The sequence below is a fragment of the Pituophis catenifer genome, unplaced genomic scaffold (assembly GCF_029215685.1).
Source record: "Pituophis catenifer annectens isolate HBS135680 unplaced genomic scaffold, rPitCat1.0.hap2 SCAF_16, whole genome shotgun sequence".
NCBI classification, from domain to species: Eukaryota; Metazoa; Chordata; class Lepidosauria; order Squamata; family Colubridae; genus Pituophis; species Pituophis catenifer.
The window spans coordinates 9,839,235-9,905,525 of record NW_027256896.1 but is presented as its reverse complement, the minus strand read 5'-3'; the positions used below and the strand labels follow the sequence as shown (position 1 = coordinate 9,905,525).

The window sequence follows — 66,291 nt, the reverse complement described above, 5'->3', positions numbered from 1 at the left end:
GTGGAAATATATTGTTAAAATATTTTGAGAAATATATTTAATGATTGAAATTGAATGTAAAACTGAATGAAATTGAAATGATAAAAATGATGTAAATGTTATACTTGCAAGAAGTAGAAAAAAAATATTGGTAAAAGTAAAAAAGACAAGAGATTAGAAAAGTGTTTGAGTAAAGACTTGAAGGAAAAAAGATAATAAGATGAAATACAGTATATTGTTAATAATTAAAAAGATAAGGGATCGTGGCTGCCTGAACTCCACAATGGAAAATATTAAACTGAAAATGAATACAGCAATAGAGAGAGATGAAGGAATTGGAGGGGAGTAGGAAGGAAAGAGAGAGATGGAAGAGTAAGGAGGAAGGAAGGGAAGGGAAAGCAGAGTAGGAGAGAGGGTAAGACAAGGGGGAAGAGAGGAGGAGAAGGAGAAGGGAAGGGGAAGTAGAGAAGAGAAGAAGAAGGTGGGGAAAGAAAGTTGGAAGGAGAAGAGGGAAAGGCTAGGTTCGAGGAGAAAGATTGCTGTACAATAAAAAAAAGAAGAAAAAAGAAAAAAAAAGATGAAGTGGAAGAAAGGCAGCTCTGAACAAACAAATATAAATATACTAGGAAAAAGAATGAATTGTTAAAGAATAAAAGAGGATAAATATATACAACTAGCAAAGTTAGAACTTAGGGATAAATGAAGAAGGTGCTTATATATGCAAGTATAGAAATACTGAGGTATATCTGAACAAAAAAGGAAAGGGGGGAAGACAATATTGACAAAAATAATTGAGTAAAATATATTTGAATTTGACTAATTGTATAAGATAAGAAACGACCAACACTGTTCAAAAAAAAGAGAAAGATATGGGTGAAGGTGGGAGAGGAGAAAAGAAAAAAACCCAATAAAACTTGTTTTTTTTTTAAAAAAAGATCACTAAGCATTTATGATGTTCCAAGACTCATTTAGCCAGCTTATTACACTTATTACAGCATAAACTTTCTGCAAACTGTCAAAAGTCCCTGCTGGAGGTTGTGGAAAATCATTTGCAGTTTACAAAAATCTAAGATAGCCTTCTCTAACCCAGAGTTTCCCAGATCAGCACCTCTTAACCAGGGGTGAAATCTACTTACCTTCCTTACTGTTTTGGAAGTGCATGCGCGCACATCATGGGCCCACGCACACCAGTGCATGCGCAAAACCTGCGCATGCGCAGAAGGTAAAAAAACATGACTTCCTGGTTAAAACCAGGAAGTAATGACACCCAGGTGGCGATCGCTACCAGATCGCCGAACCACAGGGAAAAATCGCTATCGGATCGGGTGATACGGTCCGATCCGGGAGCATTTCACCCCTGCTCTTAACTAAGATGAACCTGGAACAGGGGCAGGTTCTACTTACCTTTACTACCGGTTCACAATGTGATGTGTGTATGTGCAGATCGCCGATGATGACATCTGGGGTGGTGGGCGGGGCCTCCCACCGGTTTTACTACCGGTTCTTGCGAACCGGTCTGAACCGGGGGCAACCCACCACCCACCTGGAACTATGGACCCAACTGGTTGGGGATCAGTGTTAGTATTCACGTGAACCAGTAGTGGCGGCTGCGGGAGGCTCCGACCACCAGGCCAGACGTCATCATGTCCCATTTTTGAGACTCTGTATGCGCGGAAGGCGCATGTGGTCACATTTGCAAGCCGGTAGTGAAGATAAGTGAATACCACCCCTGTTGGGGATGATGGAGACTAATCTACTTGGTGATCAAGAGTCTGAAATAATGAAATCTTGAAAGGGGAGAGTGAAGATAGATAAATGTATTAATAGTAAGCAAGAAATATGGGGCGAATGTTATAATAAATGAATAATGTGGGGAGAATGTTATAGCAAATGAATGGAAAATATCAAGAAATGATGAAGATCAGAGGAGTAAGAAGAAGTCACAAAAGATGTACCTAGATGATACGCTGAATGATTATGTGTTGTATGTTTGTTTGTTTGTAAAATAATAAGGAGCCGGTGGCGCAACGGACTAAAGTGCTGTTAAGTAGCACTTAGCTGCCAGCTGCCTGCAATTACTGCAAGTTCAAATCTCACCAGGCGCAAGGTTGACTCAGCCTTCCATCCTTCCGAGGTAGATAAAATGAGGACCCGGATTGTGGGCGCAATAAGCTGACTTTGTATAAAAAAGAACACCGCTGGGGGGGGGGGGCGAAAGCCCTACTAAGCAGGTATATACAAAAGTATGAAGGCTATTGCTTAACGCATTGTAAGCCGCCTTGAGTCTCCGAAGAAGGGCGGCATATAAATCGAACCAATAAATAAATAAACAAATAAACAAATAATAAATAAATAAATAAATAAATAAATAAATACCAAAAAAAAAAAAAAGAAAGAAAGAAATGGGGGACGGAGCCTCAGATTCTTAACCTGGATTTTTGGAACAGAATCTTCTGCCACTAATTTTTCAATGTAGGAATATGAGTCACAAATTAGAGCCAGCGATATTTTTAACGGACTATATATATATTTTTTGTCTCGGTCATGCAGTTATTCTCTTAAGCAACTAAGCATGTAATTGTGCTAGAGAGAGGGAGTATGGTGGTCCGAATGAAGATGCAGTGGCTTCTCTGATTCAGTTTGGTGAACCAATGGACAGTGAAACAGAAAGGAGCGAGCAGCTTCCGAATCAGAAAAAGTCATCTGCCCAAGACTTTATACATAAAGAACAGTTGCTGGAATTAGATAGAGGTGACATGATAGCAATGTTCTGATATCTCAGGGACTGCCCACAGAAGAGGGATTCAAGCTATTCTCCAAAGCCCCTGAGGGCAGGACAAGAAGGAACGGGTGGAAACTCATCAAGGAGAGAAGCAACCTAGAACTAAGGAGAAATTTCCTGACAGTTAGAACAATGAATCAATGGAACAACTTGCCTCCAGAAGCTGTGAATGCTTCAACACTGGAAGTTTTTAAGATGTTGGATAACCATTTGTCTGAAATGGTTTAGGGTTTCCTGGCTGAGCAGGGGGTTGGACTAGAAGACCTCCAAGGTCCCTTCCAACTCTGCTATTCTATTCTATTCTATTCTATTCTATTCTATTCTATTCTATTCTATTCTATTCTATTCTATTCTATTCTATTCTATTCTATTCTACTCTACTCTACTCTACTCTACTCTATTCCTAGACTGATTGCATCTACCATTGAGATGGACCTCTGGATCTTAGGACAGCCTTTCCAAGCTAGTTGCCGTCTGAATTGTGTGGATTTCAGCTGTAGAATTTCTCCACCAGCTTGCTTGTTGTTACTCAGTTACAATTTTTGCCCAAAATTTCCTTTTTCCATTTTTTTGATCGTGTCTTAACATTTCTATGCTTATTTGTATAAACAACATCTTTATTCGCCCTCAAATTCTAATTCGATTTTTCTCCTTGTCCATCTCATCTCGGGGGGCCCCCAAAAATAGCAACCAGGGTGGAGTGAGGGACTTTTACTTGCACCCTAAATGTGAACTTCTTCTCTCGGCCTCCATGCCAGAAAAAAATCAATAGCTCCAATATGTTAGCACTCCAAACGAGCTCCAATATTACACGGCCATTAACCACACAAGCACTTAGTTATCTTCTGCCCATTAGACGGAACACCAGGTTGTAGCTTTCTACATGCTTGTATTCACCGGCGTTCTAAAAAAACAAACAAAAAAAACACAAGGCCATCACAAGTGCCGGTGACTCTGAGCTGAGTAACGGAGGATGAAATGTGTCGTCCATTTTTTTATTTAGACCTTTGAGTCTGCTGCTGTATCGGAGCACAAGGAAGGCTGAGCGCCGAAGAAATTGATGCTTTCGAATCGATGCTTTCGAACTGGGGTGTTGGAATCCCTTGGACTGCAAGGAGATCCAATCAGCCGATCCTAAAGGAATTCAATCAGTGGTGGGTTCCTCCCGGTTCGGCCTGGTTCTCCCGAGCCTGTAGCGGTGACGATATGTCGTCACCGAACCAGTTCTGCCCCCCCACCCCCCATCCCGCTCACCCCATGTCCCCCGTGTTATTCTTACCTTTTATTTGGCCCACCCCCAATCTATTGCTGCCTCCTGAGTCCCAGCTGATGGCTAGAGGGAAAAAAACTGTTTAAACTCTTGCCGTGGGGCTTCAAAGGGCCACCCTACAGCTGATCAGTGTTAAGAGAAAACAAATGAGTAGAACAATGCCTGCAAAAATACATGAGTAGATCAGTGCCTGCAAAAATACATGAGTAGATCAGTGCCTGCAAAAATAAATGGGTAGACCAGTGCCTGCAAAAATACATGAGTAGATCAGTAGAGCTCTGCAAGCAGTTAAAAGCCTGGTAGACCAGTACCTCTGCTAAATCCTAAAGAATTGTCACATGACCATCAAGCCATGCCCACAAAATAAGCCACGCCCACAGAACCGGTAGTAAAAAAAATTAGAACCCACCCCTGAATTCAATCCTGACTGTCCTTTGGAGGATAGACACTGAGGCTCAAGTACTTTGACCATGTAATGAGCAGCGGTGAGTTTCAGAAATGTTTACCACTGGTTCGTCCCGCGCGCACCTTCCGCGCATGCACCCGTCCTTCTGCGCCTGTGCTTTGCTCACGCGCGCCCCTTCCACATATGCCTCCAGCCTCAAAAATGTGCCTAAATAGGACAGCATAGAGCAGCGGTCACCAACTAGTGGTCCGCGGACCACTGGTGGTCCACAAGAAAATTTTGGTGGTCCGCAGAAAAATTACTTGCATTTTTTATATTGCACTAAATCAGGGGTCGGATACGTGCAATGAAAGTGTGTGTTGCTGCAGAGAGTCTCCCCCTTCGGGGTCTTTTTGTGTGGGTCAGAGGGGGGCAGAAATTCCGACTTGGGGTCTGCTTCAGCCTCCTGGTGTGGGGCTTTGGGCGAAGCACCACTGGTGGCGAAGAGCCAGAGAGCCTCGTTCCAGTGGGACTGCATTATCGCCTAAAACTGGCTGACTATCTCAGCCCACTGAGCCTCCAGGCGCCAGTACCTGGCCTTGCACTCCCACAGGACTTCCCTCTGCTTGGAAAGCCTATGCTCCTAGTCCTCAGTGAGATGCTTCTGCTGAGCCTCTTCTCCGTCAGATCCAATTTAAATTGAGCTCTTTTGCCAACTCTTTCTCGTGGTGGCTACTTAGCTCCAGCAACTGCTTCCTGTTGGGGCCCTAAGGAGCCTGGGTGAGCAGGCACAGAGTGGCTGGGAGGGGAGGGGCAAGTAGAGGCTGGTGAGGCACCCCTTGAGGTGAATGTCATTGAGTTGGCCACGCCCACCCAGCCACATGCCCACCTAGCCACGCCCACCCAGCCGGTCATTAGGCAGATCATATTAGTGGTCCACGGGATTTAAAATTATGAATTTAGTGGTCCCTGAGGGCCGAAAGGTTGGGGACCCTTGGCATAGAGCAGAGCTGGGTGGGCGGGCCCACCCATGATTTCCGCTACCAGTTCGGGCGAACCGATCCTAACCGGCTGAATAGCACCTCTGGATATGAGACGAGAGGACTCCTTGGAGAAGACCCTGATGTTGGGAATGATGGAAGGCCAAAGGAGAAGGGGACGGCAGAGGCTGAGAGAGTTAGATAATGTCATTGTTGCAATGAACATGGGATTGGGCAGGGGCAGTGGAGGATAGGGAGGCCTGGCATGCTATGGTCCATGGTGTCATGAAGCGTCGGACACAACTTGGCGACTGCACAACAGCAACAACTGAATCAGTGTTGACTCCTGGCCCCTGCCTAGAAAAGTCTCAGCAATTTGGGCAAGATTTTCGGAAATGGTTTGCTGTTATTTGCTTTGTAGGATGGAGAGAGAGGGATGCTCCAGGCCCTATCATCATCATCATCATCATCATCATCATCATCATCATCACCACCACCACCACCACCACTTTATTGTCATTTTATGTGTATACACAGTATACCCATACAACGAAATTCACTTAACACCCATAGATCAGGTCCAACACACGTAACAATCTCCAAACACATTCCCACCCACCACAGATTCCTCACCCCTAAACCACCCAAACATCACACAACAGACCAAGTAATGCTGTCCAACAGCTCACTGATGGTGACCCTTTAGTTCATTGTTGAGTGCAATTATAGCTCTGGGATAAAAACTATTCAGAAAATGTGTGGTCCGAGTTTTAATTGTCCTGTATCTTCTGCCAGAAGGCAACAGTCCAAAAAGATTGTAAGCAGGATGGGAAGAGTCTCTGAGAATGTTATGCAACTTTCTCAAACAGCGAGATTCGAAGATGTCGTCCAGGGCTGGTAGCTGGAGCCCAATGATATTCTGGGCAGTTTTAATGATTCTCTGTAGAGTTTTTTTGTCCACTACAGAGCTGCTCCCATACCATGCAAGAATGCTGTATGTCAGGACACTCTCAATGGTGCTGTGATAGTAGGACAGAAGTAGATGCTGAGATAGATTGATCTTCCTGAGCATTCTCAGGAAGTACAGCCTCTTCTGTGCCTTCTTCACAAGCATGTTAGCATTCATAGTCCATGAGAGGTCCTCCGAGATATAAGTGCCCAGAAATTTTAAACAAACAAACAAACAAACAAACAAACAAACAAACAAACAGGCCCATTTCCAGTCTTCCAGAACTTTTAGTAGGCCCGTTTTTCATCCTCCCCGAGCCTCCGTGCATGCCCTGCACTTACCTGCATCTAAAATGGGCCACATGGGGACTCCTGGGAGGGGAGGGGCAGGGAGGGGTGGCCGGAGCCAGCCAGGAGTGGGATTTGGGGGTTCTCCGAACTGCACAGAAACTTAGCTAAAGGTTCTCCCGAACCCCTGCGAACCCCCAGCAGCCCACCCCTGACTACCGGGCCGTGGCTTGTTCGAAACCGGGACACGGGAGAACCGGGCTAGCGCGTGTGAGGACACAAGAGTGCCCTCCACTCGCACAAATGGATTTTCACGCATGTGTGCTTGCCACTCACATGCCCTCCCCGCACGGGAGGAAGAATACAATACACTAAGCTGGAAAGGTTGGGGACCGCTGCTCTATAGAAGGTGGCTCCCCCGCGAGATTGGTAGAAGGAGCCCTGCTTTTCAAACCCACTGCTTGGCACAAAAAGGGACAGACGGTCTGGTCCCCTCACTCTAAAGAGGCGCGTCCGGGTTTCTTTCGCCGGTGCCCTTTGCACAAATGACGTGCAAAACCCAGCCCCGTGTGTGGGAGTACTTTGTCTTCTCCAAACATTGCCCCCGGCAGCCCTCCTGCCTCTCCCGCGGCTCTCGAAGCCATTTGGAGGCTCGACAAACAGATCCGAGCAGCAGCTGATAAGGCAGCCGTTGCTCTTCCAATATGCTCCCGTGACGTCACCGCTTCTGGTTCTGCGATGCGCAAAGCAACCAGACTGATCTTTCAAGCCACGGGATAGATCAGGAATCTTAGGATCCGTTCTACATTTAGAGGAGTAGATCCAGTGGTGGGTTGCTACCGGTTCAGCCCGGTTCGGGCGAATTATTGGCGGTGGCGGGAGGCTCCGCCCACCCGCCCAGACATCATCAAATACGCTCTGCGCATGCACGGAATGTTCAGCGCATGCACAGAAACGCCGTGCGCTCGCAAAGCAAGCACCATGCTCATCCACATGCTCCCAATAGCGAACTGGTAGCGCCGGGATTTGAAACCCACTACTGAATAGATCGTCTAGGGAGCCCAAAATTTCCCTTGCTGAGCGAGACACCTGTGAAGTGAATGTTGCGCCTCGTTCTACGACTTCTCTGGCCAAAGTTGTAAAATGAATCGCTGCAGTTGTGAAGTCGGCAACGAAGTTGTCGAGCAATTCTGGCTTCCCCGTCGACTTTGCTTGTCAGAAAGTCACCAAAGGATATCGCGTGACTCCCCCCCGCCCCCCCGGGACACTGCGGCCGTCATAAATACGAGTCGGTTGCCAAGGGTCTGAATTTTAATCACGTGACCACGGGGATGCTGCAACGGTTGTAAGAATGAAGTGTGTTACAAGTCAAGGGCTGCCTGTAACTGCAAATGGTCATTAAATGAACTGCTGTAAGTTGAGGACTTGACTTATAAGCATTCATTTAGTGACCGAAGTTACAACGGCACTGAAAACAGTGACTTATGATGGTTTTTCACACTTACAACCATTGCAACATCCTCGTGGTCACATGATCAGAATTAGAATAGAATAGAATAACAGAGTTGGAAGGGACCTTGGAGGTCTTCTAGTCCAACCCCCTGCTTAGGCAGGACACCCTATTTCAGACAAATGGTTGTCCAATCTCTTCTTGAAAAACTTCCAGTGTTGGAGCATTCCCAACTTCTGGAGGCAAGTTGTTCCACTGATTCATTGTTCTCACTGTCAGGAAATTTCTTGGCAACTGTCTCATATTTACGACGCTTGAGGTGTGCTGGGGTCACGTGATCCCCTTTTGCGACCTTCTGACCAGCAAAGTCCATGAAGAAGCCAGATTCACTTAACAACCGTGTCACTAGCTTAATGGCGGCAGTGATTCACTTAACAATTGTGGCAAGAAAGATCATGAAATGGACCAAAACTCACTCAATTACTTAGCCAGCAGAAATTGTGGGCTCCATTATGGTCGTAGATCAAGAACTGTAGTGATCTTTCTCTTTCTCCCATCTTTTCGTTCCCTTTGTGTGAGTGAGGGGGAAGATTAGAGCTTCCAAATCTAGCCTGCAAAAAACTGGACAAGCACCAGGGGCATCAGATCAGAGGTGGGTTTCAGCAGGTTCTGACCAGTTCTGGAGAACCGGTAGCAGAAATTTTGAGTAGTTCGGAGAACCGGTAGTAAAAATTCTGACTGGCCCCGCCCCCATCTATTCTCTGCCTCCCGAGTCCAAGCTGATCAGGAGGAAATGGGGATTTTGCAGTATCCTTCCCCTGGAGTGGGGAGGGAATGGGGATTTTGCAGTATCCTTCCCCTGGAGTGGGGTGGGAATGGAGATTTTACAGTATCCTTCCCCCCTGGAGTGGGGTGGGAATGGGGATTTTGCAGTATCCTTCCCCTGGAGTGGGGAGGGAATGGGGATTTTACAGTATCCTCCTGGAGTGGGGAGGGAATGGAGATTTTACAGTATCTTTCCCCTGGAGTGGGGAGGGAATGGGGATTTTACAGTATCCTTCCCCTGGAGTGGGGAGGGAATGGGGATTTTGCAGTATCCTTCCCCTGGAGTGGGGAGGGAATGGGGATTTTACAGTATCCTCCTGGAGTGGGGAGGGAATGGAGATTTTACAGTATCCTTCCCCTGGAGTGGGGAGGGAATGGGGATTTTGCAGTATCCTTCCCCTGGAGTGGGGTGGGAATGGGGATTTTTCAGTATCCTTCCCCTGGAGTGGGGAGGGAATGGAGATTTTACAGTATCCTTCCCCTGCCACGCCCACCAAGCCATGCCCACCAAGCCATGCCACGCCCACCAAGCCACACCGACAGTAAAAAATTTGGAAACCCACCGCTGCACCAGATGCGGTCTGTTTGGTGTCCTGCAGTGGCTGTCTGGGTATTTGTAGTCCCAAATCCGGGAGTCCTGGGCGGGGGAACGTTTACTATCCAGCCTGAGAAGGAAAAGAGATTCCTTCAAAAGCTTGCTCGCTTCCTCGTTATGAGAGATTCTCCTCTCATGACTTCAGTTCTTCTCCAAAAGATAGGATGCAACCTACTGAGATTTGGAACTGAGGGACTGTCTCTTACTGGTCACATCTACCCGACCCACTAGAGCGCGGGAAGGCAAGCAATGTTGTGGTCCCATCCAGAGGTGGGATTTAATTTATTTATTGGTTTGATTTATATATGCCACCCTTCTCCGGACACTCAGGGCGGCTTACAATGCGTTAAGCAATAGCCTTCATACTTTTGTATATACCTGCTTAGTAGGGCTTTCGTCCCCGTCCCCCCCAAAGCGGTGTTCTATTTCATACAAAGTCAGCTTATTGCCCCCACAAACCGGGTCCTCATTTTACCTACCTCGGAAGGATGGAAGGCTGAGTCAACCTTGAGCCTGGTGAGAATTGAACTCGCAGTAATTGCAGGCAGCTGGCAACTAAGTACTACCTTAACAGCAGCAGTTTAGTCCACTGCGCCACCAGGATTCACTTACGTTCCGTACTGGTTCGAAATGTGAGCGTGCTCCTCTGCGCATGTGCACAGCCTTCCGCGCATGCTCTTTGCTCATGCGTTACATCTGGGCTGGTGGGCGGAGCCAGTGGTGAAATCCACATTTTTTTTTACTACCGGTTCTGTGGGCATGGCTTGGGCGTGGCGTGGCTTGGTGGGCATGGCAGGGGAAGGATCCTGCAAAATCTCCATTCGCTCCCCACTCCTGGGGGAAGGATATTGCAAAATCTCCATTCCCACCCCACTCTGGGTCCAGCCAGAGGTGGTATTTGCTGGTTCCCTGAACTACTCAAAATTTCCGCAACCGGTTCTACAGAACCTGTCAGAACCTGCTGGATTTCACCCCTAGGCAGAGCTTGCACACAGTCGTCACTACCCGGTTCACCCGAACCCGACAGAACTGGCTAAATCCCACCACTGGTCCCATCCCCTAGGACAGGGGTGTCAAACTCAAGGCCAACTAACCAGGAGGGACACGGGTCCAGTAAACATGTGGCCACACTAAGTCTCCCCAGAATCCTGTCCACGTCATCAGGGGTCACAGAGTCAAACTCTTCCCAGATAACATTCTCAAGACTATTCCTCGTCACCCTGCCCGAATCTACCCAGTCAGAGTCCAACTCCCCCCGGATCTGAGCGATTTTGTCATACAGATATTGACCGAAATCCTCCGCCCTGCCTTCCAAATATGTGCAAGGGGAACCTTTACCTTTACCCATCTTTATTTCCTAGCCAAGGAAGCCAAGCATTGTTCAAATGCATTTCCTTGGTCAGGTGGCCAGCAGGACTATATGCCAAGATGCATGGAACCCTGTTACATTCCCACCCAAGTGGTACCTATTTATCTACTCACATTTGCATGCTTTCGAACTGAGAGGAGCTGGAGAAAGGAACGGGAGCTCACCCGTCACACGGCACTCGGGTCTCGAACTAAGCTCAGGGTCTTTACCCTCTGAGCCATTGCGTCCCAGATGCTCTGAAATCAGTGTCAACTCTATGAGACCACCCTGATCTTCTCCAGGTCCTTCAGAATTTCCAATGGTGTATCCATCACTGCTGTCCATGGGTCGATTCTCCTTGCTGCTGGTCCTTCTTTCCTCCACTTTCCCCAGAATTACGGACTTCTCAAGGAGCTGCATAATTTTGTATTTTATATGCGTAATTTTGTGTTTTATATGCATATTTTTGGTTTTACTGTATATGTCCAAAGCGATCTGAACCGGCTGAATCCCTGGTTATCCTAAGTTTAAGTTCTAAACTGAGCCTTTTCCTTGAGGGATGGACGGAATACGTGCCACCAAGTTAGTGTCCATTCTTACAAATTAGATAGATTTTTTTTTTTAATTAGAGAATTAGAGATGTCTCAAAACAATGCACAGGTACTCCTCGACTTACGACCACAATTGAGCCCAAAATTTATGTGGCTAAGTGAAGCATTTGTGAGTTTTGCCCCATTTTATGACATTTCTTTCCACCGTTGTGAAATGAATCATTACAATTGTTAATTTAGGAACACGGCGGTTAAATGAATCTGGTTTTGCTTGTCATAAAGTCATAAAAGTGGATCACAAGACCCTGGAACAAAGCAACCACCTTAAATATGAGTCGCTTACTGGTCGTCTGAATTTGTATCACGTGACCCTGGGGAGGCTACAATGGTTGTGAGTCTGAAAAAAAGACTTTGAACCAGTCAGTAAATCTCAAATCATCTTACCTTACAGATTTTTTGGCGTTTATGTGTGAAGCCTCTACTGTACTGCCTTTATTTTCTGAGAAAAACTGGACTAAAATGGTAAATGCAAAAATAAACTAGATGAGATGAGATGAGGAGAGGGGAGGGGAGGGGAGGGGAGGGGAGGGGAGAGGAGAGGAGAAGAGAAGAGAAGGGAAGGGAAGGGAAGGGAAGGGAAGGGAAGGGAAGGGAAGGGAAGGGAAGGGAAGGGAAGGGAAGGGAAGAGAAGAGGAGAGGAGAGGAGAAGAGAAGAGAAGAGAAGAGAAGAGAAGAGAAGAGAAGAGAAGAGAAGAGAAGAGAAGAGAAGAGAAGAGAAGAGAAGAGAAGAGAAGAGAAGAGAAGAGAAGAGAAGAGAAGAGAAGAGAAAGAGAAAGGTTCTCCTCGCATATATGTGCTAGTCGTTCCCAACTCTAGGGAGCGGTGCTCATCTCTGTTTCAAAGCCGGAGAGCCAGCGCTGTCCAAAGACGTCTCCATGGTCATGTGGTCGGCATGACTCAACACCAAAGGCGCATGGAACACTGTTCCCTTCTCACCAAAGGTGGTCCCTATTTTTTCTACTTGCATTTTTTACCTGCTTTCGAACTGCTAGGTTGGCAGAAGCTGGGACAAGGAACGGGAGCTCACCCCGTTACACGGCACTAGGGATTCGAACTGCTGAACTGCCGACCTTTCGATCGACAAGCTCAGCGTCTTAGCACCCAGTCCCAGATAAGATAAGATAAGATAAGATAAGTAAACATTTCTTGTTTTAATAAGTTAACCAAAAAAACAAACGACTGCTTGCTTGAAATTCTTAAACCAATATTATTGTAAGGAATTCTAATTCTTTAAGGAAACTTTAAGGATTATTGGCAGTATGGGTGAAAAAAAGCAATATGGTAGCCATGTCATACAGCTAGTCCTTGACTTACGACCACAAGGGAGCCCCAAAATTATCTTGCTAAGCAAGACCGTTGTTAAGTGAATTTTGCCCTATTTTATGACCTTTTTTGCCACAGTTGTTAAGTGAATCACTGGTGACATTAGCAACACAGTCGTTAATCTGGCTTCCCCATTGACTTTGCTCGTCAGAAGGTCACAAAAGGGGGTCCCATGATCTCGGGACACTGCAACGGTCATAAATATGAGTCAGTTGCCAAGCATCTGAATTTTGATCACGTGACCATGGGGACGCTGCAACGGTCGTAAGTATGAAAAATGGTCATAAGTCACATTTTTCAATGCCATTGTAACTTTGGACGGTCGCTAAACAAACTGTTGTAAGTTGAGGACTATGGGTACATAAAAACCAGGCAGAGTGTTGATTATTCCTGTGGCCACCATCTTGCCTTTTTGGACCACACTTTGGTCAATAGATGCAGTGTTCCAAAAGTTCATATCCCTGCAGTATATGAGAAACGCTCATAGACTGTGTATTCCCTGTGTCTTTCCTTCATTCTTTCCTTTTCTAATGTTTTGTTATTATTGTTCCTTTGTGGTCTGTTTAATAAAGGCCCCCAGTTTTTTAATAGTCTAAAACGAAAGGCACCCTAATCTTTCTACCCAAGCATCTTCGCCTTCCAACCCTTCTTTGTATCCTAAAAATTTGTAGAGATTCTCAGTCATTCAGGTCCTGGTTGTCCCAAAGGTGCTTTTTCAAGGGGCAACTGGACTTTCTTGTTTCTTCTTTTGAAGACGTTTCTCTTCTCATCCAAGAAGCTTCTTCAGCTCTGACAGGATGGTGGGGAGTGGAAGGATTGATATTCCTTGTAGACAGCAGGTCATTTGCATCCTTTTAGAGGGTCCTTGAAGCACTTGGAGGTTTATCTGTGTCCTCAGGGTCACGTGAGTTAGTGCTCCTAGTTCCTGTAGTCTGCAATTTTTCTTCTAGAAATCCATTCCTACTTTCACACCATTCAAAGGATGTTCATCCCAAATTATATAGCTATAAGTTTGTAGAGATTCTGAGTCATCCAGGTCACGGTTGTCCCAAAGGTGCTTTTTCAGGAGGCCGCTGGACTTTCTTGGGTTTTTTTTCTTTTGAAGACATTTCGCTTCTCATCCAAGAAGCTTCTTCAGCTCTGACAAGATAGGGTTAGTACCTTGGAGTATTCATTTCTAAAGATCTAAGTGCCAGAGCCAACTGTGACAACATTGCCAAAAAGGCATTAAGAGTTGTTAGCCTAATCTTGCATAGCTTCCTTTCTGGTAATATTGTTCTACTAACTAGAGCATACAAAACCTTTGCTAGACCAATTCTCGAATACAGGTCATCTGTCTGGAACCTGCACTGCATATCGGACATTAATACAATTGAGGGAGTCCAGAGATATTTCCCGAAAAGAGTCCTCCACTCCTCTACCTGCAACAGAATCCCTTATGCCACCAGACTTGAAATTTTGGGCTTAGACAACTTAGAACCACGCCGACTTCGGTCTGACCTAAGTGTAGCTCATAAAATTATCTGCTACAACATCCTACCTGTCAATGACTACTTCAGCTTCAACCGCAACAATACACGAGCACACAATAGATACAAACTTAAGGTAAACTGCTTCAAACTCGATTGCAGAAAATACGACTTCAGCAACAGAGTGGTCAATGCCTGGAATGCAGTACCTGACTCTGTGGCTTCTTCCCCAAACCCCCAAAACTTTAACCTTAGACTGTCTACTGTCGACTTCACCCCATTCCTAAGAGGTCTGTAAGGGGCGTGCATAAACACACCAGCGTGCCTTCCGTCCCTGTCCTACTGTCCCTTTTGACTCGTATCCTTTTCATGTATTCAAATCATGTTTATACTTTTATCTGTTATTTTATATATGCTTGACAAATAAGTAAGTAATTAAGTAAGTAAGTTAAGTAAATAAGTAAGTAAATTAAAAAAAAAATAGTGGGGAATGGAAGGATTTATATTCCTTGCAGACAGCTGGTCATTTGCATCCTAGGAAGCGAAACGTCTTCAAAAGAAGAAAGAAAGAAAGAAAGAAAGAAAGAAAGAAAGAAAGAAAGAAAGAAAGAAAGAAAGAAAGAAAGAAAGAAAGAAAGACGGAGGGAGGGAGGGAGGGAGGGAGGGAGAGAGGAGGTTGATTGTGAAGAATGGAAAGAAAGAAGGAAGGAAAAGGAAGAAAAAAGGAGAGGAAGGAAGGGAGAGATGGGAAGAAGGATGGAAGGAAAGTAAGAAAGAGAGGAAGTAAGAAATAAGAAAGAAAAAGAAAGAAAGAAAGTGTTTGAGAAGGAAGGAAAGAAAGATTGAAAAGGAAGGTAAAAGGAAAGAGAAAGCAAGAAAGCAAGAGATTGAGAAGGGAGGAAGGAAAGAGAAAGAAAGAAAGAAAGAAAGAAAGAAAGAAAGAAAGAAAGAAAGAAAGAAAGAAAGAAAGAAAGAAAGTCCAGTTGCCTCTTGAAAAATCACCTTTGGGGGATATCCGAAAGGTTGCATTTCCCTAGCAAAGACTTTTCCAACGAGGTGGGAGAACGCCTGCATCCCTTGTTTGCTCACAAATTGTTAGATAAGCATTACTTTTCTTCTGGAGATGATTTCTACTCCTGGAGTCAAAAGACCATGAAATTTAATTTTACGCCTATTTGACCAGGATCAATTTGGGCTCCAAATCAATGTGAGAGATAAGACTCAATGGGCGCCAGGCGGTTTGGCAGCTGGAGCTGCGGAGCGCGGAGGGAACTCAGTGGCCATAACACTTGAAAATCGCCCAGGAAGTCCACCATTAAGGTGAGTCCCTATCGCCCATCCTCGCTGGCTCCTTGTCGACGGTGTTCTCTGGTTGCCGGGCACTAAAGCAAACCCAAGCTTTGTTTACGGAGTCTACGATTACAATGCAGGCTCCAAATATTTGCTAGTCTGCAATCTTGCAGCTCCACTATAAATACTTTGGCTCCAGGTGGATGGGCGGAAAACTAGCAGAGAAGGAAGCAGAGGGGGATTACCTGCAGAGATCAGGTAAGCATCCTGGAGATTATTGGTGGCGAGTGGTGGTGGGGGGGACTGGCCTTTTAGTCACTGGCTTCTTGGCTAAAGATCATTTAGTGGAGCAAAATGAAGAGTACAGCCTTAATTAAGCATCTACACAGATGTCTCCTCTCTGGTTCTTAGAATAGAATAGATTAACAGAGTTGGAAGGGACCTTGGAGGTCTTCTAGTCCAACCCCCTGCCCAGGCAGGAAACCCTACACCACTTCAGACAAATGGTTTTCCAACATCTTCCTAAAAACTTCCAGTGTTGGAGCATCCACAACTTCTGGAGGCAAGTTGTTCCACTGGTTAATTGTTCTCACTGCCAGGAAATTTCTCCTTAGTTCTAAATTGCTCCTTGATTAGTTTCCACCCATTGCTTCTTGTCCTGCCTTTTGGTGCTTTTGAGAATAGCTTGACTCCCTCTTCTTTGTGGCAGCCCCTGAGATGTTGGAAGACTACTATCATGTCTCCCCTAGTCCTTCTTTTCATTAAAGCAGACATAGCAGGTTCCAGCAACCGTTCTTTATATTATTTTGGCCTCCAGTCCCCTAATCATCTTTGTTGCTCTTGTCAGCATTCTTAAGAAGTCCCTGAAATAGGTCTACTGATGACTTTTGTATCGTTCCAAAGCAACCCAAGGATCAAGGGGATAGCAGAGGTCCAAACTGACTGTTTTAAGACTTAAAACTCCAGGCCACTTTCATGCTGGGTGGGAGGAAGAGGAGTGGACTATTTCTAAAGTTTTCTGAAAAGAATGCCTTTGTCAGGTGGAATCAGGACAGTTTTCATAGCAGTAAAGGGGTCCTAAAAGTAAAAGTAAAAGGGACGCAGTGGCTCAGGGGCTAAGATGCAGAGCTTGTTGATCGAAAGGTCGGCAGTTCAGTGGTTCGAATCCCTAGGGCCACGTAACGGAGTGAGCTCCCGTTGGTTATCCCAGCTTCTGCCAACCTAGCAATTCGAAAGCAGGTAAAAAATGCAAGTAGAAAAATAGCGACCACTTTTGGTGGGAAGGGAACTGAGTTCCATGCGCCTTTGGCGTTGAGTCATGCTGGCCATATGACCACGGAGACATCTTCGGACAGCGCTGGCTCTTCGGCTTAGAAACGGAGATGAGCACCGCCCCCTAGAGTCGGGAACGACTAACACGTATGTGCGAGGGGAACCTTTACCTTTACCTTAAGGGGGTCCTTGTTTAGCCTGCCTTGTGCAATGCTCATGTTCTATCTGCAGGGCCTGAACAAGACAGCAAGGAGAATTCAGAATAATATTATTAGGTGGCCTGAATCATATAGTCCAACCTGGGCAACTTAAGACCTGTAGACTTCAACTCCCAGAGTTCCCCAGCCAGCCCTGGATGAAAGATAGTGGCAAATACATTCAATAGTCTCTCTCTCTACATTTTGCTCTCTTCCCCCCCCCCCCAGTGAAATAGCTTTTGCTAAAGAACTTTGGTCTTTGGTCTATTCTGGGTTTGAAAGTGTTGGTTTTAACAGAATAAGAGAGTTGGAAGGGCTTTGGGGTCTTTTAGTCCAACCCCCTGCAAAAGCAGGAGACCCTATACTTGAGATGGCGAACCTATGGCACGCGTGCCTGAAGTGGCATGCAGAGTCATGTCACCTGGCACTGCTGAATCTCCTATTCGTCTTCTGGGTTTCTGGTGCGCATGCGTGCCAGAGGTAGTGTTGTGGCCCGTCAGCAGCCTGTGCAGCTAGTAGCTGATTCCGACAGCGAGGAGGCTGGTGTGGTGCTGCTCTAGCAGCCTGTGCAGCTGGCACTCAAGTCAGACAATGAGGAGGCTGGAGAAGATGTGGTGCCAGAGGCGGGGATTCAGCCAGGGCCTTCAGAACCTCCAGAAGCTCCCATAAGCGAAGAGGAAGAAGAGGAGGAACCTTTTCTTGATGCACGGGCGCGCAGAGCTGCCAAAAGGAGGAGTGGCTCCTCAGGAGGAGGTCTCCTCGAGAGTAAGGCTTGGGGCTAATTGGCCACGCCCTTAGCCTATTTAAGGAAGGACGATGGCAATTTGCAGGGAACAACTTCGTTGGATCTTAGTTTTTTTTATCAGTGTCCTGCAAATTGCTTCTGGGCTTTCTGCCAATCCTAGTAAGATTACGATTATTTATTCTTTGGATTCTTGTAGGCTGTTAAGAAAGTTAATTAACAGTCTTTGTTTGAAAAAGAATGATTTAATTTAGTAAACTAAGGTTTGTACAGACTTTGTGTGTGCTGCGTTCTTTGGGGTCCGTAGCTGGGGCAGAACAGGTAGGTTTCAGCAGGTTCTGACCAGTTCTGGAGAACCAGTAGCGGAAATTTTGAGTAGTTCAGAGAACTGGCAAATACCACCTCTGGCTGGTCCCAGAGTGGGGAGGGAATGGGGATTTTGCAGTATCCTTCCCTTGGAGTGAGGAGGGAATAGGTGGGTATCCTTCCCCTGCCATCAAGCCACACCACGCCCACCAAGCCATGCCCACAGAACCAGTAGTAAAAAAAAATTGGATTTCACCACCGGTCACAAGCCAACCAACTTTCTTTTTCTTTCTTGGTGGCTCCATTTTGGTCTCCAGGGTTTGTCCCTAGAAAGAGGTGGTGACAATGTTGATACGGCCTAGTCTCATTGTGTCTTTTGTTTTCCAACAGCAGACTCTCATTTTTTCGTGGGTATTTGTTTGATCCAGAAGGTCAAGCCTTTGAACAGCGAAGAGGAAAAAGATGGCAGCCGGGGTGATACAAACTCTAAGCAAGTTCAGGCTACCCACAGAATTCCAGCATCCATTTCTGACCTCCATAGCTGGCCAGGAGATGAGTTTCCAGTATTTCTCTGGAGAAGACGACACTGAAGAGGAAGAAGAAGATGAGGCGGAAGAGGAAGGGAGGGAAGAGATGGAACTAGAAGAAGATCTTGTGAGCTCTGCGCACGAAGATGCCACCATGGAGGTCAACCCCAGCGTCAACAACACGAAAAAGACCTTGCAGCTCCTCCAATTTGCTGAACGCATCAGCAACGACATCCAGAAGTATTTTGGCAAGAAAAACAAAGGGCAGGATGAGGAGGAAGAGGTGGAGGAAAGCAGCTGCAACGCTTACGAGGACTTCTACTCCCCACCACTGCCAGGACGAGCAATATCCTACACAGACCTAATCAGGATTTCTCAGCATGGGGAGATGGAGGATGAAGAAGATTCTTCTGACTCCCACAAGACTTTTGAGCAGCTCTGGAGATCCCTGTGTGGGAAAGACGAAAAGTTGGGCCCCCTGGCTGAACTTTTTGAGTATGGTTTTTGTAGGTGTCTTCAGCGGCATCTCTCTCCTGATAATAAGAAATTGATGAGGCTGGAGAGGAAATTTGCGCACGTTACCCCCATGCAGAGCAGGAAGCTACCTCAGTCCTTCTGGAGGGAGCCGACGGTCAGCCCCATAGGCACCCCTAATGGCAACCCTCCTGATTTTAGTGATCTACTGGCTAATTGGACTTCTGAATCTGGCCAGGAGGAGCTGAACGCCAGCCGAGAGCATCTTGGTGAGGTCACTGGTGATGGACACTGAGAAGTGATGGACACTGAGAAGTGGACTCTAAGGAACCAAAAGAGGGGTGAAAAACTTCATTTGCCCATTGGCAGCCTTCCTTTCTCTTCATCGGTTCATTGTGTATATTTCTAAAGACATATTCAGATAAATGTTGGTCTCTTCCAGTACTTTCCCCTCCCAAGAAAGCAACGAGGGGTTGGGAATCTAGGACTAGTACTGATTACGTTATCTAGTTGGGTATTGAAACATCTGCAAGAAAAATAAGCAAGCTCAGAGAGCACCAAGGACCCCTCGAATCTATGACTTTCCAGATGTTGATTAAATTACTGCCTCCTCTCCAAGCATCCCTCAGCTGGTCTGGTCAATGCTGCCTGTAACTGTAATCCAATATTTTTGTGGGGAGGCATTGAATTGCTCACTGATGAAACATGACTTTGAGTGTTGTTTTTGGGCAATGGTGGTAATTAGAATTGAGATTTGGTGAGCTTGACAGTTTAATCCTAGGTAGAGGCAGATGTTTCTCTATCGGGGTGCAAAGAGAAAATATCTGCTGTGAACTCCGCATAGGCATCAGGAAGGGCATCCGGCCAGTAAATGCTCAGCTCCATCCAGTCGCTCAGATTCTACCCCAAATTAAGGGATTACAGGGTTGTAAAAAGGGAGGTTTTTTTAAAAAATGGTGAGATGGATGTGAGAAGGCTTTTGGAACTGAGGATGGCGCTTAAAGGTAAAGGTAAAAGTTCCCCTCGCACATATGTGCTAGTTGTTCCCGACTCTAGGGGTAGTGTTCATCTCTGTTTCAAAGCCGAAGAGCCAGCGCCAGACGTCCGAAGACGTCTCTGTGGTCACGTAGCCGGCATGACTCAATGCCAAAGGCGCACGGAACGCTGTTCCCTTCCCACCAAAGGTGGTTCCTATTTTTCTACTTGCATTTTTTACCTGCTTTCGAACTGCTAGGTTGGCAGAAGCTGGGACAAGTCACGGGAGCTCTCACCCCGTTACACGGCACTAGGGATTCGAACCGCTGAACTGCTGACCTTTCGATCGACAAACTCAGCGTCTTAGCCATTGAGCCACCACGTCCCTATTGAAGGTCCAATTTTGTGAGATGGGCTGAGATCAACCTAAAAGCCCATCTCACAGAAGGTCCAATTTTGTGAATTGGGCTTTCATGTTAATCTCAGCCCTTACTGGCCAATGTGGAGGCAAACAAATTGAGAGATGTCCAAGGAACATGTTAACAGTCTAGAATAGGAGCCATAAATGGAAAGCTCCAGACCCCTCCCCCAATCCCTGAACTTTCTTTTTTAATGGGATGGAAGAGGGAAAATATGAAAATATACCTCAGGGTTTGGCAGCATTTAGTTGATCTTCTCTGAAGTTCAGAAAAAAAACAGGGAGAAAATTGCTTCATACTGGATGAAAGTGGGACTATCTAGATCAGCGGTCACCAACTGATGGTCCGTGAGAAAATTTTGGTGATCCGCAGAAAAATTATTTGCATTTTTTATATTGCACTAAATCAGGGGTCCTCAAACTACGGCCCCTGGGCTGGATACATGCAATGAACGTTTGTGTTGCTGTAGGGACTCCCCCCCCTTCGGGGGTCTTTTTGTGTGGGTCAGAGGGGAGAAGAAATTTGGGGTCTTGGGGTCTGCTTCAGACTCCTGGTGTGGGGCTTTGGCCGAAGGCTGGAGGGAAGCACCGCTGGTGGCGAAGAGCTGGAGGGTCTCGTTCCAGAGGGACTGCCTCATGATGGACTGCCTCCAGCCAGTCTGGAACTGGCTGATCATCTCAGCCCACTGAGCCTCCAGACACTGGTACCTGGCCTTGCACTCCCACAGGTCTTCCCTCTGCTTGGAAAGCCTATGCTTGTAGTCCTCAGTGAGGTGCTTCTGCTGAGCCTTCTTCTCGGTCAGATCCAATTTGAACTGAGCAGCTGTTTTGCCAACTCTTTCTCGTGGTGGCTGCTTAACTCCAACAGCTGCTTCCTGTTGGGGCCCTAAGAAGCCCGGGCGGGCAGGCGAGGAAGGACTGGGACGGGAGGGGCAAGTAGAGGCCGGTGAGGCACCCCTCGACGTGACCACCTAGCCACACCCACCCAGCCAGTCATTAGGCAAATCATATTAGTGGTCCACGGGATTTTAAATTATGAATTTAGTGGTCTCTGAGGTCCAAAAGGTTGGGGATGCCTGAACTAGATCAAGGTGTCCATCTTAGCAACTTCAAGACTTATGGACCTCAGCTCCCAGAATTCCCCAGCCAGCTTCCCCAGGAAGGAAGGAAGGATATTATTGTAGGAAGGAAGGAAGGATACTAATAATGATGAGAGAGAGGGAGGGAGGGAGGGAGGGAGGGAGGGAGGAAAGAGGAAGGATACTAATAACGAGAGGGAGGGAGGAAGGAAGGAAAGAAGAAAGGAAGGATACTAATGATGAGAAAGGGAGGAAGGAAGGAAAGAAGGAAGGAAGGATACTAATAATGATGAGAGGGAGGGAGGGAGGGAGGAAAGAAGGAAGGATACTAATAACGAGAGGGAGGGAGGAAGGAAGGAAAGAAGAAAGGAAGGATACTAATAACGATGAGAGGGAGGGAGGGAGGAAGGAAAGAAGAAGGGAGGGAGGAAGGAAGGATACTAATAATAATGAGAGGGAGGGAGGGAAGGAAGGAAGGATACTAATAACGATGAGAGGGAGGGAGGGAGGAAGGAAAGAAGAAGGGAGGGAGGAAGGAAGGATACTAATAATAATGAGAGGGAGGGAGGGAAGGAAGGAAGGATACTAATAACGATGAGAGGGAGGGAGGGAGGAAGGAAAGAAGGGAGGGAGGAAGGAAGGATACTAATAATAATGAGAGGGAGGGAGGGAAGGAAGGAAGGAAGGATACTAATAATGATGAGAGGGAGGGAGGGAGGGAGGGAGGAAGGAAGGAAGGAAGGAAGGAAGGAAGGAAGGAAGGAAGGAAGGATATTAATAACGATGAGAGGGACGGAGGGAGGATACTAATAATGATGAGAGGGAGGAAGGAAGGAAGGAAGGAAGGAAGGAAGGAAGGAAGGAAGGAAGGAAGGAAGGATATTAATAACGATGAGAGGGACGGAGGGAGGATACTAATAATGATGAGAGGGAGGGAGGAAGGAAGGAAAGTGGAAGGGAGGGAGGAAGGAAGGATACTAATAATAATGAGAGGGAGGGAGGGAGGGAGGGAGGGAAGGAAGGAAGGAAGGAAGGAAGGAAGGAAGGAAGGAAGGAAGGAAGGAAGGAAGGAAGGAAGGGCACCCTAACCACATCATTAAACTGGTTGGGGAATTCTGGGAATTGAACTGCACACATCTCAAATTTGAAAAACCGCAAGGCAATGTGTGAAGGCTCCAACTTAATTTTCATTAGAAGAACAGAGGCCAAAAAATAAAATAAAAATGAAATCACCCGAAGGGATAATTCAGTTCCGCTGGTTTGACAAAGAACGTTTGTCAAACATTCCCTTGAATCGCAATCGAGGGGTTTTAGACGAAAAAACTTCCATTACACTTGCCAAAACATTTCAAAATTTCTGTCGGAAGTGGCTTTAAACGTAACAGCCTTTATTGTAGCCCCAATCTAGCTTTTTTTTTTTTTTTTTTTTAAAGAGTGAGCCCCTAATACATTTCTCAAAATGGAAAGTTTGGTCCAAAGAAAAGAAAACCTGGCCTTTTGTGTAATTCAGACAACTCAATAGGGGGTGGGGGTGGGGATATCACATTTCAGACCTTTTCTGGGACAATCTTAACCAGGGGTCTCCAACCTTGGCAATTTTAAGCCTGGCGAACTTCAACTCCCAGAATTCCCCAGCCAACTCTGCTTTGCTGGCTGGGGAATTCTGGGAGTTGAAGTCCGCCAGGCTTAAAGTTGCCAAGGTTGGAGACCCCTGATCTTAATACTACCTCACTTTATTTTGGATAGCATTCTTCCAGAAAGTTTGATTTGAGTTTTCTCAAGCTGGTTGTATTCTTCGGTGGAGGGAAGGTACACCTGTCTCTCTGCCTCTTCCTACGAAGCTGAGAGCCACGCCTGTTAGCAACTGGAGTTGATAGCAACCCTGCCTTCGCCCGTCAGAACAAGGAAAAAAAACTTCCTTCCTTGCCATTCAGACAATATTCTTTGGCTCCTTCCTGGATTTTGCTCCGTGCAGGCAGAGCTTCATCCTCACTGCTAGGACTCCATGGCCAAAAGTCCTGAGTACAGCGATCTCGGCACTTTCCGGGAGCAAGTTCAGTGCCTCACCAATGAAAATGTAAGTGGATGGAAAAAAAGAGAAGGGTTCAAATAAATGCTTTCCTGTCCTGTTATATTGGTGTTATAATAACCAAGGTCCAGGAAGCAGAGATAGCCAGAACAGTTTTATCCCTTTAAACCAGGGGTGAAATGTAAAATTTGTTACTACCGGTTCTGTGGACGTGGCTTGGTGGTGGTGGGGTAATGTGACTGGGTGGGCATGGCCAACATTTTTTTAAAAAAAACTTTTCAAAGCATTTTTTTCTAATGCTTTGAAAAGCCTCTGCCGATCAGGCAACTCAGCTGGGATCGTCAGAGACTTTTCAAAGCATTTTTTTTACTACCTCTTCGGCCAAGAGGTGGTTTTTTTTTTTAAATTAGATTTATATGCCACCCTTCTCTGGAGACTCAGGGCGGCTTACAATGCGTTAAGCAATAGCCTTCATACTTTTGTATATTTATACAAAGTCAGCTTATTGCCCCCACAAACTGGGTCCTCAATTTACCTACCTTAGAAAGGATGGAAGGCTGAGTCAACCTTGAGCCTTGGAGAGATTCGAACTTGCAATAATTGCAGACAGCTGAATGTTAATAACAGGCTTTTTAGTCTGTTGAGCTATCCAGGCTCCAGAAAAAATGGAGGTTGCAGAAAAAAATGCTTTGAAAAGCCTCTGATGATCCCAGCTGAGCTGCGCGATCATCAGAGGCTTTTTTTTAATTTTTAAAAGCATTTTTTCGTTGGAACCACCCGCCGCCATCGCTACCAGATCAGGTGATCCGGTCCGAACCGGGAGCATTTCACCCCTGCTTTAAACTCCCATTTCAAACAGGCTATGGCAGCTATTGTAACTAACTATAACCGTGATGGTGAACCTATGGCACGCGTCCCCGAGCCATGCCGCCTGGCACACGCGGTGTAGCATGTTCCTCTTCCGGGCTTATGATGCACATTAGGGGTGGGTTCTACATACCTTTACTACCGGCTCGCAATGGGGCCGTGTGCACAGAAGCTTCTGCGCATGCACAGAAGCGTTCTAATGACGTCGGGGTCAGTGGGTGGAGCCTCCCGCCAGTTTTACTACCTGTTCTATAGAACCGGTGCGAACTGGGGGCAACCCACCACTGGTGCGCATGTGTGCATGACGATCAGCAGGCCTTTTTGCGTTTAGCGGTGCCGGAAACTGGAAGAGCTGGTCTTCCGTTTTCTTGTGTGAGCATGCGCACCAGCCAGCTGATTGTCATGTGTGCATACGTGCCCGGAAACCTGGAAGACTAGCTGGCCAGTCCACATACAGTATGCGCGCCAGAAACTGGAAGTTCATTTTTGGGTGTGTGCATCCGTCCTGGGCAGCTCCTCTTCCAGGTTGTGGCCCTGACACTCGCGCGCTTCCTTTTTGGCACTCAGTGCCGAAAAGGTTCGCCATCTCTGATCTATAACCTTCAAAATAATTCTGCACCATTTGGGGGGGGGAGATCTATCTATCATCTGTCTGTCCATCATCTGTCTGTCTGTCTGTCTGTCTGTCTGTCTGTCTGTCTGTCTATTGTATTTTTTGGAGTATGAGATGCACCTTTTTCTCCCAAAAAAGAGGGTGGAAATCTGGGTACATCTTATACTCCGAATGTAGCCCAGCCCAGCCTCGCAAACAGAGATTTCAGAGGCTGAAAGAAGCCTCTGGAAGAAGCTTCAGAAAAAAAGCCTCAGAAACGAAACTTCAGAAAAAAAGCCTCCAAACAGAGCTTCAGAGAAAAAGCCTTTTTTTCTGAAGCTCTTTTTCGGAGGCGTTCAGAGGCAGAAAAAAAAAAGTTTTTTCTGAAAAGGAGTTTCAGAAGTTTCAGAGGTTGGGAAAAAAACAGCAAGGCACAGAGCTCACAACCAAGGAACCTGTTGCTAAAATTCACTTCTGGGAACAGCTGATTGGGGGTACACCGGGAGGCCTATTCACCTACCAATCAGCTCTTTTCTTATTTTCCTCCCCAAAAACTAAGGTGCGTCTTATACTTCGAAAAATACGGTATCTATCTATCTATCTACTCTCTTGCTCTATCATTTATCTCTTGTTCCTTCTTTCCCTTCTCTCTCTATATTCTATCTATCTATCTATCTATCTATCTATCTATCTATCTATCTATCTATCTATCTATCGCTAGCTACCTATATCTTCTCCCTAATCCCAAACCAGAGATAATCCGCTTGCCGTGTTCAAACTTGTTTTCCATTTTTCTTAAGTTTCCTCCAAACCAGCTGCCAAGCTTAAAGACAACTGTTCTAGAGTCTCAACATCTTCAGCATCAAGTTGACCCCCCCCCCCTTCTCTGTGGCAGCCCCTCAAGTAGTGGAAGACTGCTATCATGTCTCCTCTGGTCCTTCTCTTCACTAGACTAGCCATGCCTAGTTCCTGTAACCATTCTTCATATGTTTTAGCCTCCAGTCCCCGATCATCCTGGTTGTTCTTCTTTGCACTCTCTCAACATCTTCTTTATAGTGTGGTGACCAAAACTGGATGCAGTATTCTAGGTGTGGTCTTACTAAGGCTTTACAGAGTGGTATTAGTACCTCCCTTGATCTTGATTGTATCAAATTGCCTGATTATTAAAACTCTTCTCCGGGAGCAATGAATCTCCCTCTTTCCTCACTCAGGTTCAGCTGCAAGATCGAAATGAAAGGCTCTACAGCAAGGTGGGAGAATTGCAGGAGAGGCTGGGGCAACTGGCTATCTCCAAGGCGGACCTGTCCTCCAGGCTGATCCGCAGTGAAGAGGAGAAGCTCAAGGTAACAGGGGGACAAATTTGCTGCTCTGTTGAACCTGAAGAGAAGCAATAAGCATTTTGTTCTTTCCTCTTGGGTTCGAGGCACTTGATTCTTCAATAAGCCCAGATATCAGCTTTGCAAGGGTGGCCAATTTTCTGTGGAAATACTAAAAATGTCCCTCATGCAGAAGGTCACATTCAACTGTTTCTAGGGACACCTAGAACACCAGTTCTGGTTTTATAGGGGGCATATAGGGGACGAATTTGAGTGGTGCGGTGGCCTAGAGGTGGAGCTCTCGCCTCACAATCAGGAGGCTGTGAGTTCGATCCTAGGTGGAGGCAGATATTCCTTTCTCTGGGATCAATGAGAATATATCTGCTGAATATATGTAACTCAGCACTGGCAACAGGAAGGGCATCCGGCCAGTAAACATTCAGTTGCCCAGATTCCACCATGCAAGGGGTTATGGGGTCATTAAAAGGAGGCGTAGAGGACAAATTTTTGCTGCTTTTTTTCAAAGTAAGCTTGATGTATCTGTTTCCGTAGATTTCCAAAGACTTTGTCGATTTCCAGATCGAAACTAATAAAAAGAGAGAACAACATGAAGCTGAGAACTTTGAACTGAAGAATCTGGTATGTCATCTTTCGTAGGGGACTTAATTATAGCATCTTTATAAACTGATACTTGATTCCAGGGGTGGGCTTCAAAAATTTTAGCAAGGGGTTCTCTGCCCGGTTGCTGGGTGGGCGTGGCCATGGTGGGCGTGGCCTAGTCAGCCTCCTGCACCATGGGGGGGAGGGCTCTGGAGGCTTTTTTCAAGCCTCCGGGAGGACAAAAACAGCCTCCCCAGGCTCTGGAGGCTCTCTGGAGTGCGGAACCTACTACCTATTTCCAGTAGGCCCGTTTTTCACCCTCCCAGAATGTCTGCGTGTGCCCTGCACTTACCTATATCCAAAATGGGATACGGGGGGGGGGGGATGGGCAGGGCCAGCCAGGAGTGGGATTTGGGGGTTCTCTGAGCTGCACAGAATCTTAGCTAGAGGTTCTCCCGAACGCCGGCAAACCCCCAGCAGCCCACCCCTGTTTAAGATGTGTTCTACTTTCCTATTCCCATTCTTGATCCATGCTTATTTTTGACCTGCATTTCTCTCTCTCTGGATTTACTCTCCCAGATCTTGGACTTGGAGAATCGTATTCTGGAGACTGAGCTCCGTGATGAGAGGACCACTGGCGAACGTGGTGCTTTGCAGGAACGCCTGCATGCCTTGGAGAATGACCACAAAGAGCTGGGGAACGAGTACCTTGCTTTGAAGAGCAACTACCTTATATTGGACAAGGAGCATGAACAGGAAGTATGAATGGCTCATGAGTAACCCTTCACCTGCTTCAGACACTAGGCAACTATCAGGTCCCAAAAACCAAGAAAGACATGTATGTTTCTCCCAAGCAGGTTATTGTTCTTCACCTATAGACAGAATCTTGCCAAACTGAAGCAAGTTAGCACCTACATAAAGCATAGACGCTGAGAGTTACCGGTAGTAGGGAGGAGCTGTCTTCACCCTCTCATACAAACTGTCAGAACTGAGTTGTATCTTGCTCCTTTCATCCTGGGAATCCAGGAAGGAAGGGAGGAAGGAGGGAGGGAGGGAGAGAGGGACATTGATTAATAGGAAGGAAGGAAGGAAGGAAGGAAGGAAGGAAGGAAGGAAGGAAGGAAGGAAGGAAGGAAGGAAAATGTTATGAATGGATGGAAGGTAAGATGGATGGATGGATGGAACGAAGGAAGGAAGGGACATTGATAGGAAGGAAGGAAGGAAGGAAGGAAGGAAGGAAGGAAGGAAGGAAGGAAGGAAGGAAAATGTTATGAGTGGATGGAAGGTAAGATGGATGGATGGATGGAAGGAAGGAAGGGACATTGATAGGAAGGAAGGAAGGAAGGAAGGAAGGAAGGAAGGAAGGAAGGAAGGAAGGAAGGAAAAAAATGTTATGAATGGATGGATGGAAGGTAGGATGGATGGATGGATGGAAGGAAGGAAGGAAGGAAGGGACATTATAGAAAGGAAGGAAGGAAGGAAGGAAGGAAGGAAGGAAGGAAGGAAGGAAGGAAGGGACATTGATAGGAAGGAAGGTAGGAAGGAAGGAAGGTGATATGGATGGATGGAAGGAAAATGGTATGGATGGATGGATGGAAGGAAGGAAGGAAGGAAGTGGAAGAGGAAGGTGGGATGGGGAAGGGAGGAGTGGGAATGGAGAATCAAGCTCCCAAAACCAAGAAAAAATACTTTGTGGTTCTTCCAAAGAGATTTCTTTATTGTTCCTCACCCATAGACAGAATCTTGCCAAACTGAAGCAGACCATACCCCCATCAATCTTGTACTCTGGAAACAATTAGGGAGGAGCCGTCTTCAGCCTCTTTCTCTCACACAAATTATCTGAACTGAGTTGTCTCTTACTCCTCTGGAATTCACACCCTCCCTCCTGGGAATCTGGCCCACTACATTCCATCACAGCAACTTATCAAACTGGGAAGGAAGAAATCAAGGGGTCAGTGGTAGAAGTGTTGTAATTAGGACATGCCAAGCTTGATGTCCAAATCTGAAAATTTAAGTTCAAAGGCCATTTTATTGCAAAATGTCTTCATATAATTGCTGGAACAATCATGCTTGTTTTTATGCCCTAAGAGTGAGTAGTTCTAGAGTTGGGATATTTTCAGGGCCTTTAAAAGCAGAGACCAACATCTTACGAGGTAATCAAACACTGCAAGATTTAAGTAGACTCATCTGTAAAATCCTACTGTCAACTCGTAAAGCATCCCTGGCCTGCTCTCGAGTTGCCATAGGCAGGAGAGGGGGGGGGGACTGACGGAGCAGCAGCACAGCAGCCACAACCAGAAGCACATTCCACACATACCTTTCTCAAGGTTGTATCCCAGGTTACTGAAACCAGCCAGAGAGGCATGATCTCTACAGCCCTCAAAAGTGCTCTGTTGGAGAATGTGATTTATGACACACCTTGGGAGGAGGGGGGGGGGAACAGGGTCATAACTGGGGTGTAAATTATGTGGGGGCAGAGCTGACTTCACTTGGGTACTTGCTGACATGTTGCTCCTAATAAATAACTGGATTTCTTTTGAAACTTGGCTCGAGGACCATGGTTTAATTAGGGCATCCATCGGAACCGTGACACCTACATGATCTCACATGAGAACAGTGAACTCTCCAAGATTCAGTGATCTTGTGAAGTTGCAACTATTTGGGGCGGGTGGGTGAGCGGGTTGGATCACTGTATCCATCCCCTCTCTCATTTGTTAGGTCTCTAAGAATGAAGAACTGAGCAGGGAATTACTTAACTTGGTTAAGTCCAAGCAGGAGCATCCACACCATCTCCAAACCAAGAGCAAGGAGTCCCAGTCTGAAGCTGAAGAACCGTCTGCTGAAGTGAAGCGGGTGCGAACCTTGGTCCATCGCCTCTCTGCCCGCAAAGTCAAGGTATCTTCATTCTTTGTGCCTCTCTTGGTTGTGAACAAATTGTGATGTTTATCGACTTGATCTGTTCCCATGCATGCTTCGTTTCTTTTAGCCTGAAGATGTGGTGGTGGCTTCAGACCAAGAACGTCAAAAATTGGAGAAAAGTGTGAGTTGAATGGCGCAGCCACTTCATTCCCCCAAATGATGGAGTTTATAATCTAAGTCAAGGGTCTGCAACCTTAAATACTCAAAGAGCCATTTGGACCCATTTCCCACAGAAAAGAAAACACCAGGAGCCACAAAACTTGGGTGGGCATGGCCAACTCAATGTCACTCACTTCCACCAGTCACATGACCCCCCTAGCCATGCCTACCCAGCCGGTCATTAGGGCAGAGAACCAGTTGTTAAAAATCAACGGGAACTACAAAATCTTTTTGACATCTCTCCCTTCCTCCCTCCCTCTCTCCCTTCCCTCCCTCCCTCTCTCCCCTCCCTCCCTCTCTCTCCCCCCTCTCCCTCTCTCTCTGTATCTCTCTATGTCTCTCAATCCCGCTCTCTCTGTATCTCTCTGTCTCTGCCATGGCCGCTTCTCCATCCCCTGCCATCGCCCTTACCTTCTCAAGCCAGGCGAGGAGTGACTGGGAGGGGAGGGCGAGGGGCGGGGCCAGTCAGTGGTGTGATCACCTGACAGGGAGCCACAGCAGAGGGCCCAAAGAGCCGCATGAGGCTCCAGAGCCACAGGTTGCTGACCCCTGATCTAAGTGAACCAGACTGAAAATATTCAGGATGAACAGTGATGAAGACACATAGCTCTGTCTGAATGGTTGCTTTCCCCTTCAACAGTTACTTGGAAACCAAGGTCACATCACTGAAGAGATGGAAAAAATGAGAGAAATGTACAATTCCCAGCAACAGAAATTGGAGGAGAGAATGTGAGTAAGATCTCTCCATACCCGAGTCCTAATTAAACCAACTGAGAACATGTGCTTTGCAGATTTTTTATGCGCTTCTAACATTTTAGCTATCCAATTGTATTCGTTAAAAAACAGTGGAAACTGTTGTCCAAGGTAGATAGCTGGAACGATCTGTCATATGTTTCTCCTTCACCCTTTTACAGATATGGGACCGCAACATTTAAAAGCATTTTAAGAAATTCCAAGGATTGGAAACTTGCTTGTGTATTAAATCAAACCTGTAGCTAAAGGAATTTTCTTTGTTCTGGATAATCTTAGCATATCCAAGACCTTCTCTTTCTGTCCCAAAGTTGATAGATGATAGATGTTGTCATTGTTGTGATCCCTTCTTCCTTTTTAATCATATATCATCCTCTTCTTTTGGCTTGGCCTCGGAAGAAAAGCAGGAAAATATAGGTGGACATCTCAAATGCTTCACCCAACACAAGGAGGAGGAGGAGGAGGAGGAGGAGGAGGAGGAGGAGGAGGAGGAGGAGGAGGAGGAGGAGGAGGAGGAGGAGGAGAGGAGGAGGAGGCTCAAAAGTACCATAAAAAGTCAGCAATACAAGAAAAACAAGCAACAGAACTTGAGTTCAGAACCATGGAGAGCAGCCCTAGAGGTGGATTTGAGAGAGGTTATTCCAGCTCTCTCCCTTGGAATTACAGATTGAGATGCTGATCTTCCTCAACATTCTATTTCTCAAATACTACAGCTAATATCCATTTCCTGCCAACCTCTTCCAGGTCGAAAGTTGATATGATCAGTAGGCTAGAGAAAGCTCATTCATTGACTGCACAATTTGGAGTTCCATTCCTCTAACTGCAGGCTCCAAATTTGGGTTTGAAAACAGAGGAGACTGGTTTTGGGTCACGATTATTGGACAATTCTATTCCAAAGAGTTGCAAAATGAAGGAATAGGTTCAGGTTTTCATGGCAGCCATATACGTAGTTCCATATACGTAGCCATCAGGGGTGAAATGCTCCCGGTTCGGACCGGATCGCCCGATCCAGTAGCGATGGTGGCGGGTGGTTCGGAGAACCGGTAGCAAAAATCCCTCCCCACCCCCATGCCCAGCTAAGCCACACAATCATCAGAGGCTTTTTATTTTATTTTTAAAAGCATTTTTTCTACAACCTCTTTGGCCGAAAAAAATGCTTTTAAAAGTAAAAACAAAGTCTCTGCCGATCAGGCAAGTCAGCTGGGATCGTCAGAGGCTTTTAAAAGCATTTTTTTACAACCTCTTCAGCCAAAAAAATGGTTTTAAAAGTTAAAAGTTAGAGCCCTGGTAGCGCAGCAGACTAAAGCACTGTTATTAACATGAACTGCCTGCAATTACTGCAAGTTCGAATCTCACCAGGCTCAAGGTTGACTCAGCCTTCCATCCTTTCTAAGGTAGGTAAAATGAGGACCCAGATTGTGGGGGCAATAAGCTGCCTTTGTATAAAATATACAAAAGAATGAAGGCTATTGCTTAACGCATTGTAAGCCGCCCTGAGTCTCCGGAGAAGGGCGGCATATAAATAAAATAAAATAAATAAATAAATAAATAAATAAAAAAGTTGGCCATGCCCACTCAGTCATATTAACCCTCCCACCAAGCCACGCCCACAGAACCGGTAGTAACAAATTTTACATTTCACCACTGGTAGCCATATACGTATGGCAGCCATATACGTAATGTGGACCACCTCACCAAGATCATTGGAAACAAGAATGTAGCACATGTCTATGGAGATTCTCAGTCATCCAGGTCACGGCTGTCCCAAAGGTGCTTTTTCAAAAGGCAATCGGATTTTGTTTTTCCTTGAGGACGTTTCGCTTCTCATCCAAGAAGCTTCTTCAGTTCTGACTGAATGGTGGAGTATGGAAGGATAAAGCTTCTTGGATGAGAAGCGAAACGTCTTCAAGGAAAAACAAAGTCAGTCCAGTTGCCTTTTGAAAAAACACCTCTGGGACAAGAGTGTAGCATCTGTGTTCACAGGATTTCATATTTTGGCACTGCCCAGAGCTTCCCAGACACCAAACCTTGGTGCCTTGCTGACATTTGGAGGAATGAACCACACTGCTGTTTCAGTTTAAGAATAAAATAAACTTGACACAGGGAAATATATCCCTGCCTCCAAATAACAGCAAGTGCCAGAAAAGAGAGGCCTCACTAATTTCCCCTAATTGTTCTATCTCCTGTATCTGCCTAAAAGCATTAAACAGAGCTGCTGGTCCATGAAGAGCAGCTCACCAAGAATAAAGGACAAAGTGCAATATTTACTGTATTTTTCAGAGTATAAGACGCACTATTCCCTCCCCCCCCTAAAAGAGAGTGAAAATTTGGGTGCGTCTTATACACCAAATGTAGCCAAAAAAGCAAGGCACAGAGGAGGCGATCCCTGCAGCCTGGAACAGCTGATTGGGGGTATTCTGGAAGGCCGATCCACCCACCAATCAGCTGCTCGTGCTGAATCAGGCTGCAATATTGTGCTGAAGCTGACCTGGCTGTTTGCTATTTGCTGCAAGGATTGTCAGAGTTTGCAGCAGCAATGGCCTCCAGAAAGCACACACAAGTAGCTGATTCAGCAGGATTAAAAAACTTCCCTTTATATATAATATAAAGTAAATATACAATTCCAAAAGCAGGTTTTCCAACACAAGCAGAGGAGAGGAGTTTCAGTTTCAGTTTTAGTTTCAGAGATAAGCACAGCATGCACAGTTGACCTAAGTCACGCCCAGGCTCCTTGCTGTCTCCTTCCTTGTTGCTCACACAGCAAATACTGTTTCAGTTTCCAAACAGCCCTCAATTCTCTCACACACTGACAGGACGCTAGCCAGATGAATACCGACGGATGCTGGTAGGCCGAGGCAGATTTTCTTTTCTTATTTTCCTCCCCAAAAACTAAGGTGCGTCTTATACTCCGGAGTGTCTTATATTCCAAAAAATACGGGTATGTTGTTTTTGGTGTCTCCAGGATCACCATGGGCAAGGAATTGCAGGAGGCCAAGAAAGCAATTCGGCACACGCAGCATAAACTGGCAGAAGAGTCGGCGGTGAGGATCAATCGGTCCTGCTTTTTATGCAAAGGGATGGGTAACGGTATGTGAGAATGGCCTTGGGATACAGGAGGGAAAGTCAGAGACTGGAAAACCAGCATGTAAAAGGTATGTCAGCTCAGAGAAGGAGGCAGAATGTGGAGGACATTTCAGGAGGGACCCTCCCCAGTTTTCCAGAGAGTAAAAGCAAAGGAAGGGAGGGGAACTTTCAGACTAGCAAGATTCCGTTAATGGAACTGTACTATAAAGATAGTACTAGTACTATATGTTTTTAAATTGCTTTTAAATTTTATATATGTGTTTGTTTTATCTTTGGCTGTGCACCACCCTGAGTCCTTTGGGAGAAGGGCGGTATGAAATTAGATTAAATAAATAAAATAAATAAATAAATACTCAATAAAAACCATCAATGGCTTTTAGCGGAGACAAGCCGTTATTATTTTGTAAGTAGCTCAAGGCAGACAGTATCTTTAATACTCTTCCTCCTATTTTCCCCATAACCACCCTGTGAGGGGGTTGGACTAAGAGATGGACTAGCTCAAAGTCACCAAGCCGGTTTTTATACCTAAGGGGGGACTAGAAATCACCATCTCCTGGTGATTGGCCTAAAGGCACCCAGTTTGGCTTTCATGCCTAAGGCAGGACTAGAACTCACCAGCTCCTGGTGATTGGTCCATGGTCACCCAATTTTGCTTTCATGTCTAAGGCAGGACTAGAACTCACCATCTCCTGGTGATTGGCCCAAAGGCACCCAGTTTGGCTTTCATACCTAAGGCAGGACTAGAATTCACCATCTCCTGGTGATTGGCCCAAAGGCACCCAGTTTGGCTTTCATGATTAAGGTGGGACTAGAACTCACCATCTCCTGGTGATTGGTCCAAGATCACCATATGTTGCAGTTAGTCCCCTCAGCTCTTTTCTCATTCCATTCCTTCTTCCAACCTCTTTGTTTAAATTATTATTTTATATTTTTCATCCCACCTTTATTGTTTTATCCATCTAACAAAAAATATCCCAGCACTCCAGATTCAAAGGCGTAAGAGTGTTTGGGAATGTGGAGGTCCTACCTAGTCCTCATTTCCTTAAAGCAAGTTCCAATTTTGGTCGTAAATCGAGGACAACCTGTACATTTTTCTCTCCTGGGGCTACAGATATTGCTGTCCTCCCAAGGCCATCTTCAAGAGGTTGAGTCCGAGAATTCCAGGCTACAGTTACAACTCAAAGAGCTGAATGAGGAATACCGCTCACGCCTTGTTCAGTACATCACAGATCTGGCAGTAAGTATTTCTCATTGGGGGTGTGTGCGATTCCCAGGTGGTTTCCCAGCCTTTTGGGGGCATTTGTTGGGCTGTTTTCAGGCCATTTTCTGGCCTGAAAACGTCTGGAAAAATAGCCCGAAAACATCCCAAAAAACAGCCTGAAAATGGCCCGAAAAACAGCCTGAAAACGGCCCAAAAACCAGCCCAAAAAACAGCCTGAAAATGTCTGGAAAAATAGCCCAAAAACATCCCAAAAAACAGCCTGAAAATGGCCCAAAAAACAGCCTGAAAACGGCCCAAAAAACAGCCCGAAAAACAGCCTGAAAACAGCCTGAAAAACAGCCTGAAAACAGCCCAAAAAACAGCCTGAAAATGGCCCGAAAAACAGCCCGAAAAACAGCCTGAAAATGGCCTGAAAAGCAGCCTGAAAACGTCCCCCAAAACAGCCTGAAAATGGCCCCCCAAACAGCCTGAAAACGGCCCAAAAAACAGCCTGAAAAACAACCTGAAAACTGCCCAAAAAACAGCCTGAAAACGGCCCAAAAAACAGCCCAAAAACCAGCCTGAAAACGTCTGGAAAAATAGCCCGAAAACATCCCAAAAAACAGCCTGAAAACATCTCGAAAACAGCCTGAAAATGGCCTGAAAAGCAGCCTGAAAACAGCCCAAAAAACAGTCCAAAAACAGCCTGAAAAACAGCCAAAAAACAGGCATGAGCGCACCGGCCAATTGGTCTTCAGGTTTCCAGCGCTCCGGCACATGCACATGTACACACATGCATGGCATTGCACACACATTCCGGTTTGGCCACTCGGTGCCGAAAAGGTTCACCATCAGTGGTGGGATTCAAGTAATTTAACAACCAGTTTTCTGCCCTAATGATTTCTTCCAACAACCAGTTTTCCAAACTGCTCAGAAAGTTAACAACCGGTTCTCCCGAAGTGGTGCGAACCGGCTGAATCCTACCTCTGTTCGCCATCACTGTCTTATACTTTCCTTTGTACTGACATACGCATTCCACGGTTTCACTTCCCTGTTCTTTCTTACTGACCGTCACTTTCCGTAAACACCCGTGTACATTTGAAGCTTTCAGCCATTTGGTACTTTCAGTTCCTTATTTCCCCCAGTTTCATTCTTCCTATTCCAAATGTATCAGTGACCTGATAGGTCAGTAAGCAGTTAATGCTAGAGTGCCCCATTCTCTAGTCTCACCAAATGTATTTGTATTTCAAGGAATACACCGATAGTACATCGTCAACGGCTAAAAGGGAACCCACTCAAATGAAGCGTTTTGTGGGCAACATGTTGAAAGACATCCGGGCTTCCTATAAATCTCGGGAGGAACAGCTGGCGAGAGCTGCTCGCGGTTACAAGAAGCGCATGCAGAATTTGGTCAAGAAGCATGAGGGTCTACTCATTGCCTACAGGTAAGAGAAGGGGCCAAGGTGGAGGACAGAAAACCCTAAAACCTAGACTGAGACCCAGAAGAGCCTTGGTGGCGCAGCAGATTAAAGTGCTGTTAAGTAACACCAGCTGCCTGCAATTACTGCGAGTTTGAATCTCACCAGGCTCAAGGTTGACTCAGCCTTCCATCCTTTCGAGGTAGGTAAAATGAGGACCCGGATTGTGGAGGCAATAAGCTGACTTTGTATAAAAAAGAACACCGCTTTTGCGGGGGGGACGAAAGCCCTACTAAGCAGGTATATACAAAAGTATGAAGGCTATTGCTTAACGCATTGTAAGCCGCCCTGAGTCTCCGGAAAAGGGCGGCATATAAATTGAACCAATAAATAAATAAATAAATAAGATGTTACATCTTCTAAAATACCTGGCTCTGCAGAGTCCTTGGTACTCTCTGAGCTTAGTAGTTTGCTTACAGACATTTTATTACCCAACTAGCTAACATCATCAGTGCTAGTATGGGGCTTGCTCCAGGGGTGGGTTTCAAATTTTGTTACTACCGGTTCTGTGGGCGTGGCTTGGTGGGCATGGCAGGGGAAAGATACTGTAAAATCTCCATTCCCACGCCACTCCAGGGGAAGGTTACTGCAAAATCCCCATTTCCTCCCAATCAGCTGGGACTTGGGAGGCAGAGAATAGATGGGGGCGGGGCCAGTCAGAATTTTTACTACCGGTTCTCTGAACTACTCAAAATTTCCGCTACCGGTTCTCCAGGACCTGCTGAATAGCTCCCCTGTTTAATAACCTTTCTGGTACTGTCTTATGATCCTTATAGCCGAGACTGTAGATCTGGGGTCAATGACATGTTTGATTGGTGATAGGATACAACGTGAACAAATCCGGTTGCTGAGCTCTCACGATCTGGATCCTGGCCCACCGGAGCACTATTTCTCCATCACGGACGCTGAACTGCTGACCAACACCTCGCAAGAGTTAAATCGGTTGCGGGAAGACAAAGCCAATCTGGAGGGACAACTCTATGAGTTGCAGATGAAGGTGAGTCCACAACGTACTTTTCCCTGGAAGGGGATCTTATGAGGCTGGGGAGGTCAATCCTTGAATTGACCTATCCTTCAATACATTCAACATTAGGAATGGGCAGAATAAACATAAAGGAATAATTGAGAATAGAGCTGGAAGAGACCTTGGAAGTCTTCTAGTCCAATCCTTGCTCCAGCAGGAGGCCCTATACCAGTAAGGGTTAACCTTTTTGCCGTCGCGTGCCAAAAGAGGGGGGGCGCGGGGTGGGGTGTCGCATGCGCATATGCCCACACCGATAATTCAATGCCCCCATGGTCTGGCAAACGTTTTGTATGCCCTAGTTAGCAATGCAATGTTCCCGGAGAAGAAGCTTTGCTTCTTTTGTCTTCTCTTTTTTTTTTTCTTTGCCTTCTCTTTTTAATTTATCAATCTAGTCCACTGTCTTGGGACTTCCCGAAGATCTTCTATCTAAATACTAACCAGGTTTAGCCCTACATCACGTTCTGACCTCAGCCAAGGTCAACCACAGGCGGCCACCTGCTGCCAACCATTTTTCAAGTTGTGCTCTGCGCTTCGAGTCGAAAGTTTAAATTGCTTTGGACAAAAGCGCCAACTCATTAAAACACCCATGTCTGTAACCAGTGGTGGGTTCCTCCCGGTTCGGCTGAGCCGGTAGCGGTGACGATATGACGTCAACGAACCGGTTCTCTTTGTTCGGGAGCTGGGTCCTCCCACCCCCCGCATTATTCTTATCTTTTATTTGGCCCCACCCCCAATCTATTCGCTGCCTCCCGAGTCCCAGCTGATCGGCTAGAAGGAAAAAAACTGTTTAAACTCTTGCCGCGGGGCTTCAAAGGGCCGCCCTATAGCTGATTAGTGTTAAAAGGCAGTGTGGTGGTAGACCAGAGCGCTCAAAAAACAAGACCGGTGCCTCCAAAAACAAATGGGTAGACCGGTGCCTCCAAAAACAAATGGGTAGACTGGTGCCTCCAAAAACAAATGGGTAGACCGGAACGCTTCAAGAACAAATGGGTGGACCGGTGCCTCCTAAAACAAATGAGTAGACCGGTGCCTCCAAAAACAAATGAGTAGACCGGTGCCTCCAAAAACAAATGAGTAGACCGGTACAGCTCTGTAAGCAGTTAAAAGCCTGGTAGACCAGTACCTCTGCTAAATCCTAAAGAACTGTCACCTGACCATCAAGCCACGCCCACAAAACTGGTAGTAAAAAATTTTAGAACCCACCCGTCTGTAACTAAGTTCACAGGGCTGCTTTAATGAATCACCTTGTTTTTCAGAGGTGGGATTCACTTACCTTCCCTACCGGTTCGCAAATGTGAGCGCACGGGACACTCCGTGCATGTACTTTGCTCACGCGCACGGCTTGCACGCATGCGCACGGCATCAAAATGTGCAGAAATAGGACGGCATAAAGACCGTTTGGGCGAACCGGTTCAAACCAGTAGAATACCACCTCTGCAGTACGTGAAACCCATCCCTGGCCAGTCCCTGCCTCACTCGGTCTCAACCCAACTCACCTCACAGGGTGACTTTGAGGGAAACAGCAGGGGAGATCACTGTGTCACATCTTCAGTTGTAATAAAATAAAGGCAGGACATCCATCTAATCACAAATTCATTGTTTTTTTCCCCCCTGTTTCTGTTGTTTTAGGTAAAACTAAATGAAAAAACGATCTCTGGAACGTCTTCTCAGTGAGTACGTCTCCCTCTCCATGGGGCTCCTATGAATTCAAATCTTTATTACAGATTCAGAGAGAAAAGAGCCTTGGTAGTACAGTGGTCTAAGGCACCCTGTTATTAAGCTGGTTATTAAGACCAGATGCCTGCAATTACTGCAGGTTCGAATCTCGCCAAGGCTCAAGGTTAACTCAGCCTTCCATCCTTTCTAAGGTAGGTGAATTGAGGACCCAGTTTGTGGGGGCAATAAGCTGACTTTGTATAAATATACAAAAGAATGAAGGCTATTGCTTAACGCATTGTAAGCCGCCCTGAGTCTCCGGAGAAGGGCGGCATATAAATCAAATTAAAAAAACAAAACAAAACTGAAAAACCGAACAGCTAAGATAACATTAATCAAAAGTAATACAGGCAGTCCCCCACTTACGACCTCAACGGGAGCCCAAAGTTTCTGTTGCTAAGCAGGACAGGTGTTAAGTGAATTTTGTCCCGTTTTACGACCTTTCTTGCCACAGTCATTAAGGGAATCCCTGCAGTAGTTAAGCTAATAACCCGGTCGTGAAGTGAATCTGTCTTTCCCGTTGACTATGATTGTCAGAAGGTCTCAAAACGGGGATCACATGACACTGACAACTGTCACAAGTACCAGCCAGGTGCCAAGCCTCCAAATTTTGATCACGTGATCACGGGGAATGCCACGAAGGTCGCAAACGGGGAAAACAGTCAGGAGTCACTTTTTCTTTGCTGTTGTAACTTGGAATGGTCGCTAGATGAATGGTTGTAAGTCGAGGAGGCAGCAGGGGGGGCGTGTTCTCATGGAGCCAGCCTACCCCATGGTTATGCCGCTCAGAATAAGAGTTGGAAGGGACCTTGTAGGTCATCTAGTCCAACCCCCCACCCAAGCAGGAGATCCTACACCATTTCTGACAGATGGCAGTCCGGTCTCTTCTTGAAAGCTTCCAGTGATGAAGTTCCCACAACTTCTGAAGGCAACTTCTCTTCCATCGGTTGACTGTTCTCACTGTCAGAAAATTCCTCCTTATTTCCAGGTTGAATCTCTCCATGATCAGTTTCCATCCATTCTTCCTTGTCTGGCCTTCAGGTGCTTTGGAAAATGGCTTGATCCCCTTCCTCCTCTCTGTGGCAGCCCCTCAAATACTGGAAGACTGCCATCATGTCTCCCTTGGTCCTTCTCTTCACTAGACTAGCCATGCCCAGTTCCTGCAACCGTTCATCGTATGTTTTAGCCTCCAATCCCCTAATCATCCTGGTTGCTCTTTTCTGCACTCTTTCTAGAGCAGGGGGTCCCAACCTTTTCCATATCCTGCAGCCCTAAAACACTTCTGATATATTCTCGCACCCCTTACAAAAATAAATAATTATATGCATATAATTATGCACATACGCTATCATTTTGAAAATTTTAAACCCAAGTTTTTGCACCCCCTGGAATATTGTCTTGCCCCCCCACCCTCACCCCCCCAGGTTGGGAACTCCTGTTGTAGAGTCTCAGTGAGGGGCCCCCGTGTCCCCCCACAGCCATGTTTTGACCCCTTTGCGGAAGGCCAAAAGATTGGGGGGCTTTCCTCAACTCGGAAGGCAAGACGTTCCACAATATTTATCACGTTTTGCAAAAAGGGAGCAGACCCAAAGCCCACACACACACACACACACACACACACACACACACACACACACACAAAATAATTAAAAAAATACCAGTGGTGGAATTCAATTTTTTTTACTACCGGTTCTGTGAGCGTAGCTTGGTGGGTGTGGTAGGGGAAGGATACTGCAAAATCTCCATTGCCTCCCCACTCCAGGGGAAGGATACTGCAAAATCTCCATTCCCACCCCACTCCAGGGGAAGGATACTGCAAAATCCCCATTCCCTCCCCACTACTGGGGGAAGGATATTGCAAAATCCCCATTCCCTTCCTACTCCTGGGGGGAAGGATACTGCAAAATCCCCATTCCCACCAGGAATGAAATCCAGCAGGTTCTGACAGGTTCTGGAGAACCGGTAGTGGAAATTTTGAGTAGTTCGGAGAACCGGCAAATACCACCTCTGGCTGGCCTCAGATTGGGGTGGGAATGGAGATTTTGCAATATCCTTCCTCTGGAGTGGGGAGGGCATGGGGATTTTGCAGTATCCTTCCCCTGGAGTGGGGTGGGAATGGGGATTTTGCAGTATCCTTCCTCTGGAGTGGGGAGGGCATGGGGATTTTGCAGTATCCTTCCCCTGGAGTGGGGTGGGAATGGGGATTTTGCAGTATTCTTCCCCTGGAGTGGGGAGGGAATGGGGATTTTGCAGTATCCTTCCCCTGGAGTGGGGAGGGAATGGGAATTTTGCAGTATCCTTCCCCTGCCATGCCCACCAAGCCACGCCCACAGAACCAGTAGTAAAAAAATGTGGATTTCACCACTGATTCCCACCCCACTCAAGGGGAAGGATACTGCAAACTCTCCATTCCCACCCCACTCTGGTGCCAGCCAGAGGTGGTATTTACCGGTTCTCCGAACTATTCAAAATTTCCACTACCGGTTCTCCAGAACTTGTCAGAACCTGCTGAATTTCACCCCTGAAAAAAAAAAAACAACCCTTTCAAACTCGCATATAGAAAGACGGCGCATGCAAGCGGAAACCTAAGAAGGCGCCCTGCCTTGAAGCATTTATCTATCGATCCTCTTTCCTAAACCACAGAGCATGAAGCATTTTCAATGGAAGCATTCACAATTAAGCCCCGGCTACATCATTAAAACGCCCGGGAAACAAAAGTGCTTCTCACATTCACAAAACGGGCACAGGCCGAACACCAAAAGGGGGAAGGGAAGCCCCAAGCTTGTACATGATTAATGCTTTATTTTGCTTATCTGGCCAAAAAAAAAAAGGCTGTTTGAGAGGCCTAACGCTAAACGCCAACCTAAAATAAAATTTAAAGGGCTGATTGGTGCAAACACCACCAATTTATTTGCTTTTATAAACAGGCATTTCCAAGCCCAGACCTGGCTGTTAAAAAAATGTCGATCTCTCTTTCTTTTAAATTGCTGAAAAAAGAGAGATGGAGAATTCCTGGCGGCAACGGACAACCCTCCAGAGGGAGCTCTGGGTATCCCAAATCCGTGTGTCCCCCCTCCTCCGAACATGTAAATTGGAGCACAATGCATTCCTCCGTTCATTCCATTCTTTTATTACAGTCAGAATTCTCCAAACATCAAAAGTGACCTATATTTTACTTATGCGAGACTCGGACCAACTCGGCCAAACTTTCCCACGGCTCGCTCGCATATTTCCCCACGATGAGATCACCTAGCCTCAACACCCCGCAAGTGAAGTGAGGGGATTTGCTCCCTGAAGGACAAAAAAAAACACACCCCTCCAGAATAAAAGATGGGCGAAGGTCAAGAGATGGTGGGGCCTCCTTCCCAGCATTTCTCACCTCCATTTTTTATAAAGAGAAGGCTTCTTTTGTGCAAAAACCGGGTTTGTACCCAGTTTGGCTCAATCTCGGGATGTTTAAAGGTAAAGGTAAAGGTTCCCCTCGCACATATGTGCTAGTCGTTCCCGACTCTAGGGGGCGGTGCTCATCTCCGTTTCAAAGCCGAAGAGCCAGCGCTGTCCGAAGACGTCTCCGTGGTCATGTGGCCGGCATGACTCAACGCCAAAGGCGCACAGAACGCTGTTACCTTCCCATCAAAAATGGTCCCTATTTTTCTACTTGCATTTTTTATTACCTGCTTTCAAACTGCTAGGTTGGCAGAAGCTGGGACAAGTGACGGGAGCTCACCCCGTTATGCGGCACTAGGGATTCGAACCGCTGAACTGCCGACCTTTCGATCGACAAGCTGAGCGTCTTAGCCACTGAGCCAAATTTGGGGTTGCTGACAGAATTGGTGAGGCAGTTTTCTTGCAGACATTTCATTACCCAACTAGGTAACATCATCAGTGCTACAAGGGAGAGGGCTTTGCCTTAGGCAGTGGGAGAGCGATGAACCCATCAGCTTGATATCGGCCCTTCCTTTCTTCCTCCCTTCCCTTCCCCTTCCACCATTACTCCTTCTCTCCTTCCCTCCCTTCTTTTCCAGTCTTCCTTCATTCCTCCCTCCTCCCTCATTTCCAGGTTTATTAGTACCACAGCTCCCTTCAGACAGCAGACGGTTGTTATCCAGTGCATAAGGATTGTAAGAGATCCTGGTTACCACAGGTCTTCTCCAGGGATAAGGTCAGGGGTGAAATCCAGCAGGTTCTGGAGACCTGGTAGCGGAAATTTTGAGTAGTTCAGAGAACTGGCAGATACCACCTTTGGCTGGCCCCAGAGTGGGGTGGGAATGAAGATTTTGCAGTATCTTTCCCCCAGGAGTGGGGAGGGAATAGGGATTTTGCTCTATCCTTCCCCTGCCACACTCACCAAGCCACGTCCACAGAACCAGTAGTAAAAAAATTTGGATTTCATCACTGGATAAGGCTGTGGTTTTGGAGACATCTGAGCTTGAATGTGAAATCCAGACATCATCATCATCATCTTCTTTTAACGACCCCATAATCCCTTGCGGGGTGGAGTCTGGGCAACTGAATGGAGCTAGCAGTGTGTTTACTGGCCGGATGCCCTTCCTGTTGCCAATGCGGAGTTTTGTATAGCAGATATATTCACATTCTGCCCAGAAAGAGAAATATCTGCCTCTACCTAGGATCAAACTCACAATCTCCTGATTGTGAGGCGAGAGCTCCACCTCTAGGCCACACCACCCATGTGGAACCCAGGCCTGCAAAGCAGATACTCTATTGCAGAGCCAATTTAGTAGGCATCTCCCCATCACAACTCCTTCTCCTTGCTGTTCATTGCTGTCTTCTTCCTCCTCTTTTCATTCATCAGACCTTTGTCTAGGCTGCAGATTTTCCTCCCGTCTCTCAAGGTTATTCTCACAGCCCTTTATCCTGGCTGTTTCAATATCTTTACCTAGATCAGTTACATATCAAGTAGCTGCAAGTAACCTAATCAAGTAACCTTGGCGAATGTTAAAGCTGGTTGACTGATAGCAGTGTTCCAATATTTGAGGGGCTGCCTCAGAGAGGAGGTAGTCAAGCTATTTTCCAAAGCACCTGAAGCCCAGACAAGGAATAATGGATGGAAACCAGTCAAGGAGAGATTCAACTTGGAAATAAGGAGGAATTTTCTGACAGTGAGAACAATCAACCAATGGAACAGACGTTGCCTTCAGAAGTTGTGGGAGCTTCATCCCTGGAAGCTTTCAAGAAGAGACTGGACTGCCATCTGTTAGAAATGGTGTAGGATCTCCTGCTTGGGCAGTGGGTTGGACTAGATGACCTACAAGGTCCCTTCCAATTCAGTTAATCTGTTTGGTTAGTTCAGGGGTCAGCAACCCGTGGCTCTGGAGCCGCATGTGGCTCTTTCATCCCTCTGCTGCAGCTCCTTCTCGCCAGTCGGCTCCACAATTGATAGGGCTTTCGCTTAGGAGAGGCAGAGGAAAAAGGATGCCGTGCTAGGAGACTCTATGGTGGGGGAACCGGACTTCTGGTCAGCTCCAGAATTGAACGGGGGCTTCCGGTTAGGCCCTTTGTGGCTCTTTGAGTGTAAGGTTGCCAACCCCTGGGTTAGTTAATGGCTTAATGTTTTGAGAAATGCGTGAATTCAGTAGTCAAGGTAAAAGGGTTATCCATGCACAGCCCCGACAGCGTAACAATGGTGCCTCTTTTTAATTCACAGTGTCCTGCCTCTCCCTGTGCCTACTCTGTTGGAGGGCGAGGGCTGGGCTGAACTCAGGAAGCAGCTACGGGAATTTACCCACACTACTCAAGTAAGTAAAACTCTCCAAGAATGTGGCATGTCCATCAACAAAAGGACTGAGGCGTGCATTTTTCCAAGTCCCCCTATTGATTGATGAGATATTGGTACAAGAGAAAGACCTTGGGAGACCCGTCAATGAGATTTTGCATAGGGAACAATCAGATAAGAGACAGCATAGCCCACAGATGGATAGCGGGTGGGTCAAAAGACTCAGAAGGGACCCTCCCTTAGTTACTTGGGCTGTGAAGAAGATGGGGGGGGCGGTGGAGGATTGTACTTTCAAACTAGCAAGATTCTGTTAATATAAGTTTACAATAAAGTAGAGTCAGTTTACCTATCTTATAAGTCTCAATGTATAATTTTCTTCCACTTTATCGCTAAAGGGTAATCTTGGAAGCTGGATGCTGTTTTCCCTTCCTTCCCTCTTATACCAGAGTCAATCCTGAGTTTCTTTCTTATTCTCTGAGTTATTTTCCCATCGATTGCTACATGATATTTCCTTCGAGACCATCTCTGTACTTGTAACAAACTGTGAGAATAACCTTAAGGAAGAGCCACTTGTCAAAGCAGAAGGCAGATAAGAGAAGTCTGAGTCCCGAAACAGAAAAGTAATTCGAGAAAACGTCTCCGATTTTATCATCCCTCCCTAGTTCTCATTCTACATTAAATTGTTTATTTATTTATCTAGTTATTAGATTTATTGTCTTGCACCCTTTACGCATGACAGGAGAGAAATTTGAACACCTTTTATATGTGCTGTTTCCGACGTATCCTTGGCATTACCTGGCATGACAAAGTTCCAAATAGCGCAGTCTTGGAATGTGCTGGAATTTCTAGCATGCGTACACTATTGAAACAATGACGTCTACACTGGCTTGGGCATGTCGTGAGAATGGCTGATGGTCGGATTCCGAAAGATCTCCTGTATGGAGAACTAGTGCAGGGAAAGCGCCTTAGAGGGAGACCACAGCTGCGATATAAGGATATCTGCAAGAGGGACCTAAAGGCCTTGGGAATGGACATTAACGACTGGGAAACCTTGACCTCTGATCGTTCAGCCTGGAGGCTAAAGTCACAGCACGGTCGTCTCCAATTCGAAGAGACACTTGGTCGGCAGGCCGAGGCAAAGAGGCAGTCCCGGAACCAGCAAAATCTGGGGGCTGGGCAGGGGACAGAATATATCTGCCTTCAGTGTGGAAGGGATTGCCACTCTTGGATCACACCAGATGCTGTTTTAGGACCTCTTTCCATAGTCCCGTGATAGCGAACCTATGGCACATGTGCCACAGGTGGCATGCGGAGCCATATCAGTGGGCACAGGAGCTCAGCATCTTCTGGGCCACCCAGAAGTAGGGAAATAGGCTGTTTCCTGCCTCCGGAAGGCCTGGAATGTGGGGTGTGGGGTGTGGAAGGCCCATTTTTTGCTCTCCCCAGGCTCCAGAGCCTCTAGGAGCCTAGGGAGGGCGAAAACGGCCTTCCCCACCCCCCAGAAGCCATCCGGAGGCCGGAAATGGCCCGCTTGCCGTTGGGACTGGAAGTTGGCAAACGGGCCATTTCCGGCCTCTGGGGGGTATGGGAAAGGCTGTTTTTGCCCTCCCCAGGCTCCTAGAGAAGCTCTGGAGCCTGGGGAGAGCAAAAAATGGGCCTACCGGGGCCACTGTGCCATTTCATGCCAAAAGCGTGGGGAGCGTGGGGGTGGGGGGATGTCGCACACTCGTGGGGCAGGGCGCATAGAATTATGGGTATGGGCATGAACGTGCAACCCCCCACGTTCCCCCTGCTTTTGGCATGCAATGGCAAAAACATTAGCCATCACTGCCATAGTCTTTTGAGACTGAAGGTTGCCAAAAAGATTTATTTGCCAGCCATCTCGCCTCGAGGTGACTCTTTAGGATAAAAACAAGGAGGAAAGAGGCACACTCAGAGTTTCAAGAATCTGCAACTCTATAATAAAAGTAGGTTTAGTATTTACAACTGGGGTTCAAGTCTACTGTACTGTGAAGAGCCGAGAGTTCTCCTCTACAGGCATTTGGTTATTGGTCATCCTTCATGATCTCTGCTTCCCTTCCCACGACTTCAGGTGGAACTGGAAAGGGAGAGAAGCCAGCTGCTGGCCCGGGCGATGGTAGCAGAAGAGCAGGTGGTTGAACTGCAGGAATATGTGGACAAACACCTGGTGAGGTGAGACCAAAGGCAAAACTTCTCTTTGGGTCTATAGCAGGGGTGTCAAACTCAAGGCCAGCGGGCTGTTCTCCGGCCTGCGGAGTGATTAAATCCAGCCCATGGAGCTGGCCCGGGTACTTACAAGACCGTCTTCTGCCACCGGTAGCCTCCCACCGACCAGTACGCTCCCACAGAGAGGGCCTCTTCAGGGTGCCGTCGGCCAGACAATGCCGGCTGGCGGCCCCCAGGGGGAGAGCATTCTCTGTGGGGGCACCTACCCTCTGGAACGAGTTGCCCCCAGAGATACGGCGGATCCCTGACCTTCGTGCTTTCCGAACTGCCCTAAAGACGTTTTTGTTTCATCAAGCCGGGCTGGCCTGACCTACTCTTTTTAAAAAGAATTGTTTTTAAAAAATTAGGGGTTTTAATATAGGGTTTTTTAGCTATGGGCCAAATTGATTTAATTGGATTTTAATATTGTTTTAAATTTTGTATCTGTGTATTTTATTTGCTGGCTGTTCACCGCCCCGAGTCCCTCGGGAGAGGGGGCGGTATATAAATATAATGAAATAAATAATTAATAAATAAATATCAAAGGACCGGCCTGCTGGAGGCCAAAAACAGGCCGTGGGGGGCCCCGGTACGGCCTGTTTTTGGCTGGCAGAGTACTGCAGGAGGCAATGGAGGGCAAAAATGAGGCAGAGGAGGCTGTGTGCAGCGCCCCCCCGGTGCCCCATTTTGGCTGGCAGGGTGCTGCAGGAGGCATCCGTTCCATCTCCCCCCACTCTCTGCCCCCCCACTCCACCGCAAACTACAATGCTGATCTGGCCCTCGAAGCCAGCATTGTCAGTCTTCATCCTGAGCTTTCAAAAATTCCAAGATGAAAGCTTCAGGTCTCTCTGGTTCCCAAACGCTGAAGGATGACACAGGTTAAACCTCTCCCAGGTGAGTTCATTTATTTGCCTGTCTCCTACCCTCTTTGGTCTCCTTATGTTTCGCACTGGAAGCTGCTGGATAACCTGGATTCTCTCAGTAGAAGTAAGTACCCATGATCTCCTCTTTGCTTCCATTGCAGATACAAGCAGGAGATTGTGAGAATGCGCAGACTCCTAGGAGCAGACGGATCCCAAGCATTGACTGCTGAAGCACCTGAGTTTCCAGTATTTTTGATGTCCCAAAGGAACCTCAGCAAGGAAATGTAGTTTTCTTATCCAAATAGAGCTGGAAGAGGTCTTCTAATCCAGCCCCCTGTTCAAGCAGGAGACTTTATACCTGTGATGGCTAACCTTTTTGTCATCGTGTGCTAGGAGCGGGGGAAGGGTGGTGGTCGTGGTATCACATGCACATGCGCCCTGCCCCACACTTGCGTGCGCAACCCCCCTACACTCCCGGCATGCAATGGCATGGTCCCACCGGAAGTTGGCAAACGGGCCATTTCTGGCCTCCGGAGGGGTGAGGAAGGCTGTTTTCGCCCTCCCCAGACTCCTAGAAAGGCTCTGGAGGCTGGGGAGAGAGAAAAATGGGCCTTCCCCACCACCCCAAGGTCCTCCAGAGGCAGGAAACAGCCTGTTTCTCTACTTCTGGTGGGCCCAGAAGGCCTGAAAATCAGCTGTCAGGCGCATGCATGTGCGCCAGAGCTGAGCTCACGTGCCCACCGATATGGCTACGCATGCCATAGGTTCGCCATCATGGCCCTATACCATTTCAGACAAATGATTGTCCAGTCTCTTCTTAAAAAACTCTAGTGATGGAGCATCCACGATTCCTGGAGGCAAGCTGTTCCACTGGTTAATTTTCCTCACTGTCAGGAAGTTTCTCCTTAATTCCAGGTTGCTTCTCTCCTTGATTAGTTTCCATCCATTGTTTCTTGTTCTTCCCTCTGGAGCTTTGGAAAATATCAGAATCCTTGCAGATGTTCTCAAGAGGCCTAGACTCTTGGCCTGAGTAACAACTGGACCTAACATCTGGTACACATTCATCCCCCAGAGATAGGAGGAAGAAAAAAAGGCTTGAAGTCTTCCACCAGCAGCCAAGTGGGTTCCTGGGTGAAATTTAAGCTTCAAAAATGTGAATGTTTTGTTCAACGCTACTCCAAAATTCCGGAATTTGTCTGTTTATGAAGAGCTTTTGGATAGAACACTGTGTGTATATTATACAGTGTGTGTGTGTGTAGAAGAGGTGATTATGCATTCTTGGAAGGACATCCTGTATAACTTAAAACAAAATCTGTCCATGCTTTATTTTGACTTAGTATGGAAACACGAAGATCAAATATGATTCCGTTCGGTCTGGGTTTGATTTGTTGATTAAAAACCGCCTGTCGTGATTTATATAAATATGATTTTAGTCTCAGTTCACTTATTTTCAGTTATTGTACTGTATTACACTATTTCAATTTTTTCTTCACCTCCCCCCCATTTCTCTCTTTTCTCTTTTTAGATGTACCGTTTAGCTTTCTTCCAGCATACATTATATAGCTGTGATGGCGAACCTATGGCACATGTGCCAAGTTTAGCTCTGGCGCCGGCCAGCTGATTTTCAGGCCTTTTGGGCCCACCAGAAGTAGGGAAACAGGCTGTTTCCTACCTCCGGAGGGCCTCAGAGGCGTGGTGAGGAAGGCCCATATTTTTCTGTCCCCAGCCTCCAGAGCCTCTCTCGGAGTCTGGGGAGGGCAAAAATGGCCTTCCCCACCCCCCTGGCAAATGGGCCGTTTCTCACCTCCGGGGAGAAGGCCATTTTTGCCCTCCCCAGAGTCCGAGAGAGGCTCTGGAGGCTGGGGACAGCAAAAAACGGGCCTTCCGGTCCGACCGGAAGTTGGCAAACAGGGCGTTTCTGGCCTCTGGAGGGTCTCCAGAGGGGTGGGGAAGGCTGTTTTCACCCTCTCCAGACTCCTAGAAAGGCTCTGGAGCCAGGTGAGAGAGAAAAACAGGCCTACCAGGCTATCACGTGCCAACAACAAGGAGAGTGGGGGTCATGCGCAGGATGCATAGAATTATGGGTGTGGGCACGCACGCGACCCCCCCTGCCCCCCGTCCTGGCACGCGATGGCAAAAAGGTGAGCCATCACTGTTATATGGCATCGGCAGTATTGAATAGCGCAGCTTGACATTTGTAATTATTGTATTTGATGGGTATCACCGGTACAATTTACTGTAAGTAAAACTCAATTCAATTATAGCAATAATTTAAAAAGAAAAAGAAAAGAAAGAATTTAGCATCAACCTTCGCTTTATCCTCACAGCAAACTTGCAAGGTAGGGCAGATCAAGATACAACAGGCAACCCCCGACTGTTCACTAAGTAATTTGGGGAGACATGAATCTGAAGCTCACATTTGAACAGTCAACCCAACATGACATGAGCTCTTGAATAACCCACAAAGAACATACAGGTAGTCCTCAACTTATGACAGTTCATTTAGTGGCCGTTCAGTGAAAATGGCTCTGAAAAAATGGACTTATGACTGTTTTTCACACTTACGACCGTTGCAGCACCCCCACGGTCCCGTAATCAAAATTCAGATGCTTGGCAACTGACTCATATTTATGACGCCTGTCGTGTCCCAGGATCACGTGATCAGCTTTTGCGGTCTTCTGATGAGCAAAGTCAATGGGGAAGCCAGATTCATTTAACAACCGTGTGACTAATTTGTTGTGACCTAAGCTTCCTGAGTCATTGAAACACAAGAGTAGCCCCCAAAACCTCTTTTATTGCAATTGCTGTGAATTACGTTCATTCACAGCTGAGTCCCGATTAGTTGCAAAAACATGTTGCTTTCCTGCAAAGTGCCCACGCTCCTCTTTCAAGCCTTATGGGAGGGGCCTCGTCTGGGCCTTCCCCAGACTCCAGGACTGGCCCATGTTCCTCCCCAGCCTCCTCATTCTCCGACTCCTCTGCCAGCTCCGCAGGTTGCTGGCAGACCACAACATAACTGAACAACTTCAATGATTCACTTAACAACAGTGGCAAGTGTCAGCTGGCGGCCCCCAGGGGGAGAGCCTTCTCTGTGGGGGCACCCAACCTGTGGAATGAGCTACCTCCTGGAATACGACTGATCCTGGACCTCCGCGCTTTCCGAAAGGCCCTTATTTATTCCATTAAATTCCATTAAATACATTAAATTCCATTATTGTATTATATGTGTTTTAAATTTGGCTGTTCACCGCCCTGAATCCCCTTGGGGAGAAGGGCGGTATACAAGTTGAATAAATAAATAAATAAATAAATAAATAAATAAATAAATAAATAAATAAATAAATAAATAAATAAGAAAGGTCGTAAAATGGGGCAAAATTAACTTAACAACAGAAATCTTGGGCTCCATCGTAGTCGTAAGTTGAGGACTACCTGTACTTCCCACTGAATTGCCTTCTCTTCCATTCCATCCTATTCCAAGTCTTCTTCATCATCTGCTGACCTTCAGAAATAAGGTCTAAGAAACAGAACTGCATTCTCTTCTCTTCTGTCTTCTACCGAATCTTCCCCATCAACCACTGGTGTTCTTATTAAAGTCTATGAAACTTGATTGCTTTCACAAGTGATCTCCAACCAAATCAACTAACCAACGTGTCACTCAAGGAGGGATACGTCCATGTTTGTGTGCAATTTAGAGGACTATTAAAATACAGTAGTGGCCAAAATTGTGGAATTTTGGGAAAAGTGTATTTTCTAAAACTAGCTAATGACACCACTTTTTTTGGAGTAGTACCATACAGTTATATATCAATGGAAAGATAATTGAATCAAGAATGTAATGCAATCACTTTTAGGAAGGATTTGCTATTAGAATAGTGGTTACAGTATAAAGAAGAAAAGTGAAACACGTAGAAAAACAGAGATATACAAAAATGATCACCATAGAAAAAAACAAGATATACAAAAATGATCACCATGTCAGTTAATACATAGTTGGGTAACCTTTAGCATGAATGACGGCCTTATAACGCCTTCCCATGGAGTGAACCAAGTCTTTGAGTTCTGCAGCTGTTATCATGTGAAACCAAGATTGAAGGATGGCTTCTATTAACTGGGTTTTATTGCTGGGTCGCTTCTGACTAACAAGTTTCTTTAGTCGGCTCCATAGATTTTCAATTGGATTAAGGTCTGGGCTATTTCCAGGCCATTCCAGCGGTGGAATAGGATTATCTTGAAACTCAAAAAAAAAAAAAAAAAAGTGGTGTTATTAGCCATCCAACCTCAAAAATACACTTTTCCCAAAAGGTTTCCACAATTTTGGCCACTACTGAATTCCTTCTGCCAGTCCACCATTCAATTGGATTTGAGAAGATAAGGATTCACATGATGATCAGATTAAACAGACATAAAGAAAAACAGGCACCGCAAAGATCACTGCAATTTGCAAATCGGAAGAATAAACAGGCACATCGGTCCCAAATGAATGATTTTGCTGACCAATCTTTGGGCAAAAATTCTAGAGCATTGCCCTTTCTGCCGAATGTTGAAGGAGAAAGAAGGGAGAATGGGTTTTTTTCCCCCCCTTCTAAAGACCAATCACTCCCTAGCTTAAATAGGCTGTTCGTTCAGCAACAGCAGCAGCACTTAGACTTATATACCGCTTCATGGTGCTTTTACAGCCCTCTCTAAGCGGTTTACAGAGTCAGCACATTGCCTCCCAACAATCTGGGTTCTCCTTTTACCCACTTTGGAAGGATGGAAGGCTGAGTCAACCTTGAGCCAGTCAGGATTGAACTGCTGGCAGTCGGCAGAGTTAGCCTGCAATACTGCATTCAACTACTGGGAAGGAAGGAAAGAAGGAAGGAAGGAAGGAAGGAAGGAAGGAAGGAAGGAAGGAAGGAAGGAGGAAGGAAGGAAGGGGAAGGGGAAGGGGAAGGGGAAGGGGAAGGGGAAGGGGAAGGGGAAGGGGAAGGGGAAGGGAAGGAAGGAAGGAATAGCACTTAGACTTATATACCGCTTCATAGTGCTTCACACGCGGTTTACAGTGTCAGCCTCTAGCCCCACAACAAACTACATCCTCATTTTACCCACCTCGGAAGGATGGAAGGCTGAGTCAACCTTGAGCCAGTCAGGATTGAACTGCTGGCAGTCGGCAGAGTTAGCCTGCAATACTGCATTCAACTACTGGGAAGGAAGGAAGGAAGGAAGGAAGGAAGGAAGGAAGGGAGGGAGGGAGGGAGGGAGGGAGGGAGGGGAAGGGGAAGGGAAGGGAAGGGAAGGGAAGGAAGGAAGGAAGGAAGGAAGGAAGGAAGGAAGGAAGGAAGGAAGGAAGGAAGGAAGGAAGGAATAGCATTTAGACTTATATACCGCTTCATAGTGCTTCACACGCGGTTTACAGAGTGTCAGCCTCTAGCCCCACAACAATCTACATCCTCATTTTACCCACCTCGGAAGGATGGAAGGCTGAGTCAACCTTGAGCTGGTGAGATTCGAACTGCCAAATTGCAGGCAGCCGGCAGTCAGCAGAAGTAGCCTGCAGTACTGCACTCTAACCACTGCACCACCCAATGGAGAATGGAAAAATGGAGACACCCCACCCCAATGGAGAAAGGGACACCTCAGCAAAGATGAGTGGGTTTTTCTTTTTGTTGAGAAATTGGCCTGTCCAAGGTGACTTGTTCTCACACTGGGCTCCCTTCTGGTTCATCCTTCGTCAGTTGCCGGACCACCTTGACATCGTAGGCCCAGGCTTGGTTCACACCTTCCCCAGCTGTGTCAGTGTGGGTCCAGTTGGGGAGAGGAAACCGCCCAGCCACCACCCGAGCTTCTTCTGGAAGTTCCGTCAGTAGCTTTTTCTCCAGAAGCATCAGCTAGGAGGAAGAAGAGTAGAGATGTTCTTCTGAAGGATCTATTAGTTAATACGTAATAAAGATAGGTCAACAGAAGAGAGTATTTGTAGCTCAGCGTTGAGCCATGGGGTTCTCGGTGATCTCTGAGCTTGGCTGTTGTCTTGTAGATGTTTCATTACCCAACTAGGTAACATCATCAGTGCCAGAAGGGAGTGGGGTTGGGGGGGGGCAGGAGGAGGAAGAAGAAGGATTGTGGATTCCTTGATGTTCTCTGAACTTGGCTTTTGTCTTGCAGATGTTTCATTACCCAACTATATAACACCACAAGTGCTCTCGGTAATATCACAGCACTGATGATGTTACCTACCCTGTTTCCGCAAAAATAAGACATCCCCTGATAATAAGCCCAATCAGGCTTTTGAGCGCATGCACTAAAATAAGCCTCCCACCACCCCCTGAAAATAAGCCCTCCCCGAAAATACTTAAATGCAGAGCTGGAAATCAGGTAAGACAGCAAGAGGAGCCCCATCTTGCTCCATGCGCTCCAAAATAATAAAGACCTCCCCAAAAATAAGACCAAGCGCTTATTTCGGGGTTCAAAAAAATTATAAAGTAGGGTCTTATTTTCGGGGAAACATGGTAGTTGAGTAATGAAACATCTGCCCAAAACACACCAAACTCAACCCACCGAGAGCACCAGGGACCCTGGAGATACATCAGCCGTGCATTTTTGTGGGCTGCAACTAAAGCTCAAGAAGATGGCAGAAGTCTCGGGAGTCAACATCAGGAAGCCCAGAGGAAGAGGCTGCCTTTCACACCCCAAGTGCACTCGTGCCCCTACTAAATTAAACCAAACATATCCAGCTTTTACAACGGCTAAAGGCTAAACCTCAGGAGAGTTCACGGATGCTCTGGTTAAAAATTTATACATTCATTTTTGGTTTATTTATAACTATCCTCGATCTGCTATTGCTTGGCAGATGTCCCCTCCTTTCAAAGAAGAACATAGCTTCATTTTTTTTAAAAAAAACAAAGAAGAAGCAAGCCCATTTCTTCCTTGAAAGTGCAATAATGAAAATACCCTAGAGAGAGATAAAAGGGAAAAATTAAATAATGGTTGAAATCAGGGTGGATAAAAATCAATGATTTTTTTTTTAAAAATCAGATTTTTTTGATTTAAATCGGATTTTTTTGATTTTTATCGAATTTATTTTAATAAAAAACTTTTGGGGTAAAAATCTATCGTAAGGTAGTTTTCTATTTAAGATACATAAATAATTTAGTTTATTCCGCATGAAATGGAGCTTAGTTATGTAGCAGGAGGCTGTATATTCTGCAACACTGGGACTATGGGTGAGTCAACAGTGGGTCAAAGGAGTAGCAGAGATGACAGTTGCTCTTTAAAAATTATGATTTAAATGGAGTTGATTTAAATCAAGCCTTTTTACTAGTGATTTAAATCATGATTTAAATTGTGATTTAAATCAACTCGATTTAAAATCAAATCCACCCTGGTTGAAATAGAAGTATAATTGCTAATCTGAGGAAACAAAAATTGTAGGAATGAAAGTGGGTACATGGGTATTGATATGTATATATGCAGTGTTGGGATTCAGCCGGTTCGCACCACTTCGGGAGAACCGATTGTTAACTTTCTGAGCAGTTTGGCAAACTGGTTGTTGGAAGAAATCATTAGGGCAGAGAACCGGTTGTTAAATTACTTGAATCCCACCACTGACTATATGTAAATAAATGAATAAATATTAGAAGTATATGTATAAAAGATATAGTAGAAATAAGGGAGGAAAAAATGTATAACTATGAAATTTTTGATTGGTGTGAAACTGTTGAAACAGAAAAAGTGTTAAAGCTTTTTTTTGTTTTTTAAAAAAATGTTTAATAAATTTTTTTTAAAAAAACTAAAAAGAAAATACTCTTCTGATTTTCAAAGAGGAATCGCTCTTATTACAGGTAGTCCTCGAACTTACGACCGCTACAATGGCACTGAAACAAGTGACTTGCACAACTCGCACTTATGTCTACAGGAAGTTCTCCACTTACGACCTCAATTGAGCCCCAAATTTCTGGAGGAAAAAAACCTCTCCTGAAGAAAATATGATACATACCACACTAGGTGCCAGGAAGACAGTTACATTCCGACAATCGGATAAGTTCACCTTAAAAAAAAAAAGAAGAGAAAACATAAATTAGAAAAAAGAAGTTTACATTTTGCGCAATGTTGAAGGCAGTTTCTATTCAAAAAATCTGGAGCAAAAAGGAAAAAGAAAAAAAAATCTTTCTCGGGCCAACTCACTGGGTGTCTCTTCACATTTCACTCACAAGCCATAAATAATATTGGCTTGGCTTTGGCTCAGAAACCAAGAGATTTCGGTCTGCAAATGGAGAACTTCAGGAGTTTGAACCCAGCCAAGTGTACCGTATTTTTCGGAGTATAAGACGCACCTTTTTCCCCCCTAGGTGCGTCTTATACACTGAATGTAGCCCTGCCCACCCACTGGCCCCCACCCTTTGGCCTCTGCCTCGCAGCAGTTACCTCCTTGCAAGCAAACAGCAAGAAAAAACAGCTCCTTTCAGCGTCAGCACAGCCTAATTAGCACAAGTTGATTGGATCGGCCTCCCGACTCTCAGCTGATTTGCTCTCAGCTGTTTTGCGCAGGGCTCTGCCGCTTGCTGCAAAGAGGTAAATTGCTGGAGCAGATTTTTTTTCCCCCTTGTGCTAATCAAGCTATGCTGAAAACGAAAATGAAAGTAAAGCAGGCTGTTTGCTGCAAGGAGGCAAAATTGCTCAGAGGCAGAGGGAGATTTCTTTTTCTTTTTTTCCTCACCAAAAAAGGTAGGTGCGTCTTATACTCCAAAAAATACAGTAATTCCTTCAGGAAGCAGAAGCCAAATAAACCACAACGTGGCACAATTTAGTTATTGCAATGATTGACCAGGATATTATAGACTTTATAGCATCCCCATGATCATGTGATGCAGATTCAGACGCTTGGCAAATGGTTCAGACTTATGACCGTCGCTGGGTCTCGAGGTCATCGGATCCCCTCTGGCGACCTTCTGACAATCAAAAACAATGGGGAAGCCAGATTCATTTAACAACCGTGTTACTAATGACTAAAGAATGTTCTTCCTGTGCCAACTCAGGAAGCTCAAACTGCCCAAGGAGCTGCTGATTCAGTTCTACAGAGGAATTATTGAATCTGTCATCTGCACCTCCATAACTGTCTGGTTTGGTTCTGCAACCCAACAAGACAGAAACAGACTTCAGAGGATCATTAGAACTGCAGAAAAAACAATGGCTACCAACCTGCCTTCCATTGAGGACCTGTATACTACACGAGTCAAAAAGAGGGCTGTGAAAACATCTACACACCCCTTGCATCCTGGACATAAATTGTTTCAACTCCTACCCTCAAAACGACGCTATAGAGCACTGCACACCAGAACAACTAGACACAAGGACAGTTTTTTCCCGAACGCCATCACTCTGCTAAACTCTGCTCAACACTGTCAAACTATTCATTAAGTCTACACTACTATTCATCTTCTCATCGTTCTTATCACCCATCTCCTCCCACTTATGACTGTACGACTGTAACTTTGTTGCTTGTATCCTTACGATTTATATTGATATTGTTTCCTGATTGCTTATTTGTACCCTACGATTATCACTAAGTGTTGTACCTTATGATTCTTGATGAACGTATCTTGTCTTTTTATGTACACTGAGAGCGTATGCACCAAAGACAAATTCCTTGTGTGTCCAATCACACTTGGCCAATAAAGAATTCTATCTATCTATCTATCTATCTATCTATCTATCTTCTATCTAATGGAACAACTGTGGCGATTCACTTAACAACCGTGGCAAGCAAGGTCGTAAAACGGGGCGAAGCTAACTTAATGAAATGTTTCACTTAGCAACAGAAATTTTAGGCTCAATTGGGGTCGTAAGTCGAGGATTTCCCGTACACTCAACATGGTTTCAATGTCCTGGCATTATGCTCAGAATGTGTCTATGGAGATTCTCAGTCTTCCAGGTCAAGGTTGTCCCTTTTTTCAAGAGGCAACTGGACTTTCTGGTTTTTCTTTGAAGACGTTTCGCTTCTCATCCAAGAAGCTTCTTCAGCTTTAACTGGATGGTGGGGAATGGAAGGATTTATACTCCTTGCAGACAGCTGGTCATTTGCATTATTCAGGTAACCCTGAGGTCACAAATAAACCTCCAAGTGGCCTCAATGACCCTCTAAAGGTAAAGGTAAAGGTTCCCCTTGCACATATGTGCTAGTTGTTCCCGACTCTAGGGGGTGGTGCTCATCTCCGTTTCAAAGCCGAAGAGCCAGCGCTGTCTGAAAACGTCTCCATGGTCATGTGGCCGGCATGACTCAACGCCAAAGGTGCACGGAACGCTGTTACCTTCCCACCAAAGGTGGTCCCTATTTTTTCTACTTGCATTTTTTACCTGCTTTCGAACTGCTAGGTTGGCAGAAGCTGGGACAAGGAACGGGAGCTCACCCCGTTATGCGGTGCTAGGGATTCGAACCGCTGAACTGCCGACCTTTTGATCAACAAGCTCAGCGTCTTAGTCACTGCATCCCTATCAATGACTCTCTAAAAGGATGCAACTGACCAGCTGCCTGCAAGGAGTATAAATCCTTCCATTCTCCATCCAGTCAGAGCTGAAGAAGCTTCTTGGATGAGAAGAAGCGAAATGTCTTCAAAGAAAAACCAGTTGCCTCTTGAAAGAAAAAGCACTTTTGGGACTATGCTCAGAATTCCAATGTCTTTCCCTTTTTTCTCACCTTCCAAAGGTCTTCCTTGTAGTAAGAAACTTTTCCGTAACACCCAGCTTTCCATGCACGATAATTGGAAAGTCGCAACAGCCATGGATTAAGTTCATAGCCAACAGCTGGCCTGAAGCCTTGTTTGTAAGCTTCCAGGACCTGCAAATATAAACCAGGTTTGCTTATTTCCTGCATTTGTATTCTTCAGAAGCAAAGGGAGCTGCTTTCCAGGAGATCAAACAATCCATCTTAATCTGGTTTTATTCTGACTGACTGCCGTTCTCTTAGGATTCGGGGAGGGGGAGAGAGATATCTCCATCTCCAACACTGGAAGTTTTTAAGAAGATGTTGGATAACCATTTGTCTGAAGTGGTGTAGGGTTTCCTGCCTAAGCAGGGGGTTGGACTAGAAGACCTCCAAGGTCCCTTCCAACTCTGTTATTCTATTCTATCTCCAAATTAATTTTTAATTGGAAATCTTCCAGAAGCAAACCTCAAAATTTTGAATGGCGTTGTCTTTCCATTTTTAACAGAGTTTGGGAGAATTTTATGATCTCAAAAGAGAACCAAAGATTACATAACTCTTGATATAGCAACAGAACCAACCCACAGATGAAGAAAAAAACCCCCAATATAACTGAAATATACAGCAGTGGCCAAAATTGTGGAAACCTTTTTTGGAAAATGTATTTTTGAGGTTTGATGGCTAATAACACCACTGATTTTTTTTGGGAGTTTCAAGATAATCCTATTCCACTGCTGGAATGGCCTGGGAATAGCCCAGACCTTAACCCAATTGAAAATCTACGGAGCCGACTAAAGAAACTTGTTAGTCAGAAGCGACCCAGCAATAAAACTCAGTTAATAGAAGCCATCCTTCAATCTCGGTTTCACATGATAACAGCTGCAGAACTCAAAGACTTGGTTCACTCCGTAGGATGACGTTGTAAGGCTGTAATTCATGCTAAAGGTTACTCAACTAAGTATTAACTGGCATGGTGATAATTTTTGTATATCTCATTTTTTTCTACGTGTTTCCCTTTTCTTCTTTATACTGTAACTGCTATTCTAATAGCAAATCCTTCCTAAAAGTTATTGCATTATATTCTTGATTAAATTATCTTTCCATTGATATATAATTTTATGGTACTACTCCCAAAAAATAAGTGGTGTTATTAACTAGTTTGAGAAAATACACTTTTCCCAAAAGGTTTCCACAATTTTGGCCACTACTGTATGTATGTATGTATGTATATATGTATGTATCTACCCACCGACCTACCTACCCCCCTCTCTCTCATATATATATATATATATATATATATATATATATATATATATATATGTAGGTCTTTGGTTATTCGGGTCTTCTCCCACATAAAATTGGAAGTGTCTTGGCGACGTTTCGACGAAGTCTCATTCGTCATCTTCAGGCTGGTGTTCTCGGCTTCGTGCTTCCAGGAGCTCCTGGAAGCACGAAGCCGAGAACACCAGCCTGAAGATGACGAATGAGACTTCGTCGAAACGTCGCCAAGACACTTCCAATTTTACGTGGGAGAAGACCCGAATAACCAAAGACCTACATACAAACACCCGCGAAAACCTGAGAAAACATATATATATATATATATATATATATATATATATATATATATATATATATATATATATATATATATATTTATCTGTCTACTACCTATCTATCATTATATCTATCTACCTATCATTATCTATCTACTATCATCTATATCTATCTATGTATCTACTATCTATATCTATCTATCTCTATCTACTATCATCTATATCTATCATTATCTATCTACTATCATCTCTATCTATCTAGCATCTATCTATCTATCATCTATCTATTTATCTATCTATCATCTATCTATCTATCTATCTATCTATCTAAAACGGAAAAATAGCTCTAAAGGAGGATAACGAGCAACAGGAAAAACTAAACTTTCCCAGACTGCAACTGATTTTAAGGGAAGCAAAAGAAGCTTTTTTTTTTTAAAGTTTAAAATACAAAGTTACAACAAAAAAGGTGAGGATCAACAGAAAAAGTTTTAAAAATGGCACAAAACCCATGCTTTAAGTAAATGAATAAAAAAAAAGTTACTTTCAACTCTCTTTAATATGGATACAGTTACCTAATAAAAGGCACTTTTCTTTCAGTTTAACAAAAGAAAAAAAAGATACAAAACTAAAAACATAATGATATTCAAATCAAACCATCAAATAGTAACAGCAACAATGTATAATATTGTCAGCAAAAGCAGATTTTCTTGAAATCATGGGTCATGAGGAAAATAGGAAAAACAGGTCAGACTCCAGATATCCTGGCCAAGTTAGAGGTGAGCAAACTTTATCCACAATTTTTTGTTTTAGGCCTTTGTTTGAATCCCCAAAATTCCAGCCTCATGGTTTCCTCTCGCTGGGTGGGCGTGGCCAACTTTTTCTTTTTTAAAACTTTTAAAAGCATCTTTTCTACAACCTCTTCGGCTGAAGTGGTTGTAAAAAAAATGCTTTTAAAAGACTCTGACGATCCCAACTGAGCCGCGCGATTATCAGAGGCTTTTTTTTTTTACTTTTAAAAGCATTTTTTCGGCCGAAGAGGTTGTAGAAAAAATGCTTTTAAAAGTTTTTTTTTAAAGCCTCTGATGATCGCGTGGCTCAGCTGGGCATGGGGGAGGGAGCGCAGGGATTTTTGCTACCGGTTCTCCGAACCACCCACCGCCATTACTACCCGAACCAGGAGCATTTCAGCCCTGGCTGGGGGGGACTTCACAAGTGGGTAGCAAAATATCTTTTATGAGCCAAACAGGACTTCCCCATGTCCCATTTTAATGCTCTCAGTAACAGTAACAGTCGGAAGGGATCTTGGAGGTCATCTAGCCCAACCCCCTGCTCACGCAAGAGACCTGTACTAGGGATTTGAACCGCTGAACTGCCGACTTTTCTGATCGACAAGCTCAGTGTCTTATCCACTGAGCCACCTAGTTTGCCGTGTTCTCAGAAGAACATGGCAAAGCAACGAGATTTTTTTCTTTTTCTTTTTCGCATAAAGCTTTTTATTTTTTAAGATATCAAAGTTTCATTTTTCATTAAACAGCGTGTTGTCTGGGTATAAATAGTTTGAAAGACAGGAATCCTAATGTTTACAACAAAAATTCATGATGCTGAGATTAATTCTATAACAATAAAGAGAATCGCCATCATATTTACTTCTCTATTTTAACTAATCTCACTTATTTCATTGCATTGCATTACATTACGATGAGATTTTCTTACAATTCTGCCATCCCCAGAGCCCAGATCTATGATCTTCCCAGAACGGCCTTTGAGTAACTGCATCACGTTCTCGATTTGTTTAGCACTTGCTGGGACGTAGGGGACCTGAGGGAGAAAAGAGAAACTGGTATTCTACCCTGGAGTAAATGCCTGTGGAGATTCTCTGTTATCCAGGTCATGAAGGATGACTTGAGAATCATCCTGAAAAGATGGGGAGACATGATAGCAGTCTTCCAATATCTCAGGGGCTGCCACAAAGAAGAGGGAGTCAAGCTATTCTCCAAAGCACCTGAGGGCAGGACAAGAAGCAATGGGTGGAAACTCATCAAGGAGAGAAGCAACTTAGAACTAAGGAGAAATTTCCTGACAGTTAGAACAGTTAATCAGTGGAACAACTTGCTTCCAGTTGTGAATGCTGCAACACTGGAAGTTTTTAAGAAGATGTTGGATAACCATTTGTCTGAAATGGTGTAGGGTTTCCTGCCTAAGCAAGGGGTTGGACTAGAAGACCTCCAAGGTCCCTTCCAACTCTGTTATTATATATTATATATGGTTTCCCAAAGGTGCTTTTTTCAAGAGGCAACTGGACTTTTCAGTTTTTTCTTTGAAGACGAAGCATTTGCGCTTCAGTCTGAGATGGAGACAACACAGACTCATCCCCAACAGCCTGTGTTCAACAGTGAAGGGACACAGGGCTGAAAATGTCCTGCAGAAAGCACAGCTCCACAACACACAGTCCTTTCAACAGTTCCAAAAAGATTTCGCACCCATTTGCACGACTCAGGTGACCCTGAGGATACAGACAAACCTCCAAGTGGCCTCAATGACTCTAAGGTCAAAGTAAAGGTTCCCCTCGCACGTATGTGCTAGTCGTTCCCGACTCTAGGGGGCGGTGCTCATCTTCGTTTCAAAGCCGAAGAGCCAGCGCTGTCCGAAGACGTCTCTGTGGTCATGTGGCCGGCATGACTCAACGCCAAAGGCAAACAGAATGCTGTTCCCTTCCCACCAAAGGTGGTCCCTATTTTTCTACTTGCATTTTTGACGTGCTTTCGAACTGCTAGGTTGGCAGAAGCTGGGACAAGTAACGGGAGTTCACCCCGTTACATGGCACTAGGGATTCGAACCACTGAACTGCCGACCTTTCGATCAACAAGCTCAGCGTCTTAGCCACTGAGCCACAGCGTCCCTTAGTCAATGACTCTGTAAGAATGCAAATAACCAGCTCTGTCTGCAAGGAGTATAAATCCTTCCATTCCCTATCATCCAGTCAGAGCTGAAGAAGCTTCTTGGATGAGAAGCGAAAGGTCTTCAAGGAAAAACAAGGAAGTCCACTTGCCTCTTGACCTTTGGGACAATCATGATCTGGATGATTGAGCATCTCCATAGGCCTTTCTGCCACATTTTACGAGTTTTGACTTCAAAAAACCCCTCCAGCGCTTGACATGTGAAAGTTGAGGATGGAGGGGAAGAAAACAAAATCCCTTTTAACGTGTCCTCACTCCCCCATCCCCATTTTCTCCCTGGCCTGCACAACTCAGTGCCATTCTCCCCTTTAAAAGCCTTATTCAGTCACTTGATTTTACCTGCAGTTTTAAGGGCACCTTGCGGAAACCGGGCATAAGAATTCCTGCCCACACGACATAAACCGTCAAGCCTGTGCCGGCTGCAATTTGCAAAACACCCCAGCCATCTATTTTCTTGCCCTGCAATTCAGCGGCCACCTCTTCAGCATCTTCTGGATCCATCTTTTCTGTAAATTAATTCCGTTTTAGCACTAGTTCAGTAGATGTTAAAATTGTAATTTTAGTTGTCCTAAAAACCTCCTTTTCCCTCTTTCCATATGGGGTTGGTTTAATAAATCTTAATAAATTTTCTCAAATTTTAGTTAAATTCCCAGGGACCTTACAAACACACATTCAGAGATTTTGGTTGGCCACTGCACCAAACACGTTTTCTTTTGCAAATCAAGATTTTTGGATATTTAATCAGAACCCAAAAGCAGATGGTTAAGACTTTGACGAAGATCTGAAAACAAAACTTTTGCTGCATTGTTCATCCTGCCACAGTATAAACGGCTACAATAAACAGCCCTGAACCTCAACCTTAATACCTCTCTCAGCCTGTCCTACTTTGCAGGGTTGTTTGTCACAAGGGAGGAGAACAATATAGTGCCCCCATTTAATTGCAAGAATGCATGCAACTCTCTGCCCAACACTGAGCATTGCAACTTTGAACTCAGTACAATTGCAAGATGGATGGTCTGGAAATAAAATACAGGTGGTTCTCGACTTACAGGCACAATTGACCCCCAAAGTTCTGTCGTTAAGTGAGACATCAGTGAATTTTACCCCATTTTACGACCTTTCTTGCCCCAGTTGTTCAGTTGTTAAGTGAATCTGGCTTCCCTGTTGAACTTTGCTTGCCGGAAGATCTCAAAATTTGATCACGTGACCATAGGACACTGCAACTGTCATAAATATGAAGTAGTTGCCAAGGGTCCGAATTTTGATCACGTGACCTCAGAGTTGTGTAAAAAAATGGTCCTAAGTCACTTTTTCCCATTTTCAAGTCCCTTTTTTCAATGGTCGTTAAGTCTCTTCTTTGAACGGTTACTAAATGAACTGTTGTAAGTCAAGGACTACCTGTAAGGCAGACAGAGAAGGTGGCTCCAGGGCATGGGCAGAGTGCACATCCCCAGCTGGGGAGAAAGAAACAGATTTCCAACCATACCAAGAGAAAGAGTTACTGCAGATTTGCACCCAGATGCCTGCTTGGTCCCTCCCTCCCTCCCTCCCTCCCTCCCGTCTCTCTTTTTTTCTCTCTCTCTCTTCCTCTTTCCTTCCTTCTTCCCTCTCCTCCCCTCCTTCCTTCCCTCTTTCTTTTTCTTCCTCCTACCTTCTCTTCCTCCCTCCCCCTTCTTTCTTTTTCTCCCTCCCTCCCTCTCTTCTCTTTTCTTCTCATCCTTCTTTTTCTCCCTCCCTCCCCTCCTCCCTTTTCTTCCTCCCTCCCTTCTTTCTTTTTTCCTCCTTCCCCTCCCTCCCTTCTTTCTTTTTCTTCCTCCCTCCCTCCCTTCTCTTCCTTCCTTCCTTCTTTTTCTCCCTCCCTCCCCTCCCTTCCTCCCTTCCTTCCTTCTTTTTCTCCCTACCTCCCCTCCCTTCCTCCTTTCTCTCCCTCCCTCCCTTCTCTTCCTTCCTTCTTTCTTTCTCTCCCTCCCTCCCTCCTTTTCTCCCTTCCTTTTCTTCCTCCCTCCCTTCTCTTACTTCCCTCCTTCTTTCTTTCCTTTTCTTCCTCCCTCCCTCCCTTCTCTTCCTTCTTTCCTTCCTTCCTTTTGAATGCAAATCCAATCCAAGTCTCCTTCTTCCCCTTCCCCTCCCCCTCCCCCGCCCCTGGACCCCTCCCAGCGCTTCTTCGCCCAGACCCGCTTCACCTCCGTGATAGGCACTTCCTCGGGAGCCACGTGGCTCGCCCTCGGGGGAGCCGCGCGCCGGTCGGACGCTCCGTGTGGAAACGAGCGAGACGGGGAGGTTCCGTTCTTCCCACGTCTTTTCGAAGAGGAAAGGTTGCAGGCTGGTCCGCCGAGCTGGTGGAAAGTTGCGCGCTCGGTGCTGGGTGCAGGATTGCACGCTCACTGGTGGTGCATCAGAATAGAATCAGAATAGAGTTGGGAGGGACCTTGGAGGTCTTCTAGACGAGCCCCTCCCTCGAGCAGGATATCCTATACCATTCCAGACAAGTGCCTGTCCAGTCTCTTCTTAAAGACCTCCAATGATGGAACATCCACAACTTCTGGAGGTGACCCATCCCACTGATCGATCGATCAATCAATCAATCAATCAGAATAGAACTTGGAGGTTTTCTAGTCCAGCCCCCTGCTCAAGCAGGAGATCCTATAAACCATTTCGGACAGGTGGCTGTCCAATCTCTTCTTAAAGACCTCCAGTGATGGATGTAACAATAACAGTAACAGAGTTGGAAGGGACCTTGGAGGTCATCAAGTCCAACCCCCCGCTCACGCAGGAGACCTGTACTCGGGATTCGAACCGCTGAACTGCTGACCTTTCTGATCGACAAGCTCAGTGTCTTAGCTACTGAGCCACCTTAGTCAGGCTCTAGGTGCATCCACAACTTCTGGAGGTGACCCATTCCGCTGATCAATCAATCAGTCAGTCAAGTCAGTCAATCAATCAGAACAGAGCTTGGAGGTCTACAATCACAATAAAATCACAATAAACCACAATAAAAATAAACTCACA

General features: G+C 45.7%; 3 protein-coding genes across 3 annotated transcripts; 2 read left to right on the top strand and 1 right to left on the bottom strand.

The window, feature by feature from the left end:
• The first annotated feature begins 15,746 nt into the window (after nt 1-15,746).
• Nucleotides 15,747-19,356, top strand: PERCC1 (proline and glutamate rich with coiled coil 1). Its single transcript, XM_070955457.1, is given in 3 exon segments — nt 15,747-15,801; nt 18,451-18,518; nt 18,520-19,356. Coding segments are annotated over 3 exon segments (960 nt in total).
• A 4,182-nt stretch (nt 19,357-23,538) lies between these two features.
• CCDC78 (coiled-coil domain containing 78) lies at nt 23,539-48,379 on the top strand. Its single transcript, XM_070955313.1, has 15 exons — nt 23,539-23,610; nt 26,233-26,364; nt 26,890-26,976; nt 27,517-27,696; nt 29,656-29,832; nt 29,924-29,977; nt 30,656-30,744; nt 33,728-33,806; nt 34,961-35,086; nt 36,302-36,495; nt 37,351-37,525; nt 39,182-39,222; nt 44,934-45,024; nt 47,095-47,195; nt 48,253-48,379. Exons 1-15 carry the CDS (start codon nt 23,539-23,541, stop codon nt 48,377-48,379), a joined length of 1,725 nt encoding a protein of 574 aa, XP_070811414.1.
• A 5,335-nt stretch (nt 48,380-53,714) lies between these two features.
• ANTKMT (adenine nucleotide translocase lysine methyltransferase) lies at nt 53,715-64,781 on the bottom strand. Its single transcript, XM_070955115.1, has 6 exons — nt 64,681-64,781; nt 63,622-63,788; nt 62,039-62,143; nt 58,764-58,904; nt 56,067-56,117; nt 53,715-53,961 (listed from the first exon to the last, which is right to left on the bottom strand). Exons 2-6 carry the CDS (start codon nt 63,781-63,783, stop codon nt 53,773-53,775), a joined length of 648 nt encoding a protein of 215 aa, XP_070811216.1. The 5' UTR covers nt 63,784-63,788; nt 64,681-64,781; the 3' UTR covers nt 53,715-53,772.
• Nucleotides 64,782-66,291: the final 1,510 nt, after the last annotated feature.

Coding starts and splice junctions, on each gene's coding strand:
- ANTKMT (XM_070955115.1), bottom strand. CDS start 63,783: ATGGATCCAGAAGATGCTGAAGAGGTGGCCGCTGAATTGCAGGGCAAG. Junction 58,905..62,038: donor GCTCTGGGGATGGCAGAATT/GTAAGAAAATCT, acceptor TTATATTTGCAG/GTCCTGGAAGCTTACAAACA. Junction 53,962..56,066: donor TCTTCCTGGCACCTAGTGTG/GTATGTATCATA, acceptor TCTTCCTCCTAG/CTGATGCTTCTGGAGAAAAA.
- CCDC78 (XM_070955313.1), top strand. CDS start 23,539: ATGGCCAAAAGTCCTGAGTACAGCGATCTCGGCACTTTCCGGGAGCAA. Junction 27,697..29,655: donor ACAAGGAGCATGAACAGGAA/GTATGAATGGCT, acceptor CTCATTTGTTAG/GTCTCTAAGAATGAAGAACT. Junction 37,526..39,181: donor TCTATGAGTTGCAGATGAAG/GTGAGTCCACAA, acceptor CTGTTGTTTTAG/GTAAAACTAAATGAAAAAAC.